Source organism: Aquarana catesbeiana, linkage group LG05, assembly GCF_042186555.1.
Source record: "Aquarana catesbeiana isolate 2022-GZ linkage group LG05, ASM4218655v1, whole genome shotgun sequence".
In the NCBI taxonomy this organism is placed as follows: domain Eukaryota; kingdom Metazoa; phylum Chordata; class Amphibia; order Anura; family Ranidae; genus Aquarana; species Aquarana catesbeiana.
The window spans coordinates 336,577,147-336,649,235 of record NC_133328.1 but is presented as its reverse complement, the minus strand read 5'-3'; positions in this window follow the sequence as shown (position 1 = coordinate 336,649,235).

Below are 72,089 nucleotides of genomic sequence, written 5' to 3'. Positions count from 1 at the left end.
AGTGAGGTAAAATCTTCTGAAGAGGTGCACAGACAGCAAAACAAATGTCACAGGGGTGATATCCCTTCCCTATGTTTTCCAAGAAGCTTAAAAATAGATTTTTTGGCTGGAGCTACACTTTAAAAATGTACCAGTTCAAAATTACAAACAGATTCTACTTAATCACAAACCTACAGTCCCTGTCTTGTTTGCACCGCCTGTATACTGCTGTTCAGAGGGCCTGGGGCCCCACGCCTTTCCTTTTTTTAATTTGGGTGTGGGGTTCCCCTTAATATCCATACAAGACTCAAAGGGCCTGGTAATGGACTGGGGGGTACCCATGCCATTTGTCTCACTGATTTTCATCTATATTACCAGGACCGGACATTACATTAAACCCGTAAGCAGTTTTAAATGACTTTTATTCCTTTAAAAATGTCATTTTGTGCAGGGACTGTTCTAAGCATGGGAATTACGTGCCACTTTACAGGCATACTATATACACCCCCCAGGTATGATATTTAAAGGAATATTTCACTTTTTTTTCACTTTAAGCATCATTAAAATCACTGCTCCCGAAAAAACGGCCGTTTTTAAAACTTTTTTTGCATTGATACGTGTCCCCTGAGGCCGGACCCGGGTCCCCAAACCCTTTTTCGGACAATACCATGCAAATTAGCCTTTAAAATTATCACTTTTGATTTTGAATGTTCTAGTCCCATAGACTTCAATGGGGTTCTAAAGTTCGCGCAAATTTTCAGTCCGTTCGCAGGTCCAGGTGCGAACCGAACCGGGGGGGTGTTCGGCTCATCCCTACTGATTATTAAGGATGCATGCACTGTATTGTCACAATTTGAGGAGGCCACAAGGGTGATGAGACCTGACAATGCATGCATCAGTGACAAAATCCTACTTGTGTTCCTGCTACACTCGAGGCCGAGCAGCGGGAGGAAGAGGAGGACTTTCTTTCCTCTCAAGGCCCGCTTTATGCAGACACCATTCTTGCAATGTCACAGAACACACAAGAGGAGGGGAAGGAGGCAGTGTTTGAGGCATTAAAGCAGAAGAAGACATATGTCAAACCCTAAGAGATGGCTTTCAGTCCCCAGATACCCTGGGAGTGGTGCATGGCTGGGAGCAGGAAGTTCCAGATAGTGTAATCCTCAGTGACCCTGAGGACTCTACTTCTCATGCCTCCTTGACCACCGTTACAAGGGAGTATAGTATGAAATATTTTGAGGACACGTTAAAGAGGAGTTTATGTAACACCTTTCCAGAATCTGGTAGGTTATAGTTTAATGGAAAAGGTCATTTTGAGACTTCTGTTGGTCAAAGGAGGTAATGCATTTATAAAAAAAAAATAGTCCTCAGAGCTGTCAGCTTCCACATTCCATTTTCAGCATCTACATCAAATGGTGGAAGAATATCTAGGAGCAAAAACAGAGATGGTGAGCTTTCCAGTAGACCATCCACTACTGGATTACTGGGTCATGAGAATAGACCACTGGTCAGAACTTGCCCAGTATGCAATTGAGCTTTTGAGCTGCCCTGCATCCAGCGTGCTTTCCGAACGAGCATTCAGTGCTGCTGGAGATTTTGTGACAGATAAAAGAGCGTGACTGTCTCCAGACTCCATTTACCGGCTGACATTGGTCAAAATGAATCAGTCCTGGATTAGCAGCAGCTGTCAAGCCTCTGATCCTGATGTCGCTGATTACATGTTTTTGGGTCTGAAATCTCTGCAATCCTTCCCCAAGCTTTAAGGGAAATATGGACACCAATAAGTGAATAGATAAGTGATCTGCTTACCAGATCAATTTGACTTATTTCCTAGGAAAGATAGTCAAACTGCACTTATGCAGGATAGTGCCTGCTCAAATATGATGGGATGGATACGATAGGGACCTTCCTCCTCAATGGCAAAGGCAGAATATACAGAACAAGCAAGAAAAAGTGGCCAAATGGCTCCTTACATTTAAACGTGCCTAACCCGGTACTGGGGCTGCTGGCTTGTTAGGGGAATACCGTGTGGAGTCACCTCCATACCACCTCCATGGATGGTGTGCATTCCACCATCCACAGAGGTGGGCGGAGGTGACGGAGGTCCCTATCATATCCATCCCATCATATGTGCGCAGGCACTATCCTGCATACGCGCAGTTTGACTATCTTTCCTAGGAATTCAAATTGGTCTGGTAAGCAGATCACTTATCTATTCAATTATTGGTGTCCATATTTCCCTAAAAGCTTGGTGAAGGATTTCAAATCTTTGTTGGAAGACACTGCTATATTTGGAAGATTGAAGCTTCTTCATATATATCCATTTTTATTCTAGGAGACGATTATAAAGCAACACTTTTTCAATTGTTTATTAATCTATTATTATATAGTGCCCCCTACACTCAACTTTTTCACATACCATTAGGAGCACACCACTCTTTGAGGGGAGCAGCAATTTATTTATATTATTTTTTTAGCAATCTTGTAGCAGTTTGGTACGGAGTTTTTCACTTAAACTACAACTTTAGTTGAGATGTGCACTTTTAGGGCATACATTGATAAGAAATGTTATTGCTGATTCAGCCTTCATAAAAAAATTAAAAAAAGGAAAACCATGCTTGTATATAAAAAAAAAAAATTAAATCACAGCTGAAAACACACTGAGATTATAGCACAGTACAGTAACATTTATAAATAAAGTGTTGTGCTATATCAACTCAAAATTACTCAAACAAATAAACTTGAATGTGAAACCAAAATGTCCTTTTGTGAAAAAATGTATGTGAAAAGACAGTCTTCAGGTGAAGATATCAAAAATCCTCCTTCAAACAGGTAAGTGATAGAGAATTGTCACCATCACCTCTTGAGAAGAACTACCACCTTAAAAGTTTGGATGTATGTTTACCAAAAGAAGATGACCTTCCAACTAAAAAAAGGTCAAACTAAGGTTATTTAGTGTATAATCCTCCAGAAGGTTCCACTTCCAGTGGTGATGTATATGATACTCTACATCCAATGTCACCTCTCCTCTCACCTCCATTTAATACTCAGGAGAATATAGGGAAGACGATTTTCATAGTAGCAATCTCTGGTGATCATATTATGTGTGTGTTCCTACTCTGGTGTCCCAGGTTTGCCACTTAACCCTCTCCTGGGCTCACACATCAGCAGTAGCCCATTACACCTCCAAGCACAGGTTGAGCTTGTTACCCTGGACACAGTTCAGGAATCAGGATGCAGATTCAGCCTCCACCCATCTAATGGTGGAACATGCATATTCTTTATATTCTATGTTATTTTGATACCCCTTTGGGTGAAAAGATCTTTGAACCAATATTTGTTGTTTGACCATCATTCCCTATACTGTTTGCCTGATATCCCCAGTATAAAGGTTGGATTTCTCACTTTAGGTGTCCTCTATGTAGGCTGTGGTTCAATTTTTAGGGTAGGACCTATGGTAGGGTGATCACCGACCTGTTTTTTTTTTTTTTTTTTATATAGTCTTACCAAGGTAGACAGGCCATAGGGATAGCTATATTGAGCTGTTCCAAGAAAATCCATTGTTTTGCACACCATTGAAGAATCCTGGCAAGATGTGTTGCCTAATGGTATTTCATAGGGTCTAAGAATCCTATGCCTCCATGATCCTTGGCCGGCGTAAGCATTTTGCATGAAATTCTCACTCAAGAAGTTTTATGCTAGCGAAAACAGAGAAACAGCTTGCTTGTGGATACTCTGAAAACTGATGGTATTTGTATAGGAAGCACCTGAAAGCACCTGCAATCTTCGAGACGCTGTGGGTCACACTCTGGTGTTTCAATCTGGAACTCAAGTACCATTGAATCATAGACAACGACTCATTGCTGACTATTTGAAACAATACAGCCCTAAATCCATTGCTAAGTCGGAAGCTAAAACCCTGGAATGCCCAATTGGAACTAGCCCTTAAACAGTTAAAAAAATAGAAAAAGATCCGGCCCATATGGCCTGACAGCAGCGTACTATAAGACCCTTGCTGACATTCTTGCTTGACCCTGTCTGGCAGCATTTAATTCCCTGACTTTCACCAACTCTACCTCATATAGCCTTTTGGAAAAACACATTGAAGCATCTTTACCCAAACCTGGAAAAGATCTGACGCAGGTGACTATCAACCCATCTCACTCCTCAATGTCAACCTTAAACTCTTCGCTAAAAATTAAAGCAAATCGCTTGCTCCCATTACTTACTTCTCTTTTAGCAAAAGAGAAAGTTGGCTTTATCTCTGGAAGGATTCATTATTTCATTGGATGCAGATAAGGCATTTGATAGAGTGGCCTGGGACTACATGCATGCGGTCCTTGAAGCTATAGGCCTCCAAGAACAGATATGATACATATCCTTTTTATATTCTACTCCTACTGCAAAAGTTCACATAAATGGCCACCTATTGAATGTCTTCCTCATCTCCAACAGAACCAGACAGCAGGGCTGCCCCCATCTCTAATTATTTTTGTCCTGACCTTGGAACCATTTCTCCATTGCCTACGAGCCTATACGGTTATTAACCTCTAGCTGACCAGCCACCGTCATTATACTGCAGCAGGTTGGCTCTCCTGCGCAAACTGCCGTAGGTGTACGTCAATCTATGCAGGGAGGCTAGCAGGTCCCGCGGGTCACGGTGTACAGAGGCAGAACAGGGAACCTCCTATGTAAACAAGGCAATTCCCCATTCCACCTAGTGACATGTCAGAGATCTTCTGTTCCCAGTCATCAGGGACAGCAATCTCTGTCAATCTCTGTCATGGAACTGTACTCTAACAACTACCTTCCTATTCTCCGAGATATACGGTGCGGACTAGCTAACTTGGAACAAAAACACCTTTTCTTGGTTTGGCAAAGCTGCTATTATAAAAATTGAACATTTTGCCACGTTTGCTTTGTGTGATGCATGCAGTCCCAATCATGTTGCCACCGGTGTTCTTTTTCTCATATCAGAAAATTTGCACCACCTTTATCTGGAGTTCCAAAAAACCCAGACTAAGCTATAAAATCTTGACCTTACCTAAATCAAAGGGTAAGATTAGACTTCCTGACATCTTACGTTATTATTGGGCATGTAAATTTACTAAAATAATGGACTGGAATGTCCACGCACAAACTAAAGCGTGGGTCAAGCTTGAAAATATATTTGACCTAATGCCCCTATACATGACCCCCTGGCTGACTTCTCAAAATATTCCCCCTGCTTAAAAAAAAAACAACCGCTTATCAGACCCGTCATTCAGAACTTCCACATGGCTTGTAAAAAGCTAGCAATATCCTCCTTGCCAGGACCTGTAACCCCTCTTAAAACACAACCCTGGTTTCCCACCAGGAATGTCATCCCATTTCCTATCAGTCCTTTGACCATATAAATGCATTAATGCAGAACACTTCTTTGAAAAAGGTTCTCTCTTGAGCTACGATTCTCTGACAACATGGATGGAAGGAAAAACATTTCCTTTCTGGATAGACATTCAGCTGTGCCATTTTATATGCAGCCAGGGCCAGGGCCTAATACTAGTGTGGACTCATCTTAAGTAAACCCATCCATTTAACAGTTTATAAAACAGTTACATTTCCGGAACTTGCTGGGAACGTAAAACTCCCATTGGGTGGGTTCTCAACCAAACTGTCAAACCATCCAATGGCTGGTGTCATAGCTGATCACATGTGCAGCATTACGGCAGTTGTAGATTAGAGGCCAAGATGGCAGCTTCCTTGGCTGAAAAGGATAGGCGGGTTTACTTCCACTTTAATACTCCATTTGAGGCAATTTGTACCAGGAACGCTCCACAACATCACTTGATCTCTTTGATCTACTCCATACTCTTTGCTGACCATCAACCAAATGCCAATACGGGATCTAGGTTGACCTTTAACCTTGTCTTCTGAGGATTGAGAACATATTTATCTACAGTACATATGCATAAGGGGTCAATAAATGTCTTCATGCAGGAAAAGTTTACAAGTTATTATCTTGATGGTATAGAACACAGACACAACTCCACAAATTTTACCCCGCTGCCTCACCCACACACGGGTGCTGTGGAAGTGACCTGGTTACTTTATTACATATCTGGCGGTCCTGTCCCATTTTACAACCTTACTGGAAGGACGTTCATAATATCATGACTCATATTGAGAATATATGGGGGGAAGTTGGGACTTTATATGAGGTACAATTAAGTGCCTCCATCCCGGTATTTGGTACAATTCAAAAGGGGAGTTGGGACTTTAAAATGAAGCATTTGGGTAGTGGAGGAAAAGTAAACCATATTTGAAGTGCAATATAAAATGTTTATTGTACAAGTAACAGACAATAAAAGGAGTATTCATTTCATATACAGTAACACATTCATTGTATATAGGTATAGAAGATGTATAAATAACATAGGCATAATACAGATTATGTACACATAGCAGCACCTTATCTAATATAAATGAAAATAAAAATAAAAGATAATAATAAGGCATAATAATGTTAGCAACAATATGCATGATAACGAGACATGCGCCCACATAGTAGATATGCATTGATTGAGCAGAAAAGATATATTAATATTACGATGGATAAGGGAAGAACAGATGGTATAAATAACTGTGGTTCCATATAAGGTAGCTGGGGCATCAAAAAACACAGGGCTCGACGCGTTTCGTGGGCATCCCCACTCATCAGAAGCTGATGCAAATAAATTTCCTATGGGATGTATATAGAAATATATAATGAACCACATCGTTCATATAAAAAATAAAAATAATAATAAATGAATGAGCATAAGGTATTTATAGCTGTTTGTGCCAAACGCACTCACCCACTCAGGCAGCAAGTGCAAATGCGCGAAGGTGGGCGCACAGTAGGCCACGGATGCAAACTCTCCACGGGAGCCGAGGCGGCATACATAGTAATGCAACATCGGGCAGGATAAAGAAGAAAAAGTATGAGGCAGAGTGTGTTCACAGAAGGGAGTGTGTAATCATGGGAACAACAAACCTGGGAACAAAATAGTAGTATTCTGTTAGATATATATATATATAAGATAAGTGTTTTATACATTGAATATTGAATAATGAGCCCAGTGAGTTCCAAAGTTCGTGATAAAATAAAAATGTAAGAACTATGCCAAAGAATAGGCAACATGGGAGTGAATATGGGGATGTCCCAAAGTGAAAGTGTGATAGTACCCAGTGCATGAAGAATAGCAAGTGTATGATACTAAGAGATTATGAAAAGAAAGGTTCACCAAATAAATAAGTGCATAAACCAAGAAAAAAGAAAAAAGAAACCGTGCGTGAAAAAAGGAGAGAAGGAAGGGGGAAAGAAGGGGAATAACCTACCCGTATGCGGCATAAAGCAGCACTGACAGCCGGACACCAAGGTAGGGCTGGTGTGCAGAGACCCCAGGGAGTGACCGGTCATGTGAGCAGCCAGCTCTAAATGGGGAAATATGTATGCCGCCAATGCCACGTGGGTGACGTAGAGGAGAAGCTGCCGCACCTGAACCGAGTAATCACTCAGCTGTCGGCGCGAGCAGGCTCCTCCCTGGAGACACCGAGTGTGGAGAACACTGAATGTCAGCGCAGTGACGCCAAAGGTGACGTCATGTGCATGGCGTCAGGTACGTGGCGCCGATGCGTGGAGGGGTGTCCGCCCGATCCCCCGATCACATGATAGATGGGGAGGAGGGGAGGACCCACTGGCGCATCGCGGCTCCCACGGAGAAGGAAGCCCATAGCCGCCCAAGCGCCCAATCAATGCACATAAAGCATGGTTGCTTGCCAGGTGGAGAGTGTGTCTGAGGCATCTGTAGGAGAAAAAGCCCAATACGGCCTGAAATCAGTAACCGAAATACTGCCAATCAAAAAGTTGAAAAATTAAATTAGTAAAATAAATAGTATTATATGTCCATAGCTACAAGATGTATGTGTGTATGTAAAAAGGATAGTATCCTATACATGGTAATGCCCTAAAAGTAGGGGCAGTCCTCACACAGGGAAGGCAGGGGAACACTGCCGATCCCATATAACCAAATGCTTCCATCCCGGTAACTATAGAGAATATATGGGGGGAAGTTGGGACTTTATATGAGGTACAATTAAGTGCCTCCATCCCGGTATTTGGTACAATTCAAAAGGGGAGTTGGGACTTTAAAATGAAGCATTTGGGTAGTGGAGGAAAAGTAAACCATATTTGAAGTGCAATATAAAATGTTTATTGTACAAGTAACAGACAATAAAAGGAGTATTCATTTCATATACAGGAACACATTCATTGTATATAGGTATAGAAGATGTATAAATAACATAGGCATAATACAGATTATGTACACATAGCAGCACCTTATCTAATATAAATGAAAATAAAAATAAAAGATAATAATGAGGCATAATAATGTTAGCAACAATATGCATGATAACGACACATGCGCCCACATAGTAGATATGCATTGATTGAGCAGAAAAGATATATTAATATTACTATGGATAAGGGAAGAACAGATGGTATAAATAACTGTGGTTCCATATAAGGTAGCTGGGGCATCAAAAAACACAGGGCTCGACGCGTTTCGTGGGCATCCCCACTCATCAGGAGCCGATGCAAATAAATTTCCTATGGGATGTATATAGAAATATATAATGAACCACATCGTTCATATAAAAAATAAAAATAATAATAAATGAATGAGCATAAGGTATATATAGTTGTTTGTGCCAAACGCACTCACCCACTCAGGCAGCAAGTGCAAATGCGCGAAGGTGGGCGCACAGTAGGCCACGGATGCAAACTCTCCACGGGAGCCGAGGCGGCATACATAGTAATGCAACATCGGGCAGGATAAAGAAGAAAAAGTATGAGGCAGAGTGTGTTCACAGAAGGGAGTGTGTAATCATGGGAACAACAAACCTGGGAACAAAATAGTATATATAAGATAAGTGTTTTATACATAGAATATTGAATATTGAGCCCAGTGAGTTCCAAAGTTCGTGATAAAATAAATATGTAAGAACTATGCCAAAGAATAGGCAACATGGGAGTGAATATGGGGATGTCCCAAAGTGAAAGTGTGATAGTACCCAGTGCATGAAGAATAGCAAGTGTATGATACTAAGAGATTATGAAAAGAAAGGTTTACCAAATAAATAAGTGCATAAACCAAGAAAAAAGAAAAAAGAAACCGTGCGTGAAAAAAGGAGAGAAGGAAGGGGGAAAGAAGAGGAATAACCTACCCGTATGCGGCATAAAGCAGCACTGACAGCCGGACACCAAGGTAGGGCTGGTGTGCAGAGACCCCAGGGAGTGACCGGTCATGTGAGCAGCCAGCTCTAAATGGGGAAATATGTATGCCGCCAACGCCACGTGGGTGACGTAGAGGAGAAGCTGCCGCACCTGAACCGAGTAATCACTCAGCTGTCGGCGCGAGCAGGCTCCTCCCTGGAGACACCGAGTGTGGAGAACACTGAACGTCAGCGCAGTGACGCCAAAGGTGACGTCATGCGCATGGCGTCAGGTACGTGGCGCCGATGCGTGGAGGGGTGTCCGCCTGATCCCCCGATCACATTATACACATTATTATGCCTTATTATTATCTTTTATTTTTATTTTCATTTATATTAGATAAGGTGCTGCTATGTGTACATAATCTGTATTATGCCTATGTTATTTATACATCTTCTATACCTATATACAATGAATGTGTTACTGTATATGAAATGAATACTCCTTTTATTGTCTGTTACTTGTACAATAAACATTTTATATTGCACTTCAAATATGGTTTACTTTTCCTCCACTACCCAAATGCTTCATTTTAAAGTCCCAACTCCCCTTTTGAATTTTACCAAATACCGGGATGGAGGCACTTAATTGTACCTCATATAAAGTCCCAACTTCCCCCCACATATTCTCTATAGTTACCGGGATGGAAACATTTGGTTATATGGGATCGGCAGTGTTCCCCTGCCTTCCCTGTGTGAGGACTGCCCCTACTTTTAGGGCATTACCATGTATAGGATACTATCCTTTTTACATACACACATACATCTTGTAGCTATGGACATATAATACTATTTATTTTACTAATTTAATTTTTCAACTTTTTGATTGGCAGTATTTCGGTTACTGATTTCAGGCCGTATTGGGCTTTTTCTCCTACAGATGCCTCAGACACACTCTCCACCTGGCAAGCAACCATGCTTTATGTGCATTGATTGGGCGCTTGGGCGGCTATGGGCTTCCTTCTCCGTGGGAGCCGCGATGCGCCAGTGGGTCCTCCCCTCCTCCCCATCTATCATGTGATCGGGGGATCGGGCGGACACCCCTCCACGCATCGGCGCCACGTACCTGACGCCATGCGCATGACGTCACCTTTGGCATCACTGCGCTGACGTTCAGTGTTCTCCACACTCGGTGTCTCCAGGGAGGAGCCTGCTCGCGCCGACAGCTGAGTGATTACTCGGTTCAGGTGCGGCAGCAATCCACACTATCAAATGCTTTTTCAGCATCAGTTGATAGGAGGCATGTAGGGATGGAGGATAAATGAGCGAGCTGGATAATGTTCAATGTTTAATATGTTTAATATTATCTTTTACTCTCCTCCCTGTTATAAAATCAGCCTGGTCAAGATGTATTATTTGTTGAAGTTTCAGTATAATTTTAATAGCTAGAATTTTTCTGAAAATGTTTAAATTAATGTTTAGAGAGATGGGGCTGTAGTTTCAGATCTTTCCCTGACTTAGGTATGACTGATATGTGCTTGCAACATATCCTCCAGAATATTATGACCTTCAAGAACTGAATTAAATGAGGCCGCAGATTTATTTGCAAGTATATCAGTAAAAATCTTAGGGCTCTGTATTTGTGATAAAATGTTGGAAGCGGGATCCGCTGAGTTATTAGAACCCGCAGAAATAGTTCCCCTATCCCCAATGTTCTAAATTATCTGCTCCCCCTGGTGGATGTGAGCAGAGTGAGGTGTCCTCATTCATGAATCCATTGTGGTCTGATGGAACATTAGTTGTTGCACTTGCAATTTTGCCCACTCCCTCCTTTGCTGGAGTGTGTGGCTTCATCCTCATGGTAGCATGCAAGCTGGTGCCATCTTGGTTTGCATGATCAGTGGCCATGTAGTTGCCCCATATCATCTCTACCCATGGAGAGCAGGTGTGTTTTATAAATAAACCACCTTGGGTAGCATATGTATTGTGGAAGTTCCCATCATCATAAAACATCACAATAGAATCTCCTAGCACTCTATTTGAACACCCACACAATGTAGAAGGGCATAAAGGCTGATAATACCATGGCAGGGGGCAAAAATGTTTAAATGTTTGACCATATATTAGATTGTGTCCCTAATGTTCCACACTAATACACTAATATCCAGTGGAAAGTGGTGGGCATTGCTTTTTCTTTTTTTTTATTAAAAAGAAGTGCATTGCTTTTTTCTTTTTTTTTTTTTCTTTATTAAAAAAGAGTCTAAATGTTTTAATAACCAACAACTCATTGTTACAAAATAAAGAGAAGATTAAACTTCCTAAAAACAGGGACTGATGTGAATGTACTATATATGTAAAGCGCTGCATAAGTGTCTGTGCTATTTAAGGACCTGTAATAAATTAAAAAGGTATAAGCAAACCTAAAGGGCAAACAGATTAAATGATCACATTTAAATTCTTAGTCTGAATGTTTTTCAAATATTTGCAGTGCATGGGATTCAACTAGAAGTGCATGGAAGCACAAGTTAAACAGAATTTTTCAATATCCGAAGTCAATGACCCAATTTAGCAATGGTTTGCAACTGAACAAAAAGGTCAAATTAATCTAATTGATTTTCCTGTAACCAAAATATGAAATCACAGTGGAACAGCAGACTTGTCTTATCTAGATTTTAGAAAGCCCTTTGACACTATACAGAAGATTGATTAACAGGTTGTGGTTCTTAAGATCGAATTCTAAGTTGTATTGCACAGTTTAAAAAAAAAATGCTGGATAGCTAGATGTACATGATCTAGTAAGTAAGATAAGCAAAATTGCTACAGCATGCTTATGGACAATTACTTTTTCTAAATATTAGACAAAATAAAACATGTATTATAAATGCGAAATATTATTTGTGCTGATATATTTTTGCACTGTAGGTTTATTAAATTTAAAGTATGTGAATAAAATCTTTTTATGCCTCTTTTATTTACATATAATGGATACTATGCACAAAAAGAATTGATTTAGTTATCATGTGACAAATTAGATTTGATAATATTGTGACAGTGGTTGTCTTTTCCACTATTTTAAAGCAGACTTGTCATATACATTTCACATTGAAAAGTCTCTGAATATACACATTAGTAATGAGATGAACTACCATGGGTTAGGTTCAAGCAGGGTTTGGCAAACTTCAAAGCCAAACCTGAACTCTATTGAGACCAAATGGAAACAAATCTGTCAAATTAAAAATGCCAATTTTCTAGGCTATTAGGCGAGAGGGTTTAAAAAAAATAGTGTGTGTGTGTGGGGGGGGGGGGGAGAGCTTAGTGACGTCACTTCTGGTTGCGGCAGTGGCCGGAAGTCTTTACTTGTTTGACACATTTTTTGTTTGCTGTTTGGCTGGTTATGCCATTTTTAACACTACTACACTATGGAGAACCTTCTTTTTTGCTTTTGCCTTTGATACCGTGGACTTGGAGATAATTATTTCTAGGATAAGAGACCGTGGAGACCGGGAAGAGCTGCAGTGTTCCCTTGGATACACTGAGGAGGATTAAGCCACCGCCTTGACGGCTGTCGATGCACCATTAGACCCATTGGCTAGTATTACTGGGGGAGGATTGTATCAAGTTTGTGTGTGATTACCGTACACCTGAAAATTGGATTCCCATACTCGTCCCTTTCCCCCTCATTGTTATTTGTCTACACAGGAAAATAGTGATTTACATCTTGAATAAGAGACTGATTACAACTTTGAATCATTAGATTACATTGGACTGCACTCTATCATTGCACTTTATTATTGGACTATTTATATTGAATGATTATTGTAAGGTATCATGTTATGACACAATTTCATTTTGAACACAATTTTATTGAACAGAGGTTATTTATGTCTCTTTATGAGACCTATTTGAGATATTTTTCACTTCAGTATTTATTATTTTGCTTTGTTGATAGTAATTAGCGCTACTTCACTTTATATACACATAATTAAAGGTGTTGGCAACACTTTAGAAATTTGGCTGCTTTTTACTTCATTAAGCACTGTTCATTTATGCACTTTTAGCACAGGGGCACTTTATTCATTTGTTAACACTGTAGTGGTAGAGCATTAGTACCTTTTTTTCAACATTTTACACATCGACTAATGTTTCACTTTCAAATGTCTAAAATTTAGCCTAATCCAGACATAAAATTTTAGCCTTTGTGGTCTTCACAAAGGTACATGGATAATGGGTGCAAAGGGCACTGTAGCTTAAATGGTGGTCACTAGGTGGTATCATGACCATCACAGGATTGTTATAGTTAAAACTCCTCTAGGGTGAGTCCATTTTGAGTTTGCCCAGAACGTTGGTAAGTTCTGCCTTGGCATACCAGGCAGTGTACTGGAAAGTGGTCATGAGCTGTTGTATTTCAATTGGTGAGAAAGTGTGTTCAATAAACAGTTTCCAGCGGGTAAAGAATTGCTTAGTGGGACCGAAATTTTGCAGCATGGTGTCCAGTTTTTTCAGACATAAGAGTGCTTTCAGATCATTCTTTACTGTGGAGAGCGATGGACTGCTGGGAGATGTCCAGGTCTGGAGTATAACTCTCCTGGCTGTCAAAAGGCAGAAGTGTATCCATAGAGTCAGTGGCCTAGGTTTCCCTGTGGCTATAGAAGCAGAGGCAGTGGACAGTGTGCAGCTGTCCAGGTATATTAGATGGTCCTTTGGTAACCTTGTCTTGGTGATTCCATAGATGTAATGGCAGATTTGATCCCAGAAGTCTTGAATTATTGAGCATGACCAAAAGCGATGGAGTAGAGTTGGTCTGCTAGCATCACACCATGAATTGACAGCTAGCAGAGGATTTGATGGGTCCATTAGAACAGGTATGAACACCCCGTGAATGAGCTCGAATTGTGACTCTCTCAATTGTTCATTTGTAATGACTTTATAGATTGTTTAATATCCCTCAAGGATTTTTTAAGTGTCCTCTACTTTCAGAAGATCTTTGGACCAAGCTTTCAGTAGGGATGAGCCCATCGAGGATGTGGTATGTTGTAGTAGCTGAGAATACAGTATTGAGATGGAGTAGGATTTTTGTTTTACCACCCTGTCCACTACTGGATGCACCAGCTTGGTTTGCATCCAGCCTAGTTGTGTTTTTATGAAGTCCACCATTTATAGTAGTGGAAGAGGTGATGGGGGTAGGTGGTACTGCTGAGAGATCTCCTGAAAAGACTGAACATTGCAAGTGCCTGGATAAAGTAGAGAAGCAGCATGGGTTAGATCCAGGGATGTCCAGAGGATGAACGCTCCATGGTCCAGTCCTGGAGGAAACATGGAATTACCTTGTATCAGTAAATGATTAGAGATGGTGGAGGGTGCACCTATAAGCGTGCATATCTCCCACCAGGCTATCACAGTGTCCCGTATCAAAGAATTGTTTCTCAAATGTGAGTGTAAGACCCTGAGTGAAGAATGGAACACTGCAGATAGACTGAGGGGTGATACCAAGGCCGATTCTAGAGCATAATTGGAGTTTTTGGAGCTATGCAATAGCCAGTCCATTCCCTGCCTAGGAAGGCATGATAGGTTGTATAGTTGGGTGTTAGGTAACCCCACCCTCCCTTGGTTTTCCGGAGATGCGGTTTATGATTAGCAATATGAGGCCTCTTGGATTGCCATAGAAAAGCTGAGAGGACCTTGTTAAGATTTTGTATATCTTTTTGCTTAATTAGTAAAGGTAGCGTTTGTAAGGGGTATAGCAGTCTAGCAAATGAAACCATCTTGTAGAGATGGCATCTTCCAAAAAACTAAATGGGAAGGGTCATCCACGCTTCCAGTTCACGAGTATTTTTTTTAAAGATCAAAAAGTAATTGAGTTGGTAGAGAGATGATGGACCACACCTTGTTCTGATACCTAGATAGGTTATGTATCGTATATCTACTTGTAGTTGGGAGGAGTGGATCCAGAGTTGGGCACATGTTGGAGGTAGTGGAAGGACTTCACTCTTGGTGAAGTTGATGCATAGCCCTGAGCATTGCCGAACGGTAGAAAAGAGATCCTGTATGATAGGTAGGTCAGAGGATACTGCTGAGGAGAAAATCAGAATGCCATCCACAAAAAGGGCTGCATGCATTTTAGTGTCGCTGAACTGAATGCCCATGAGGAGTGGATGATTATTTAGTAACAAAGACAGGTTCTATGGCTAATCTGAAATGCAGTGGGGAAAGGGGACATCCCTGGCACATTCCCTTCATCAGATGGAAAGGAGCTGATATCGTTCCTGAGGTGACCAAACAGGCTGCGGGGGTCGAGTACATTGATTGTATAAGATCTACTACCGGGCCCGAAACCCAAATTTCCTCAATACCAAAAACAACCATTGGAAGCTAATATTGTCGAAGGCTTTTTCCGCATCGAGGGATAGAATGGCTGTGTCATATTCCGGGTGGTGCTTGGCATGTTCCAATGCAAGAATTACCTTGCAGGTATGTAGAACGGCCAATCTACCCGTAACAAACCCCGCCTGAGCTGGGTGTAGGAGTTCAGGGAGGATAGTAGCTAATCGAAAAGTGACAATTTAAGATATGATTTTAGCATTGTCATTTATTAGGGATATGGGAGAGTCAGGTCCTGTCCCTTTTTTGCCAGTAGTTTTATGAAGGCCATTGACCCCATAGGGAGGTAGGGCCCCCCTTCTCAAATGCCGTTGAATACTTGTGATAATGTTTGTGGAATGTAATCTTGGGTCATTTTATAGAATTCCGCCAAGTATCTGTCAGGACCTGGTGCTTTATGATTCGACAAGTGTGATGGTGGAGCGGATTTTGAGAGGGGCATTGAGCATGTCCAAGTGAGTATCCAAAAGAATAGGTAATTTGAGGGAGGTGAGCAGTAATTCTGCTTTGTCTCGGTCTATGGGGTCTTCAAAGAACACTTGTTAATAAAAGTCAGTCAGCAGGGAGGTTATTTCTGGTTGTGAGGTTGTAAGGATACCTTTGTTATCTTACAGTGCCATGATATAGGTAGGTGTGGTGGGTCCATGGCAAAGCTTGGCAGGTAGCTTGACAGATTTGTTGCCAAATTTGTGGAATTGTAGGGAGTGGTAGGATGCTTTAATCTGTTCCCTTTGGTCCACCCAGAGATCAAAGCAGCACTTGGCTGTCAGCCATGCCTGCCTAGATTCCGGAGAATGGTTCAGAAGTAAATTTGCCTGAGCTTTGCTAACAACATTTTGCTTCACTGAGTGTTTTTTAAATTGGTTTGCGTATGAGATGATTTTGCCACGCAAGAGCGCTTTACCTGTTTCCCAAAACAGATTGGGATCAGAGGTACTGTATTCTCTTCATTCGTAATAACAAAGTCACACCATGGGTTGTGAATTGTGAGGCGAAAATCCTCATTATCTCTTAAATAGGATGGAAACCACCATAGAGAAGGGGAATCACGTGGTTTGAAATCAGCCAAGGTAATCACAATGGGACTGTGATCCAAGATGGCTATTTCTAAAATCTCAGAGTCTTGTATTGTTGGAAGTAAGGAGGGTGAGCAGAATAAATAGTCTATGTGTGATAGGGTATCATGTGGCAGGGAGTAAAAACTAAAATCCCTATCAGTGGGATGGGCTAGGCACCACACATTGGCCTGCCTCTCCAGCCAGCACAGTAGGAGAGGCAGGTTGTGTAGGAGTACTGGATTCAGAGCACATCGGGGAGGTGATTTAATTTCGCCAACATGAATTACACTATTGAAATTCCCTCCTAATATATGCAGAATTATGGAAATATAGAACCCAGGAAGAAAGGTCCTGGAAAAAGGCAGTTCCTGGGAAGTTTACTGCACATATGTTGGTAAAGGCTAGGTCTTTTGAAGCTATGGTTAGGTGGATCGTAAGTTTGTGGCCCTCCTGATCCCTGTCTACCGAGCTAATAGTCATTTGTGAAAGAGGATAACCACTCCTGCTTTATGCCCTACTGCTGGTAGCCAAATACTTCCCCCACCCACAGTGTTTTAAGGTGATTTCAGTCAGTTTCAGCTAAATGGGTTTCCTAGAGAAGGGCTACATCTGCCCGTAATCGCTTCAAGTGTTGCAGGATTTTCATCCTCTTGTTCAGTGAACGAAGCCCCTTGACGTTCTAAAAAATAACCCTAATGATAAAGACCAGAGTGGGTTGCCAAAGGGTAGGAGCATGAGCAAGCAGATGGAGAGGTAGTGGAGAGTGGATCCCCCATCCTTTGACTATCAACCCTTCCTTACCTGAAAATGAATAGCAGGCAATGGTGTATGAGACAGGCGTCACCCTAGTACCCTGAGCGACAAAGACTTTGAAGCAAGGTTTTATGCTATGCAGAATAGAACAGGGCTCGAGTTAAGCTCGACCAAAGAGAGAAAGCAAAAATAAAATGAGACACAATAAAAAAACAACCGTTAGTATCTATCGACTTCACTTTTTTCTGTATGAGAAACAAACATATACAGGAATGTCTAGCTTCCATGCCCCCCTCAGATGGGTACGATGCTATTGCATACCAATAATATGCCGGTACACAAAATAGATAAGAGAGAGAGAGGGTGCACCAGAGGAAAAAAAAAAGTAATAACACACCCCATCTATATCTGAACAAGGAAGCTAGCGATTCCTTGCAAGAAAAAAACATTCAAATTACAGGTACATATCATACAATAGGGCTCTTTGACATAGAAGCCTACAGAGAGGGAAAAACATAAGGTTGTTAAATGTAACACCGCCATGTTAGAAACAAATGTATCCCAAGGGAGTCAAAGGATATGAGTCGCACTGTGGTCAGCGAACACCTGACTAGAGAAAGATGCGTACCTCCACGTTTGGTAGAATGCTTCGCCAGGCTGCTGAGATTCTAGGGTGCACTCAAGGTTGTGGAGGTGGCTGCAGTGGGGGTGTCATCCATAAGATTAGTAGAGTCCAGATCTTCAGCAAGGACAGAATCAACATATTGTTGAGCCTCAGTGAGGAACCTAAATGGAATATGTTCGCCTTGAGGAGAGTACATGCGTAGGATGGCAGGATATGCTAGGGAGAACTTCAGATTGTGTTGGTGCAGTAAAGAGCAGATGGGAGCAAAAGATTTGCACTGCTTGGAAACCTCCACTGAATAGTCAACAAATAGCAGTAACTTGTGATTGTCCACAGCGAGACTTTTAGCTTTCTAATAATGCTGCAATATGATTTGTTTGCCTGCGTAGTTTAAATAGTGAACTATAACTGACCATGGTTTGGGGTTCTGATCTTGTGGGGGCCCCACCCGGTGTGCACGTTCCACTACACATGGATAATGAAGCCCCAGAACCTCAGGGATGTGGTGGCTACAGAATCCCATTAACCACTTCAGCCCCGGAAGGTTTTACCCCCTTCCTGACCAGAGCACTATTTACAATTTGGCACTGCGCCGCTTTAACTGCTAATTGCTCGGCCATGCAATGTTGTACCCAAACAAAATTTGCGTCCTTTTATCCCACAAGTAGAGCTTTCTTTTGATGGTATTTGATCACCTCTGCGGTTTTTATTTTTTGCTCTATAAATAGAAAAAGATCGTAAATTTTGAAAAAAATTATATTTTCAACTTTTTGTTATAAAAAAAATCCAATAAACTCAATTTTTCAAACATTTAGGCCAAAATGTATTCAGCCACATGTCTTTGGTAAAAAAAACTCAATAAGGGTATATTTATTGGTTTGCACAAAAGTTATAGCGTCTACAAACTAGGGTACATTTTGTCAAATTTACACAGCTTTTAGTTTATGACTGGCTATCTCATTTCTTGAGGTGCTAAAATGGCAGGGCAGTACAACCCCCCCAAATGACCCCATTTTGAAAAGTAGACACCCCAAGGAAATTGCTGAGGGGCATGTTGAGCCCATTGAATATTTAATTTGTTTGTCCCAAGTGATTGAATAATGACCAAAAAAAGAAAATTACAAAAAGTTGTCACTAAATGATATATTGCTCACACATGCCATGGTTATATGAGGAATTGCACCCCAAAATAAATATTTCTGCTTCTCCTGAGTAAGGGGAAACCACATGTGTGGGACTTTTTGGGAGCCTAGCCACATACGGGGTCCCCGAAAACCAATCACCGCCTTTCTAAGGGCGTAAGTTTTTTATTTCACTCCTCACTACCTATCACAGTTTTGAAGACCATAAAATGCCAAGATGGCAAAAAAACCCACCAAATGACCTCATTTTGGAAAGTAGACACCCCACGCTATTTACTGAGAGGCATGTTGAGTCCATGGAATATTTTATATTTTGCCACAAGTTGGGAGAAAATGAAAACTTTTTCATTTTTGCACAAAGTTGTCAGTAAATGATATATTGCTCAAACATGCCATGGGAATATGTGGAATTGCACCCCAAAATACATTTTGCTGCTTCTCCTGAGAACGGGGATACCACATGTGTGGGACTTTTTGGGAGCCTATCCACGTACGGGACCCCCGAAAACCAATCACCGCCTTCAGGATTTCTAAGGGCGTAAATTTTTGATTTCACTCCTCACTACCTATCACAGTTTTGAAGGCCAAAAAATGCTAATATGGCACAACCCCCCCAAATGACCCCATTTTGGAAAGTAGACACCCCAAGCTATTTGCTGAGAGGCATGTTGAATTCATGGAATATTTTATATTTTTCCACAAGTTGCGGGAAAATGACAAACTTTTTTTTGCACAAAGTTGTCACTAAATGATATATTGCTCACACAGGCCATGGGCATAAGTGGAATTGCACCCCAAAATACATTCTGATGCTTCTCCCGAGTACGGGGATACCACATGTGTGGGACTTTTTGGGAGCCTAGCTGCGTACGGGGCCCTGAAAACCAAGCACCGCCTTCAGGATTTCTAAGGGCGTAAATTTTTGATTTCACTTCTCACTACCTAACACAGTTTTGAAGGCCATAAAATGCCAAGATGGCACAAACCCCCCCAAATGACATAATTTTGGAAAGTAGACACCCCAAGCTATTTGCTGAGAGGCATGTTGAGTCCATGGAATATTTTATATTTTGCCACAAGTTGCGGGAAAATTACAAACTTTTTTTTTTGCACAAAGTTGTCACTAAATGATATATTGCTCAAACATACCAGGGGAATATGTGGAATTGCACCCCAAAATGCATTCTGCTGCTTCTCCTGAGTATGGGGATACCACATGTGTCGGACTTTTTGGGAGCCTAGCCACGTACAGGGGCCCCGAAAACCAAGCACCGCATTCAGGATTTCTAAGGGTGTAAATTTTTGATTTCACTCCTCACTACCTATCACAGTTTTGAAGCCATAAAATGCTAAAATGGCACAAACCCCCCTCAAATGACCCCATTTTGGAAAGTAGACACCCCAAGCTATTTGCTGAGAGCATTTTGAGTTCATGGAATATTTTATATTTTGCCACAAGTTGTGGGAAAATGACAAACTTTTTTTTGCACAAAGTTGTCACTAAACGATATATTGCTCACACAGGCCATGGGCATAAGTGGAATTGCACCCCAAAATGCATTCTGATGCTTCTCCCGAGTACGGGGATACCACATGTGTGGGACTTTTTGGGAGCCTAGCTGTGTACGGGGCCCTGAAAACCAAGCACCGCCTTCAGGATTTCTAAGGGCGTAAATTTTTGATTTCACTTCTCACTACCTAACACAGTTTTGAAGGCCATAAAATGCCAAGATGGCACAAACCCCCCCAAATGACATAATTTTGGAAAGTAGACACCCCAAGCTATTTGCTGAGAGGCATGTTGAGTCCATGGAATATTTTATATTTTGCCACAAGTTGCGGGAAAATTACAAACTTTTTTTTTGCACAAAGTTGTCACTAAATGATATATTGCTCAAACATACCATGGGAATATGTGGAATTGCACCCCAAAATACATTCTGCTGCTTCTCCTGAGTATGGGGATACCACATATGTTGGACTTTTTGGGAGCCTAGCCACGTACGGGGCCCCGAAAACCAAGCACCGCATTCAGGATTTCTAAGGGTGTAAATTTTTGATTTCACTCCTCACTACCTATCACAGTTTTGAAGCCATAAAATGCTAAAATGGCACAAACCCCCCTCAAATGACCCCATTTTGGAAAGTAGACACCCCAAGCTATTTGCTGAGAGGCATTTTGAGTTCATGGAATATTTTATATTTTGCCACAAGTTGTGGGAAAATGACAAACTTTTTTTTGCACAAAGTTGTCACTAAACGATATATTGCTCACACAGGCCATGGGCATAAGTGGAATTGCACCCCAAAATACATTCTGATGCTTCTCCCGAGTATGGGGATACCACATGTGTGAGACTTTTTGGGAGCCTAGCTGCGTACGGGACCCTGAAAACCAAGCACCGCCTTCAGGATTTCTAAGGGCGTAAATTTTTGATTTCACTTCTCACTACCTAACACAGTTTTGAAGGCCATAAAATGCCAAGATGGCACAAACCCCCCCAAATGACATAATTTTGGAAAGTAGACACCCCAAGCTATTTGCTGAGAGGTATGTTGAGTTCATGGAATATTTTATATTTTACCACAAGTTGCGGGAAAATTACAAACTTTTTTTTTTGCACAAAGTTGTCACTAAATGATATATTGCTCACACAGGCATTGGGCATATGTGGAATTGCACCCCAAGATACATTCTGATGCTTCTCCTGAGTACGAGAGTACCACATGTGTGGGACTTTTTGGGAGCCTAGCTGCGTACGGGGCCCCGAAAACCAAGCACCGCCTTCAGGATTTCTAAGGGCGTAAATTTTTTATTTCACTCCTGACTACCTATCACAGTTTTGAAGGCCATAAACTGATAATATGGTACAATCCCCTCAAATGACCCCATTTTGGAAAGTAGACACCCCAAGCTATTTGCTGAGAGGCATGTTGAATTCATGGAATATATAATATTTTGCTACAAGTTACGGGAAAATGACAAACTTTTTTTTTAATAACAAACTTTTTTTTGCACAAAGTTGTCACTAAACGATATATTGCTCACACAGGCCATGGGCATAAGTGGAATTACACCCCAAGATACATTCTGCTGCTTCTCACGAGTACAGGTATACCACATCTGTTAGACTTTTTGGGAGACTAGCTGAGTACAGTGCCCCGAAAACCAAGCACCGCCTTCAGGATTTCTAAGGGCGTAAATTTTTTATTTCACTCCTCACTACCTATCACAGTTTTGAAGGCCATAAAATGCTAATTTGGCACAAACCCCCCAAATGACCCCATTTTGGAAAGTAGACATCCCAAGCTATTTGCTGAGAGGCATGTTGAGTCCATGTAATATTTTATATTTTGCCACAAGTTGCGGGAAATGACAACCTTTTTTTTTTGCACAAAGTTGTCACTAAATGATATATTGCTCAAACGTGCCATGGGCATATGTGGAATTACACACCAAAATAGATTCTGCTGCTTCTCCTGAGTACGGAGATACCACATGTGTGGGACTTTTTTGGAGCCTAGCCGCGTACGGGGCCCCTAAAACCAAGCACCATCTTCAGGAGTTCTAAGGTCGTAAATTTTTGATTTCACTCCTCACTACCTATCACAGTTTTGAACGCCATAAAATGCCCAGATGGCACAAACCCCCCCAAATGACCCCATTTTGGAAAGTAGATAACCCAAGCTATTTGCTGAGAGGCATGTTGAGTTCATGGGATATTTTATATTTTGTCGCAAGTTGCAGGAAAATTACAACCTTTTTTTTTTGCACAAAGTTTTCACTAAAAGATATATTGCTCACACAGGCCATGGGCATATGTGGAATTGCACCCCAAGATAAATTCTGCTGCTTCTCCTGAGTACACAGATACCACATGTGTGGGACTTTTTGGGAGCCTAGCCGCGTACGTGGCCCCGAAAACCAAGCACCGCCTTCACGATTTTTAAGGGCATAAATTTTTGATTTCACTCCTCACTACCTATTACAGTTTCGAAGGCCATAAAATTCCTAGATGGCACAATCCCCCCCAAATGACCCCATTTTGGAAAGTAGACACCCAAAGCTATTTTCTGAGAGACATGTTGAGTCCATGGATTATTTTATACTTTGCCACAAGTTGCAGGAGAATGACAAACTTTTTTTTGTGCACAAGATTGTCACTAAATGATATATTGCTCAAACATGTCATGGGAATATATGGAATTACACCCCAAAATACATTCTGCTGCTTCTCCTGAGTATGGGGATACCACATGTGTGGGACTTGCACCGTCTTCAGGAGTTCTAAGGTCATACATTTTTGATTTCACTCCTCACTACCTATCACAGGTTTGAAAGCCATAAAATGCCCAGATGGCACAACCCCCCCAAATGACCTCATTTTGGAAAGTAGACACCCAAAACTATTTGCTGAGAGGCATGTTGAGTCCAGGGATTATTTTATATTTTGCCACAAAGGGAAGGTGACAAACTTTTTTTTTTTGCACAAAGTTGTCACTAAACGATATATTGCTCACACAGGCCATGGGAATATGTGGAATTACACCCCAAGATACATTCTGCTGCTTCTCATAAGCATGGGGATACCACATGTGTGAGACTTTTTGGGAGCCTAGCTGCGTACGGGACACTGAAAACCAAGCACCGCCTTCAGGATTTCTAAGGGCGTAAATTTTTGATTTCACTTCTCACTACCTAACACAGTTTTGAAGGCCATAAAATGCCAAGATGGCACAACCCCCCCCCAAATTACATAATTTTGGAAAGTAGACACCCCAAGCTATTTGCTGAGAGGTATGTTGAGTTCATGGAATATTTTATATTTTGCCACAAGTTGCGGGAAAATGACAAACTTTTTCTTTTGCACAAAGTTGTCACTAAATGATATATTGCTCACACAGGCATTGGGCATATGTGGAATTGCACCCCAAGATACATTCTGATGCTTCTCCTGAGTACGAGAGTACCACATGTGTGGGACTTTTTGGGAGCCTAGCTGCGTACGGGGCCCCGAAAACCAAGCACCGCCTTCAGGATTTCTAAGGGCGTAAATTTTTTATTTCACTCCTGACTACCTATCACAGTTTTGAAGGCCATAAAATGCCCAGATGGCACAACCCCCCCAAATGACCCCATTTTGGAAAGTAGACACCCAAAACTATTTGCTGAGAAGCATGTTGAGTCCAGGGATTATTTTATATTTTGCCACAAAGGGAAGGTGACAAACTTTTTTTTTTTGCACAAAGTTGTCACTAAACGATATATTGCTCACACAGGCCATGGGAATATGTGGAATTACACCCAAAATACATTCTGCTGCTTCTCATAAGCATGGGGATACCACATGTGTGAGACTTTTTGGGAGCCTAGCTGCGTACAGGGCCCTGAAAACTAATCACCGCCTTCAGGATTTCTAAGGGCGTAAATTTTTGATTTCACTCCTCACTACCTATCACAGTTTCGAAGGCCATAAAATGCCAATAGGGCACAACCCCCCAAATGACCCTTAGAAATCGTGAAGGCGGTGCTTGGTTTTCGGGGCCCTGTACACGGCTAGGCTCCCAAAACGTCCCACACATGTGGTATCCGTGTTCTCGGGAGAAGCAGCAGAATGTATCTTAGGGTGCAATTCCACATATACCCATGGCCTGTGTGAGCAAAATATTGTTTAGTGACAACTTTGTGCAAAAAAAAATTGTCATTTTCCCGCAACTTGTGGCAAATTATAAAATATTCCCTGGACTCAACATGTCTCTCAGCAAATAGCTTGGGGTGTATATTTCCAAAATGGGGTCATTTGGGGGGGTTTGGGCCATCTGGCAATTTTATGGCCTTCAAAACTGTGATAGGTAGTGAGGAGTGAAATCAAAAATTTACGACCTTAGAAATCCTGAAGGCAGTGCTTGGTTTTCGGAGCCCCGTACGTGGCGAGGCTCCCAAAAAGTCCCACACATGTGGTATCTCTGTAATCGGGAGAAGCATCAGAATGGATTTTGGGGTGCAATTCCACATATGTCCATGGCCTGTGTGAGCAATATATCATTTAGTGACAACTTTGTGCAAAAAAAAAGTTTGTCATATTCCCGTAACTTGTGGCAAAATATAAAATATTCCATTAACTCAACATGCCTCTCAGCAAATAGCTTGGGGTGTCTACTTTCCAAAATGGGGTCATTTGGGGGGGTTGGGCCATATTAGCTTTTTATGGCCTTCAAAACTGTGATAGGTAGTGTGGAGTGAAATCAAAAATTTACTCCCTTAGAAATCCTGAAGGCGGTGCTTGGTTTTCGGGGGCCCCGTAGGCAGCTAGGCTCCCAAAAAGTCCCACACATGTGGTATCCTCGTACTCGGGAGAAGCATCAGAATGTATCTTGGGGTGCAATTCCACATATGCCCATTGCCTGTGTGAGCAATATATCATTTTGTGACAACTTTGTGCAAAAAAAAAAGTTTGTCATTTTCCCGCAACTTGTGGCAAAATATGAAATATTCCATGAACTCAACATGCCTCTCAGCAAATAGCTTGGGGTGTCTACTTTTCAAAATGGGGCCATTTGGGGGGGGGGTTGTGCCATATTAGCATTTTATGGCCTTCAAAACTGTGATAGGTAGTGAGGAGTGAAATCAAAAATGTATGCCCTTAGAAATCCTGAAGGCGGTGCTTGGTTTTCGGGGCCCCGTATGCGGCTAGGCTCCCAAAAAGTACCACACATGTGGTATCCGTGTACTCATGAGAAGCAGCAGAATGTATCTTGGGGTGCAATTCCACATATGCCCATGGCCTGTGTGAGCAATATATCCTTAAGTGAAAACTTTGTGCAAAAAAAAAAGTTTGTCATTTTCCTGCAACATGTGGCAAAATATAAAATATTCCATGGACTCAACATGTCTTTGAGCAAATAGCTTGGGGTGTCTACTTTCCAAAATGGGGTCATTTGGGGGGGTTTGTGCCATATTGGCGTTTTATGGCCTTCGAAACTGTGATAGGTAGTGAGGAGTTAAATAAAAAATTTACGCCCTTAGAAATCCTGAAGGCGGTGATTGGTTTTCGGGGTCCCGTACGCAGCTAGGCTCCCGAAAAGTCCCACACATGTGGTGTCCCCGTACTTAGGAGAAGCAGCAGAATGTATTTTGGGGTGTAATTCCACATATGCCCATGACATGTTTGAGCAATATATAATTTAGTGACAACTTTGTGCAAAAAAAACAGTTTGTCACTTTCCCGCAACTTGTGGCAAAAATTAAAATATTCCATGGACTCAACATGCCTCTCAGCAAATAGCTTTGGGTGTCTACTTTCCAAAATGGGGTCATTTGGGGGGTTTGTGCCATCTGGGAATTGTATGGCCTTCAAAACTGTGATAAGTAGTGAGGAGGGAAATCAAAAATTTACGACCTTAAAAATCCTGAAGGCGGTGCTTGGTTTTCGGGGCCCCGTACGTGGCTAGGTTCCCAAAAAGTCCCACACATGTGGTATCCCAATACTCGGGAGGCTCACACAGGCCATGGGCATATGTGGAATTGCACCCCAAGATACATTCTGCTGCTTCTCCCGAGTACACGGATACCACATGTGTGGGACTTTTTGGGAGCCTAGCCGCGTACGGGGCCCCCGAAAACCAAGCACCGTCTTCACGATTTCTAAGGGCATACATTTTTTATTTCACTCCTCACTGCCTATTACAGTTTTGAAGGCCATACAATTCCCAGATGGCACAACCCCCCCCCCCCAAATGACCCCATTTTAGAAAGTAGATGCCCAAAGCTATTTGCTGAGAGACATGTTGAATCCATGGATTATTTTATATTTTGCCACAAGTTGCAGGAGAATGACAAACTTTTTTTTGCACAAAGTTGTCACTAAATGATATATTGCTCAAACATGTCATGGGAATATGTTGAATTACACCCCAAAATACATTCTGCTGCTTCTCCTGAGTACGGGGATACCACATGTGTGGGACTTTTTGGGAGCCTAGCCGCGTACGGGGCCCCGAAAACCAAGCACCGTCTTCAGGAGTTCTATGGTCGTACATTTTTGATTTCACTCCTCACTACCTATCACAGTTTTGAAGGCCATAAAATGCCCAGATGGCATAACCCCCCAAATGACCCTTAGAAACCCTGAAGGTGGTGCTTGGTTTTCGGGGCCCTGTACGCGGCTAGGCTCCCAAAAAGTCTCACACATGTGGTATCCCCGTTCTCAGGAGAAGAAACAGAATGTATTTTGGGGTGTAATTTCACATATGCCCATGGCATGTTTGAGCAATATATCCTTTAGTGACAACTTTGTGCAAAAAAAAAAAAACTTGTAACTTGTGTCACAATATAAAATATTCCATGGACTCGACATGCCTCTCAGCACATAGCTTGGGGTGTCTACTTTCCATAATGAGGTCATTTGGGGGGGTTTTGAACTGTTCTGGCATTTTATGCACAACATTTAGAAGCTTATGTCACACATCACCCACTCTTCTAACCACTTGAAGACAAAGCCCTTTCTGACACTTTTTGTTTACATGAAAAAATATTTTATTTTGCAAGAAAATTACTTTGAACCCCCAAAAATTATATATTTTTTTAAAGCAAAGGCCCTACAGATTAAAATGGTGGTTGTTTCATTTTTTTTTTTCACACAGTATTTGCGCAGTGATTTTTCAAATGTATTTTTTTGGGAAAGAACACACTTTTTTCTTAATTTTAATGCACTAAAACACACTATATTGCCCAAATGTTTGATGAAATAAAAAGAAGATCTTAGGTCGAGTACATGGATACCAAACACCAGATGCTCTAAAATTGCGCACTGTGCTGTGTGCAGTGGTGACAAACTACATACATTTTTAAAAGCCTTTAAAAGCCTTTACAGGTTACCACTTTAGATTTATAGAGGAGGTCTACTGTTAAAATGACTGCCCTCGATCTGACCTTCATGGTGATACCTCGCATGCATGGTGCAATTGCTGTTTACATTTGACGCCAGACCAAGGCTTGTGTTCGCCTTTGCGCAAGAGCAGGGGGGGACAGGGGTGCTTTTTTTTTCTTTTTTTTTTTTTTTTGCTTTTTTATCTTATTTTTAAACTGTTCCTTTCATTTTTTTTTATCATTTTTATTGTTATCTCAGGGAATGTAAATATGCCCTATGATAGTAATATGTAGTGTCAGGTACTCTCTTTTGAAAAAAATGAGGTCTATTAGACCCTATATCTCTCCTCTGCCCTCAAAGCATCTGACCACACCAAGATCGGTGTGATAAAATGCTTTCCCAATTTCCCAATGACACTGTTTACATCCGGTGAAATCTAAGTCATGAAATGTTTGTAGCTTCCGGTTTCTTAGGCCATAGAGATGATTGGAGCCATTCTGGTCTCTGATCAGCTCTATGGTCAGCTGGCTGAATCACCGGCTGCATTCTCGGGTTCCCTGTTGGGACAGGAGAGCCAGAGAAAACCATGGAAGACGGTGGGGGGGACATTCCCTCCCACTGCTTGTAAAAGCATCCTAGAGGCTAATTAACTGCTAGGATTACTTTTACATGAAAGCATGATACCAAGATGATACCTAAACCTACAGGCATCATTCTGGTATAACCACTCAAAATCCTGCAACATACCAGTACGTTGCTGGTCCTGGTTGGGCATATATTGTAATCATTTTTTTCATGCAGCCTTATGCCCACCATTAGAATACCTCCCTTCATCCACCCACTTTTAATTAATGGCATACATGCACCATTTATATATGCTGAAGCATGGGGGCATCCGCCCCAAAAGTTAGAAGCAAATCGCTCCTCCGCCCCTGCTGCCCCCATGCTTCGGCATATATGCTCTTTTTTTTAACTGTGGTGGTGAAATCACCCCCTACAGCGCTGGAGTCACGGCTTTATGTATCGTGGGAGCAAGCGCTGTTGCTGTCAAGATAAATAAATCTGCGCTGCAACTGAATGGTATACCTGCTAAGCAAATGATGGTTAACAATAAAACAAAGTAACATTACAGGATAACAGTAAGACATACCATACTTGCAAAGCAAATACAAAAAAAACATAGTAAAAAATAAAACATTTTTTAATGCAACCTGTGCCTAAAATATATATATATGCCAAAGCATCGGGGCATCCACCCACAAAAGGTAGGAGCAAATCGCTCCTACGCCCCTGCTGCCCCCATGCTTCGGCTTATATGCTCTTTTTTTTAACTGTGGTGGTGAAATCACCTCCAACAGCGCTGGAGTCATGGCTTTATGTATCGTGTGAGCAAACGCTGTTGCTGTCAAGATGGATAAATCCTCTCTGCAGCTGCATGGCGTACCTGAAAACAAAAAAATGGTTAACAATAAAGCACAGTAAACAGTAAAGAATAAAAAAATTACATACCTATAAAGCAAACATGATAAAACATAATAACAATAAAACATTGCAGAATAGAATACAGTAAAAAAGAGCAGAACAATAGAGAGAGAATAGAGAGAGAGAACAATAAAACAACAACTGTTTTTGTTTTTTTATTTTATATTTTTGTGTATTTTTTTTTTTTTTACTTTTTTTTTGTAACTGTAACTTTTGTAACTGTAACCGGTTCTAGGTTCAGGTCTCTCAAAATGCGATGGCATCTTGGGAGACCCTGTGAAAGTGTGCCTAGTCTGTGCAATGCTGTACCCTACGCTAAAACTCAACTAGTGTATGGTAGCGCTCAAAACATTCACCAATGCAAAGACCAGAATTGTCAGGACAGGAGGGACAATAATAGCGGGTTTCACGCCTATATCCGTGCTTTCTACAGACACAATATTTTCTTTGGGGGGCTCGTTGACACAATATTTTCTTTGGGGGGCTCGTTGGGTAGGGGTACTTGGGAGAACATAAGGAAAATGCCTCTCATGCAGCCAGCTTACTGCATTTGGTTGGGGAAGGTGAGGTGGAGCACCGTCTGGAAACAGAAGGGCTCTGACGATCTCTTCCTGGAATTTATGGAAGGATCCTGTCCATCCTGAAGCTCTGTATAGCACATGAGCGTTCAGCAAAGCCATTTGAAATAAGTATACAGACACTTTTTTATCCCAGAGTCTGGCCTTATGGGCAACTAGGTACGGTGCCAACAACTGGTCATTGAGGTCCACCCCTCCCATATTTTGGTTATATTCATGGACACAGAGGGGTTTCTCCACAACACCAGTTGCCGTAGTAATTTGAACAGTCATGTCTGCATGAAGGGAGGTAAGAACGAAAACATTCTTATTATCCCTCCACTTCATAATGAGCAAGTTATTACACTTCAAGCAGGCTCTCTCCCCCAGCCTAAGAGGGGAATCTACAAGCTGCTTGGGAAAGCCCCAGCGATTAGATGCCACATGCTCCAATCTGATGATCAAACAAGTGACTAAAAAGTGGCACGCTCGTGTAATAATTGTCCACGTACAAGTGGTATCTCTTTCCGAATAAGGGTGACACCAAGTCCCACACAATCTTGCCAGCGTTTCCTATGTAGTCAGGGCAGTTTGTCAGCTCTACATGACTATCTCCTCCCTCGTAAACCATAAAACTACCTGTATAGCCTGTGGCCCTGTCACAAAGCTTATACATCTTGACCCTGTATCTGGTACGCTTGCTGAGAAGGTACTGTTTGAATGACAAGCGGCCAGAAATCTTAATCAGGGACTCATCAACGCAAACAACTTGATGGGGAGTAAACAAGTCTGCAAAACCTTGGTTGAAGTGGTTTACGAGGGGCCGAACTTTGTAGAGCCGATTGTATCCAGGGTCTCCATGAGGATGACAGAGTTCATTGTTGTTGAAGTGCACGAACCGCAAAATCTGCTCGTATCGTGCCCTGACCATGGAAGCAGAGAACACGGGCTTATGGTGAATTAGGTCAGTGGACCAATATGACCGCAACTCACTCTTTTTGGTTATGCCCATGAGGAGGGATAGGCCCAGAAAGATCCTAAATTCGGAAACCGTAATTGGTTTCCAATCTCTGGCAAGGGAGGACTGGGGAATAGTGGCGATGTGTTGACCAGCGTACAAATTGCTTTGGTCCACAATAGTTTCCACCTGAATGCCAAGTTGGCCAGTGAATGGGGGAACTACAGGTGCTGCAGAAGTGGTGGGTTCCCAATTAGGATTGGCGAATGCAGCAGGAAGGGCACTATGGGCACGACGGGCCTGTGTTTGTCTTCTTGGTGGCAGCGGGACAATACTTGTGCTTGCCACCTCGCCGTCTTGAACTGCACTTATGGGACTTGCCACGTCACCAAGTGTTACTGCAGTGCTGGATGTACGACCAGGGTGTACTAGGCCGCTGGTGCTTGCCAGTTCACAAGAAGGTATAGCGGCGCTAGTACTTCTCTGCTCCATACGAGAGCCCTGCGGTTCTTGTACCTCAACAGCAGAAGAAGATTGGGGTCTGGTATGCCTGACGTTAGCAGGGACCACAACTCCGTCGTCAGAGCTATCTGTCATGGAGCCTCTGCTGTCTACAGGTTCGTATTCTGAGCCTGAATCTGACAGATGAGTGACTTCCTCTTCACTGACTGTCATGCTCAGAAACGTGTAGGCCTCTTCACTACTGTACCTTCAATTTGCCATTTTGGGCTCTAAATTTAGTGGTACAGTACTGAGCCTCACAGGTAAAAAAGCTCCTGACTGTTAGCGACTGTATCAAAACACTACCAAAAAAACTGTTAGCGATTGCAGGGATCAGGCCTGACTCTGCGAATGCTGCAGTTATGTGTTTAGTGTTTTGTGACAGTAATCGATCGATACTGCACTTGGGTGGGCTGGGCTGGAATGGGCAGAGGGACAAAACGCAGGTGCTAGCAGGTATCTGGGCTGATCGGCTAACACTGCGTTTTTGGGAACCCTAAACTGCTGGGGACACTAGTATAGATCTGATCAAATGAGATATTGATCTGTTCAGATACTATACCACTAAGGGAGGTGTATGCTGCGTGCGCGGGTGTTAGCGGTGCTGGCACTAACCTGATGCTGTCTGGGGCGACGCAGACCCTATCTGATCTTAAAACCTAACTTATATCACCCGCCGGGCGATCAGGGGGTTAAACCTTTATTAGGTAATAAACGGCGGGTGCCCTGACACTATAAAAAAATAACGAACTAAACAGCGTCACCCGTAACAGATATATGGGGATCACTGGTGAAAGGGTTAACTAGGGGGCAATCAGGGGGTTAAAAACTTTACTAGGTAGTATATGGGGGTACCTGACGCTATAAAAACCTGACGGCGAACCTAAATACTTAACTGCCTAACTAGCGTCACCTTTAACACTAATACAGCGATCAGATAAAAGATCGCTTAGTGACACTGGTGATGGGGGGTGATCAAGGGGTTAAAACTTTATTAAGGGAGGTTAGGGGGGTACCCTAGACCTAAAGGGGCCTACCACTAACTGCCCTACCACTTATAACTGTCACAAATGACATCAATGCAATAATCAGTTAAAAAAAAAAACTGCTATTGGTGTCACTGTGACAGGGGTTGCAGGGGGGTGATCGGGGGGTGATTTGAGGGTAAAAATTGTGCCTAGAGTGTTCTATTGTACGTGCAGTGTTTGGTGCACTTACTTGATGTCTTCTCTCCTCGGAAGCCGGAACGAAAAGGCTTCACGAGGAGCGATGACATTGCTTCCTCTGCCGCTGTTTACACTACAGCAGCAGAGGAAGATTGTCATTTGCCAGGAGCGATCGTGAGGGGTTGTCCATGAATCAGTGGCCTCCCCCTCAGCTCTGATCGCTCCTGACGCTAATCCGACTGCTGCAGGCATGGGGGGCTCCGATCGGACCCCCCGCCCGCAGGCAGGCAGGGACATACAGGTAAGCCCTTACGCCTGCTCATGCCATTGTGCCGACATACATCGGCGTGTGGTGTTCGGAAACTGGTTAAAGATGCAGGTTTATATGACTCAGGTAGCCCTACAATGCGTAGATTGTTTCTATGGGACATATTCTCAAGGTCTTCCACCTTGTCAAGTAAGTATTCAGGAAGCTCCATGTGGCTGGAGACCAAAGCATTTACCTGCTGAAGTTGTTCTTCTACTGTAGATATCCTCTGTTCAGCCTCCTGCAGCCTGTGGGTCTGGCTGTGTAAATCTATGCACAGCTGCTCCATTCCTAGCCGGACAGCTTTGTCCACCACTTCTGATTTCAGTATGAGTAGTTGGACTTCTGCCTGAGCGATCCTGGCATGTGTGACATCTGTGCCCTCTGACAGTGTCCCTGGAGGGGGAGAAGGCGGCAATTGTACACCTGATATAGCAACATCTACAGTATGGTGTGTCCACAAAGCATACTTCCGGGGCTTACTACTTCAATTAGCTGCAAGGGACATAAAAGCTTAAACAACAAAATATCACAACTTTACTAACACAGATTCAATCCCTTAAAACCCAACACGAACTAACCCTGAACAATTCCTTAGTCTGCAAATTAACACAGTGCAGACAGGAACTTATGCGTCAAATGCAAAAAAAAGTACCTCCATAGACTAAAAGCCTGTTATTTTTCTCTAGGGAATAAAGTGGAGAAATGGCTAGCAAACCAACTAAAGTCTAAACAAATGAAAATGTCTATACCCCATCTGATTAACCCTAAATCCAGCAAAAAAGAATTTCATCCTAAGGACGTAGCAAACTTCTTTAGCGATTACTATCAAGCACTTTGTAACCTAGCCAAGGACCCTGCTCAAATGGAAGGGGGTGAAGAACTCCACAACCATCACTCCCTTCCATTTAAGATTACTTGCACTCTTTGGGTTTACCTACTATAGATGTGGTCACCCTAGAGCACCTTAAAGTGGATGTAAATCCGATTCATGGAATTTGACCTAGTGTTTCTGCTGTTTAGTTTCTCTGTTATCAGAATGATAACTTCTGACAAGTTCTCCAAGAGGGGAGATAAAAACAGCCTGAAATATATGTCGGGGGAGGTTGCTATAAATAGATTAGCAGAGAGCTTGTCTTGTCACAGCACAGCTTCACAAGTCTCTGCCTATGTGGACGGACTGTGTGTGTGCCTTTTCTCCAATCAGCTATCTTCCAGTGTAAGCCAAGACTACACTCACAGTGCAGAAGGAGGAAGTAAAAATTCTAACACAATGTAAGAATTCTAAAGAATATAGAAAGGGAAAGACAGTAGATATGCATGTAAAACTTATGTAGGGAGATTTGTTCCATCTCTGTGTATCACCTGAGGCTGTTCACTTCACTGAGTATATGTGAGGGTTTATATCCACTTTAATGCCCCTAGGACTGCAACATAAATCAGTAAAGTTATTACATCTCTCCCAAAATATAAGTACCCAGGAGCAAATGGCCTATCATCTCCTCCTATCAGTCCTCTTTCATAAAACCATGGACACAGGGAAGTTTCCTGATGAAATGTTAAGGGCTATTAAGGTGACTCTCCCTAAACCGGGGAAAGAGCCAACCCACCCTCAAGATGTTAACCCCATATCCCTCCTCAACACTGATTTAAAAATCTTTGGCAAAGTAATAGCAGTCATACTCTCAGAGGTAACCACCCCTCCTCATTAATACAGATCAAGTAGGCTTCGTAAAAGGATCAACTGGAACCAGGAGGATGTTGAACTTGACCACACTAATGAAAACCTGACAGCAACCTGCAGCCTAGTTAACTTTAGACACCGAAAAGGCATTTGATCGGGTCCATTGGGGGTTTCTCACAGAGACTCTCCAAGTTTTTGGGTTACACGGTAATATATTCTCGGCTTTTTCAGCACTCTACACACGACCCTCAGCACAAATATATATGTCCAACACTCTGTCAGACCAATCTCCAATGGTACCGGACAGGGGTGTCCCCTATCCCCCTCATTTCCATGTTAATGATGGAGCCTTTTGTAGAGTCTATTAGAAAAAATCCTGGTATCCATGGTATCGAAGCGGCAAAATACTTCCACAAAATTGGATTATTTGCTGATGATGTTCGACTTACCTTCACTGAAGTGCCTGCTTCCTTAAAGGAGGTTTAGAATGATATAGATAGATACAGTCAAGTACTGTATTTTATTATAGAGTAAATATAATAAATTCTTCCATCCTCCTAATAAATATGAGCTGTTCTATGCTGACCCCTCTTAAACGGCAATTCCATTATTCCTGGGACTCCAAATCTACGTATTCTACTGAGGTGTAAAACTTACCTCTCCATTATCTAAACTACAATGCATACATTTCCCCCCTTTGCTAAATAATATTTTAAAACAATAGATTTTTATTGGTGTTTTTTTCCAGAATATACATATTACATGCATATTGTACATTTCTCATTTGTACATATTGTTCAACATTAAGGATCTTACTACATTAGTAGAGTAAAAAGGATAAACTGGTAGAGCTACTAAGAGATATCCTCTTCTAAGTTTATGCAATGGTCAAGCCTGTCACCCCTTGTGAGTTCACATTGTGAGCAGACTTTCTGCTGAAGTTTTCAAAGGTAGCCCCGAGAGGACCTTACTGAGGGTCCACTCAGACATGCTGTCATGTAAGTTCCCTTTAGGCTAGGTCATTAACCAATAATAAACTTTGAATGACTTAATTATAACAAGTTAGACATCATCTATCCCATATAGTGAGGTAAAAGGTGTATTAGTTCTATATTGTGTGCTGCATAAAAGACCATATATGACCATACCTAATATTGGGTTGTACCACTAGATGTTTTGTGATTGTATTTCAGTAGTAGAAAAGTTGGAGTAATTGTCACAAATGTGAGGAGGCATATTTAGAAGATCTCCAAGTTTCCCAATGTTTGTGGAAACTTGGGGCCCTTCTTTCCATATATGCTAGCATTTTTTCCATAGTATATTGAGCATTTACTCTAGCTATGACTTCTTCAAGTTTGGGAGGTGATGTAGAGCGCCACTCCTTGGCTATTGATATACGTGCGGCAAACAAGATGTGGGTCACTACTTTCCTCATCAAAGGGTGAAAATTTTCGATACCTAAGCTTAGAAGAGCAAGAGCAGGGTTGATGGCTAAATCAGAGTTGGTAACGTTTCTAATTAGTGACTGGATTTTTTGCCAGAAAGGTTGTATAGCTGCACAGTTCCAGAATATATGGTGGAGGTTACCAATAGCTTGGCAGTTTCTCCAACATAGAGGTGTGATACTAGGGTTCATTTTATTTAACCTAGACGGAGTAATGTACCATCTATGTAAGAGCTTTTGTGCATTATCCCAGTGATCCACGCATGCTGATGATTTGTGGTTATATTTTATCGCTTCATGCCATTGGGACATAGAGAATTCTTTTTGTAATTCACATTCCCATTTCACCATGCTGGGGATTTTGGAATGTAAGTAGAGGGGGGTGGTGAATTTGTAAAAAAGTGATATCCCCTTACGGTTATTAGAAGTTTTACTTAAAGCGGTTGTAAAGGTGTTTTTTTTTTTTTTTTAAAATAACAAACATGTTATACTTACCTTCACTGTGCAGCTCGTTCTGCACAGAGTGGCCCCGAACCTCGTCTTCTGGGGTCCCTCGGCGGCTGTTTCAGCTCCTCCCCGCAAGCATTCACCACCTTCATGCGAGCTCCCTCGCACGGTGGTGAGTGCTTGCGGGCGCGCTCCCGTGATACAGCCGGCGGCTATAGCCGCTCGCTGTATCACTCGGCCCCGCCCCCCGGCGCGTCGCGTCATCGGATGTGATTGACAGCAGCGCGAGCCAATGGCTGCGCTGCTTTCAATCCATCCACTGCAGCCAATCAGCGGCCAGGGTGAGCGGAGGAACAGATGTCGGGAACGCGAAGCTGACTTTCGAGGCGTCAGGTAAGTAAAACGGGGGGCCTGGGGGCGGCGGTTCTGTCAGAAGTTTTTTCACCTTAATGCATAGAATGCATTAAGGTGAAAAAATTTTTACCTTTACAACCCCTTTAAGAGGAAGTCCCACAAGATCTGTGGTATGGCTATCTGTCATGTTGGGTTTTTGCTCGTGTAGTGGTGTATTTGATATGCTTTATATCTATCTACTGTACTCTGTTGAGACGAAGCAGGTGTGGTGAAGTTGTCTCCTGAAGATTTCCATGCTTGGACTGAGAAGTTTGGGATTAGGTATTCGTGGAATGCTAGTGGTATGTTTAGTTTCCTAATTGGGGTGTCTGTAAAATGATTATGCACTAAGGAGGACCAGGCATCTATTGTTGCTTGTATAGATGAGTAAAGGAGACAGGAGAACCAGTAACGCATTTGGTCCAGTATTGCAGCTTTATAGTATATCTGTGCATTAGGTAATCCTACTCCCCCTAGATGTTTAGGTGTATAGAGGTGGGCCAATGCTATTCTGGGTTTCCCCCCCCCCAAATGAATTTTTTCAGACACTTCTCTAGTTGTGTAAAAAATTTCTGGGGAATTGGTATTGGCAATGATCTAAAATAATATAGGAGTTTAGGTAATATTTGCATTTGGTATGCAGCTATCCTCCCCAACCAGGTAAGGTGTAGTTTATTGATTTGATTTAGTTCCTCTTCAATTTTAGTTACTAATGGAGGGAAGTTTTGTAAATAAATTTTGGAGGAAGCGGAAGTCAGCTGCACACCAAGATAAGTAATGGAAGGAGGGTCCCAGTTGCAGGGAAATATATTTTTCAACCTGGTCTTATATTCTTTTGATACGTTAAGCAAAAGTGTGTAACATTTGGTCGTATTAACTTTGTAAAGGAAGACTTGCCCGAACTTATGTAATATTGTGTTGACGATGGGTAAAGAAGTTGTTGGATTTGATAGCGAGAGGATTATGTCGTCAGCAAACAGTCCTATTTTATGACTATCAGAGCCAACTTTGATGCCTTCTATTTTGTCGCTGGATCTAATAGATTCTCCCAGTGACAATGGGCATCCTTGACGGGTACCATTAGATAGTGTAAAGGGGTCAGAGAGCAAGCTAGAGGAGAAGACCCTTGCAGATGGGTCGGAATACAGGGACATAATTGCGGAATGTATTAGTCCTGAGAGACCAAACTTGAGTAAGGTCCTGGACAGGTATCCCCAATGGACCCTTTCGAAGGCCTTTTCTGCTGCTGGGCTGCTTATTGATTTCCGCTATACGCAGGAGATCTAGCATCCTCCTCGTCCCATCTGGTGCCTGTCTGCCCTTTACAAAACCGACCTGGTCAAGTCCTATGAGGGAGGGGGTTATTTCCATAAGTCTATTTGCTAGAATTTTAGCGTATATCTTTAAATCTTAATTCAGTAGGGAAATAGGCCTGAAGTTTTGTGGGTCCGATACGTCTTTACCAGGTTTAGGTATAGTTATAATTATAGCTTGGAGCATCTCCTTTGGGAAGGAACCAACAGAAGCTGCTATATTAAAAATTTTGACCATTTCGGGGGCGAAGAGAGACGAGAAGGCCATCTAATATTGTGCATGTCAGCTTTCTGGACATTTTGCAATGTGTACAGGTCTATGAGAAAGAAATCAATTCTAGAATAGCTCTTATGTACAGCTGAATAAAATGTGTAGTCTCTCTCGGTGGATCTAAGACAGCGCCAGGGGTCATAAAGCCTTTCTTCGTGGCACAGCGAGTCTAGAGAAGGCCGTCGCTTAGAGGCCACCGAGGACACATCTAACTGTGTTCATAATCAAGTTAAAATCGACACATATTAATAAGTTGCCTTTTTGCACCTTTTTAGCCATACTTACAACCTTGCGAATAAACCTTAGTGTTCTAACATTAGGTGCATACAAGTTTACTATAGGTGACATGGTTCAGTTCTGCGATTACGATCAGAAAGCGACCTTGGGGTTCAATATGTTCCTGTAAGAGAGAAAAGATTAGTGTGTCCTTAAACGCAATCATTACTCCATTCTTCTTTGTCGTATTCTTGGCCATAAATACGTGCGGAAACTTGGGATGTGTACATTTCGGGGAGTTACCACTGGTGAAATGAGTTTCCTGTACACATAGAATGTCACATTTCGCTTCCAAGGCTGATTTCCAGAGGGCTCTTTTGTAGGGGCTGTTCAAACCTCTCACATTATATGACATGAATTTAAGATTCATTCTTGTAGAAGGTTGCGCAGCAGTGCCATCTAGTGGTAGTTCCAGGCAGTGGGGTTGAGATGTTAGGTATGGTCAGTATGCATGGGATGCGAGGAAATAGTGACCTTATATCTTTATAAGGGAACATTTTAACTGATCAAACTTGAACTGTAGATAAATGGCGAGATGTAGGTCACATGAATTGCGGATAGAAGGTTACGGGAATCATCTTGTAACTAAAGTAGGGGAATTCAACAGGGTAAACCCGTTAATAGCCGAACATCGGGTGTGTGATCATACAGTACAACTTCCTAGGAAGCTGCAAGTCACCTTGACTAGCAGGTTGACAGCTTGTGAGAGGAGAGCACTCACTAAGAAAAATAGCATCAAGTGGTATGTACGTAGGCAGGTTGCTACTTGTATTTCTTGGATGGACGTTGATTGCTGCGTCTGTTATATTGCGGGTTAGGGTCCTCTGTTACTGCATCTGCGGGAAGTAAGCGCCATTTACGGAGGAGGTCCAGGCCCTTTTCTAGCGATGTTATCGCATGCGATTCATTGTTTATGTCTACCAGAAGTTTAGCAGGGAAGCCCCATTTGTAGAGGATCTTATGGTTGCGCAGAATTTTGGTGATAGGTACCAAGTTGTGCCTGGCTGACAGGGTGGCTTGCAACAGGTCTGCATGAAGTGCAATACCAACATATGGGTCAGGGAGGGAAGGATGTTGTCTTGCGTATCGCATAAGTTGATCCTTAATGTGGTAGAAATGAATTCTTGCTATCACATCCCTAGGTATTTGTTCAGGCAGGAAGGATGGTTTTGGCAGTCTGTGAGCCCTGTCAATAGTGACGTCTGCTGGGCTTAGAGATGGGAGGACAGTCATCATGAGCTTTTGCAGGTAGGTAGTGATCTCTGCGGGTTTGACGGTCTCAGGGACCCCCCTAAATTTGATATTGTTCCTTTTTTTTTTTTTTTTTTTTTTTTTTTTTTAAAAGGTTTTTATTTGCCAGATGTACATACATAGAATAACACATTGCATGTAAGGTATATTGTCGGTTGCAACCGTCAAAATATAATTAACATTCAAGGGTAGTTTCGGATAAACATCCTATGATAAACGATATATCAGTACAGGTAGCAATTTTTTAACTCTAAAATACCAGTTATTTTCTGTAATGGTAATGCAAATTATCAGCAATCCAATATCTGGTATAAAACATAAAATAAAGTAAAAAAATATAAAAGTATATATATATATATATATATATATATAAAGTTAAAGAACTAAACCAAAGAGGTATATACCTCCTAAACCAATTGTGCTGTGCGCTGTCATCTCTCCAGTCCCCTGGAACATGTTCTCACTATATCATCCTACCCAGTCTATCATTTGGCTATATTTTATAATAAAATAATTTTAGATGTCACATGGTGTAGTTTCTTTTGTGTTTATCCATCTGCCCCATACTCTATTAAATTTTTTCTTACTTCCTCTTGCTTTATATGTCATTTTATACAGTGTAATATTTGCATTGATTAATCTTTTCCAAGCTCCTAAGGTAAGATGATCCCTCTTTATCCAATTCAAGACAATCAGCTTCCTGACATAGTAAAACAATAATCTCAAAAACATTCTAGTATTGTTGCTCATTACATCATCCTCTATCACCCCCAAGATACCCAGCAGTGGGCTACATATATTCGGAAGATCAAAGGTTTCCGCAACAAACTGGGTTACCTGTGACCATAAAGGTCGTACCCTACTACAGTCCCAAACCATGTGCATAAAAGTACCTTCTGCCACCAGGCATTTATGACAAATAGGGTCTGCTCTCCTGCCCATCTTATATAGTCTGTATGGGGTGTAATACATTTGATGTAGGTATCTTAGTTGGATCAGTTTATCCCTCGCAGAGATGACCGTGGACATATAGGAGGTTAAAACCTCATTCCAATGAGCCTCAGTCAACTCTGGGATAATGTCTGTCCATCTCTCTCTCATTTTCTTCTCCCTCGGCTGTGTTTTTTCCATAAGTACCGCATAATAAGTGGAAATACGTTTCGTATGGTCAGGTTCTGCCAGCATTGATTCAAGTTTTGTGTTTTCTAACAGAACCATCCCCGTTCCAAATTGTGCATGTGCAGCATGCCGCAGCCTGGAATAATGGAACGCCCATGTGTCAGGGACACCCATTTCCCTCTTCAATTGTGCAAATGTTTTAAATTCACCCCTCTCAAATAGTTGATGCACATACGTAAGACCAAATTTGGCCCACCTATATCCATCCTCCAAGCGAGAAAGGTCCTTTAGACGAGGATTGAACCATAGTGGTGTATTTGGTGATAGGCGTGGAGGTCCATCTTGTATATGTTTTATAGAAATCTCAAGTACCCGCTTAGCTGATTGAAGTACAGTTACCCCGTCTTGAGTAGGCACCATGCCTCTAAAAAAGAAATTCAAAAGTGCTTCGTATGAGGTCGCGACAGCTGCCTCCACTGCAGTGGCAGCGTTATTCAGCTGCGGAAACATGCGCCAGTGGGCCTGAACTAGTTGAGACGCCAAGTAGTACAAGCGAAGGTCGGGTATCGCCAGACCACCCCTTCTTACTGGTAGCTGTAGAACAGCCAGCGACACACGAGCTACCTTGTCTCCCCACAAAAAGGAGGTCAACAGGGAGTCAATGTATCGGAACGTCTTTTTAGGGATATATAGTGGGGCGTTTGAGAGTATATATAAAAATTTCGGGAGAAAAATCATTTTAAATAAGTTAGCTCTCCCCAACAATGTGAGTGGAAGATCTTTCCACTTCTGTACTCTATCCTTGAAGGCGTTGATTACAGGCCATAGGTTCATTTTTGTGAATGATTGCACTGGCAATTGGATCTGTATTCCTAAGTACTTAAACTGGTTTGTTATTGCTAGAGGGCATTGGGTGGGAATTACTAAGTTCGGCTGAGGATCTAGAGGAAACAGTGATGATTTGGACCAGTTAATTCGGAAACCAGAGAAATTACCGAATTCCTGAATTACATTGAATGCATTAGATAATGAGAGTTCCGGATCTCCTAAATATAGGAGCATATCATCCGCATATAATGATACTCGTTCCTCCAGATCCCCAACCAAGAGCCCCCTGATGTCATCCCGACTCCTAAGTTTAACCGCAAGGGGTTCTATAGCTAGGGCGAAGAGGAGCGGAGACAGGGGGCATCCCCGTCTCGTCCCCCTACCTATCTTAAATGTATTTGAGATGAGCCCATTCACTCTAACACATGCCCGGGGATCGTTATACAGTAACTTAACCCAGTTCACAAATCTAGGTCCAAAGCCCAATTTACTAAGCAGGGAAAACAGATAATTCCATTCGACCGAGTCGAATGCTTTTTTTGTGTCGAGCGACGCCACCACTCTTTTACCTATATTTGTGTGTGAAATTTGTAAATTTACATAGAGCCTTCTAAGATTCATGTGGGTACAACGGCCCGGGATAAACCCAGTTTGATCTGAGTTGATCAATTTAAGGATTACTGACTGCAATCTACCAGCCAAGATTTTGGCCAATATTTTGCCAGTATTGATCAAGGAGATCGGTCTATATGATTCACATTCGCTTGGGACTTTACCAGGTTTTGGTATCACAACAATAAGGGCCTCACGCATGGATTCTGGTAGTACACTTTCTTTTTCTGCATTTACAAACACTTTCTGGAGTCGCGGGATTAAGCTTTCTTTGTGTAGCTGATACCATTCCGCCGGGAAGCCGTCAAGTCCAGGTGACTTACCCGGCCTAAAGGAGGAAATAGCACCAGCTATCTCTTCTGAGGTAATGGAATGTTCCAATGCTACACTATCTTCTGGTGCCAAAGGTCCCCCAAATAGGAGGAAAGCTCCTGATCAGTACATCCTGATTGGGACTGGTATAGGGTGTCATAAAAGTCTACAAACGTGTTCAGAATATCTCGTGAATCCCTCACCAAGTCTCCCCCTGGTTGTTTAAGGTGCAGTACCGACGTGGGGGCATACAGAGGACGTGCCAAAAAGGCCAACAGGCGGCCACTTTTGTCGCCAAATTCAAATATGGATCTAGCTTGTTGTAGTTGTTTCTTCATAGTCTGGTCAGTCAGAAGTAATTTAAATTGCCTTGTCAAGTCTTGCCAAAACTGATAAGTCTGAGGTGAGGGGTTTTGTATATATTCCTGTTCAGCCGCTGCAGCATCACATTCAACCTGTTTAATATCTGAGTTTAAAGCATTTGCAAAGGCTCTCGTCTCTTTATTGAACACCCCCCTCATGGTGGCTTTAAAAGCCTCCCATTGATTATGTATCGAGGTCTCAGCACCGTTCTCCCTCCAGTAATGATTAATAGCCGTCTTGCAGCCAAGTGTCACATATTCCTCCTGTAACCATTGTGTTTTTAGGCTCCATTGTCTTCCAATGGGCACATTCAAATTTAATGTGACTTCCATTGGAGAGTGATCCGACAGAGCTCTAGGAAGATACCTGACCCCGGATATAATTTGGAGACCATCCATGGAGGACAGGAGCATATCTATTCTAGTCAGTGTCTTATGAGTTTCCGAGTGGCATGAATACGTTCTGACTCCTGGGTTATTGCGACGCCATACATCAATAAGTGCATAACTATCGAGCCAGGATGAAAGGGTGTGGCGCACGCCAGAGGCACATCCATGCCTGTCAAGATCCCATCCGACACTACATTAAAATCGCCCATTAACAATAGCGGGCCCTGTGCTATCTTCACAGTTTCATTTAGAATGCTTTCTAGTACTTGGAAGGAGAACGGTGGTGGAACATACACACACACCAAAGTTAAACATATACCAAACATTTGACACACTAATATGGCATATCTACCATTAGGGTCTGATTTGACCTGTATAATTTGTGCCGCTGTTTTCTTAGTAACCAGGATGGCCACTCCCCGAGAATACGTTGAATATTCGGCATGTATGACCCTCATAATGTTAGCTTTCTTTAACGCCATGACTTTGGACCCCTGTAGGTGTGTCTCTTGTAACAGGACAATATGGGGTTTATATCTTCGGATAAAGTCAAAGACAAGAGACCTCTTTATCTTTGAGTTCATACCACGGACATTCCATGATAATATATTTATCTTACCCGCCATTGAAAGAGGAGTGATACCAGGACTCGCTTCCTAGGAGAGCATCGGCTAACCAGCTTTTGGCCAGCCACTTCGATCTGTGAGGACTAAAACAGAGAGAGACAACAGCACACAGCATGAACCAACAGAGCATAACTTCCCTTCCCTTCCCACCCTGCACACAGCCCCAACATGCCGTGCGCCCATATCCCATAACTATAACAATAATGGATGACCTCAGAGGGTCATAGGTCGTGGTCAACTTCTGAAGTTATAGTTCTTCAGCGGGGGGACCCACTGCTTACCAGTTTGTAGTGAATCTTGCGGTGGTAAGGGGAAAAACAAAAAGAGTGAACCACCGCCCCCTGCCCTCCCTGTATGTATTAGGGAAACAATTTCTGTAGCCAATACCGGCGACAAAAAAAACAGAAAAGAAGAAAAAGAGAAAACAAAAAAAAACACCTCCTCTTCTTCTGTATAAAAGGATCTTAAAAGTACAAGTTCCCGGCAATACACAGTTCAGTAATATACTCAGGGGAGTAGATAATAAAGTTCCCCCCCAAAAAAAAAAATAATAATAATAATAAAAATGTAAAATAATAAAAGGAAGGAGAAAAAAACCTCTTGTATCCAAGAGAAATTTAGTAGAATGAACTTTGAACTAACATGTAGAACCGAGCAGGACAAGCACGGTGTAGTTGAGGTGTCAGAGCTCAAGGACACTATTTTGAGTCTCATGACTGATAAGCAAAAGAAGATTGGAGAGGTATGCTGCAGTGGCATCCATCAAAAGGATGTGTGTCTTTCTTTCAGTGTCTATCTTCAGGGCTATTGCGCCCCCTAGTGTCCAGCCAGCGAGAGGCTTCAATGGGAGAGCTAAAGAAGGAAACTTTTCCCCTATCCACCACTCTCAGTTTTGCAGGATACAACATGCTATAGGCCAGCTGGAGATCTCTGAGTCTTTTCTTGACATGCACAAAACTGGCTCTCTGTTTCTGTGTAGCAGCAGAAAAGTCAGGGTAGATTGAAATTCGGTTACCATTAAATTGCAAGTCTCCTATAGTGCGGGCAGCGCAAAGGATATTTTCACGGTCTCTAAAATGTAGCTATCATTGGACGCGGGTGAGACCCAGGAGAGGGAGGTTTAGATGGCACCCTATGAGCCCTCTCTATGGCGAATAAGCGTGAAAAGGTATCGTTCGCCATATTTTCCTTAAGCCACATTTCAAGGAAGTCTTCAGCTTGTTTGCCCTCTGCCTTCTCAGGGAAACCAACCAGGCGAATATTGTTCCTCCTTTGGCGCTCTTCCATATCACTGAGCTTATCTGTGTGAGCATTCACTTCACAGTGGATGTGTTGAACTTTATTCTCCAAAGGGCGGACTACATCTTCCAGGTCACTAATTCTGTGTTCAGCTTCAGTGGCCCTTTCTCTAATATTCTGTACATCATTCTTTAAAAACGACATCTCAGCCCTTATGCCATCAATGTGTTCAGTCAGTGTGGCCTGGCAGGTACATATAGCTTCCATAATCTGTTTCAGAGATGGCTCCCCCTCCTCTGGCATTATATCTCCCATTTCTTCCTGTGGTAACCCATCCAGGGAGAGTCCTTTCCTCATTCCCTTAGTTCTAGGAGGCAGTGGGCTTACCTTGCCAGAGTGAGAAGGGGATTTATCTGGTCCGCTCTGCTGTGTATTGCTGTGGTGTCTTTCCTCTGCCTCATGGCCACGGCCATCTTGAGATCCCCAGGCATACTGAGAGAGACGGTCTGCTGAGGATTCCATGGGTGCTCGCCCATATTTAACCATACTGCCGTGTTCAGCCAGGTCCAGAGAGGGTATTGAAGGCTTTGGTGTGGAGAATCTGTGTCTCTGACACCCAGGATGTCTGAAGGATTAGTTGTCCTGCAGGGAGCTCTGTCTCAGTGCTGCTCACATATCAGCTGCTGGCTCCGCCCCCCGATATTGTTCCTTCGGGCCCTATATTCCATATCTGCCATTTTGAGACGCATGGTTCTGATTTCTTCTTCTACCTCAAAGTGAGCATCTACCAGCTCATTGTGTGCTAGAGTAAACTCCTCCATTTTATTCGCTACATATTAGACATGTGCACACTGAAATATTTTGTTTCGGAATTTCGTTTTCGTCTGAAAAATAAATGTATTTAGTTACTCCCGAAATTCGTTTTTATTTATATCGTTTTTTGTTAAAAATTGCATTCGTCCAAAAATCTAAATTAAGGTCGAATCTGTCATTGAAGGCTTATGGTGTCTGTCGAATGTTCAAAGAAGATTCGACGGAGCAGCTAAACTGTACGATGCCATATAGTTTACCTGCTCCATCAAATCTTCTCAGAACTTTCAACAGACACCATAAGCCAAAGTACGTGTGTACTTAGTTCTAGCTATTTTACTGCTCCTCCTCTTTGGTTACAATCAGCCAATAACATTCATCATCATCATTATTTTTATTTATCTTTTTTCCCCTACGTCGAATCTTTTCTCCCCTACGTCGAATCTTTTCTCTCTATGTCGAATCTTTTCTCTCTATGTAGAATAATCTTGGACTAATAGAGTTAAGGTTAGCCACATTCGACCACAGGTTTGATGGACACAGATTGTTATTGTCATCATCATGTCGAATCTCCTATCTATATCGAACTGTTGTAGCAACGAAAACGAAAATAAAGCATTTGTTTATGTCGGATCTTTCGTTTTTCAGATTCTGCACTTTCATTATCGTTTGTTAAAACGATAATGAAAATACCTGAAATTCGGACGAAAATGCATTTGGACGAAAATGAATGCACATGTCTACTACATATTACACTCTGTTGCTGACAGCTGATTTTTTCTTTTTTGTGTTCCTCATAAAAGCTGCCATATCAGATTGAAGGGCTCCCCTCAGGGTTTGCAGCATCTCCTTCATTGTAGTATCAATAATAGGCTGCCCTGAGGTAGGGAATGCATCTAGCTGCTCTGCATGTGTGGAGGATTCTTCGATTTCTTCTCCTGCTGCTCCTGCCTCATCTCCAGTCTCCCCTCCTTCCCCAAGCCTCCTCTTTTGTTTTACAGGGCTACAGAATGGGGAGGATGGCAAGGGATTGTCATTGTTATGCGACTCACCCGAGGATGGCAATGGATTGCTGGGTGCCTGTGTTGTGGAGCCTGACGAACGGCTTCCGGCGCCGGTGCCATCTTGGAAATCTCGGCCTCCTGCAGAACGGAAGAAATCCGTTAGTTTTCAGGGTCCCTCTCTCTCCTTCCTCTTGTACATCATGCCCGCTGTGTGCCCCTTGCTATCCTCTTTCAGATGATGTGATTTTTGGCTAGGTTAGGTGCGCTGCGAGCCGCTAAAATCACCCGGTGTGACAGAGCTCTCCTCTCACACGTCCATGAGCTCTGGCTGCTGGCTCCGCCCCCTCTGCTAAATAATATTAAATAGGACTGTCTTAAACATTAGAGATTTGAAATCTCATGGTCTGGGCATGTAGCGGTATTTAAAATGCCGTCTTTACCTAAAATATTGTACCATTTTTGCACTCTCCCTTTCCCTCTTCCCCAAACATTCTTCTGTGAGCTATATAAAACCTTAAACCAATTCATCTGGCAGGGTAGGAAACCTAGGATTTCACAAACCATACATAATAAACATAAGACACAAGGTGGGGTGGGGTTTCCAGACATTAAATTATACCACAAAGTGGTCCTACTGGATTAACTTGCCACATGGTTTCATGCCACTCCTAACAAAAGATGGGTGTCCCTAGAAAAAAATCCTCCTTAACAACAGAGACCTTCTCTTCAGTGACTAACCAAAGAATCGTGCTTCCAGAGGCATTGACAATAAGGGCTACAGTGGAGGCTTGGTCCTCAACTTTTCAAGTTGTCCCTCCAGAGGGATGCTTACAATCACTTGATATTATATTATTGTATGAAAACTTAATCCAAGCATTCTCACCTGACAAATGGGTAAACAAGGCTGTACCACATTCCCAGATATTCCTCACATGCTAGGCGTGGCCTTTACTTACCAAGTACTCCAGATTAAGAGCTTCCATTGCAGATCACCGGCAACTAAAGTGGAGGTCAGCTCAGATATATGGGCATATTACTCTAATACATCTGGTGTTAGAAAAGGTATCACATGGTTCTACAAGTATTTGACCTGTAGTAAGCCCTTACTGAAACCTTCACAAATTCAAAACTGGGAAAAAGATCTGCAAGAGGAGTTCTCAATCCGCACATGGCAAAGAGCACTAAAAATGGTTATGCAAACTTCCCACTGTGTTTCACACTGGGAAAACACAATAAAGATTATGTATAGGTAGTACTACATCCCAGGTAAACTCCACCAACTGTTTCCGGATGCTTCCATAAAGTGCTGGAGAATGTGTGGTGAAAAAGGGAATTATACCACTTACTTTGGGTCTGTAAGAGCCTAAAAGGTTTTTGGAAACATTGATTTCACAGGTGACAGGAATCTTGACAGACCGATCCCTATCTTTAGCTCTTTTGGGGCTGAATGTGGATAGATTCCCTATACAATACTCTACTATTCTACTAATTGCCACACAACTAAACATAACTAGCAAGTGGGAACAGAGAATGGCTTCAAACTTGTCGAAAGTAATTCAGAGAGTCCATGTACAATGCACTTATGAGAAATATCTAGCGGGGCTTAACCACTCCTTAACAGCGTTCTTTCTAAAGTAGCCTGGCTACTCATATACAAACTAGATTCCATATGGTTAAGAATTAAAGGATACGTCATCTAGCGTCATCTAGCCTAACTAATGAAAAAAAAAGTAAGACCTCTAAAGAAGGTTTCATAAAAAGCAGGTATGTTATCAATGATAAACACAATGGGGGTTATTTACTAAAGGAAAATCCACTTTGCACTGCAAGTGCACTTGAAAGTGCACTGAAAGTGCAATTGGAAGTAAAGTCGCTGTAGATCCGAGGGGGACATGCAAGGAGAATAAAAGACAGCATTTTAGCTTGCACATGATTGGATGAAAAAATAATCATAGCTTCCACTCATTTCAGATTTACTCCTTAGATTTAGAGCGACTGCACTTCCAAGTGCACTTTCAGTGCACTTTCAAGTGCACTTGCAGTGCAAAGTGGATTTGCCTTTTGTAAATAACCCCCAATGGGTAAACCGCACACATTAGTGGGAACTGCTTTCCCTGGGGTAAAAGGTTATTAAGGCTATTTCATTAGCTTATGTATTTAACAGGAAGACTAACATAACAGAGGCTGAATGTTATGTTATTTTTTCTTTTTTTTCTGTTGATTTTGATCATTTCCATTACTTCTGTTTCATTTACTGTACCTCTAAGTAATGTACTATGTATAACGGTAATCGAAACAAATGATTGCTAGTTTCTCTGTACTATTAAATCTTTCAATAAAAATTATTTAACTTGAAAAGTCCCCCCATATATGATATGTCTTTTAATGGATGTATAAAGCTGCTATAAAAAACAAAATCCTATAAAATCCTAACATAAAAATATATATAGAAATAAACAATAAATATCAGTGGATGACATCACAAAAATACCCCCACCCACTTGGCTGCTGCTAACACAGATACCGTGTTCACTTCACATAAATGATATAACTAACAAAACAGTGCTGCGCTGCCTAAATAACAAACTAAAATTGCTGAATGTTAATGCTCACAAGAATAAGTGATCAACTTGCAAAAAATAGCAAGATACAAAAGGTGCACAATCAATTATTCAGATAAAGGGGATTATAAACCCCCCCTAAAAGTGTTCCCTATGTTGGAAAAATACACAATAGAAAACATTCAAATAATAACACAAATAAAGTAACATGGGGGGGCGTGGCCTGCAACGGAGCTGAATAGTAGCTTGAATACAGAGCTCCGGTATCCTTGAGGACTCAGCGGCTAGAAACGGCACAAAACATTCCTGATTTATCTTCCCCTAGCTGGCAATCTGGTCCGGGCATCCCGGGAGAGCAGGATGGGCAAAAGAAAAGGCATAACTAGGCCACAATGGCTGATGGACTACTTCACACAGCCGCAGCATGGAGGTAGGCAAAATGGCACCGACAACACACCTAATGTGACTCACAAGCACAAGCCTGCTACACATACAGTAGCGTCATCCCCTAAAAATAATGAGCCTTATGGCAGCCAGCAATCCCTCTCCATCCTCCTCACCCTCAGGGAGCCCTGCTAAAGCTAAACTTAGTCTGGATGGCGCTGGATGCAGCCCCACAATGAGCCCTGTCACAGATTCAGGAGATGATACCAGAGAACTCCCTGATTCTATTACCACCTTTCCCACTATACAGAGGCGGCTCTAGGCTTTGTGAGGCCTTAGGCAAAACCTAGACATGAGGCCCCACTCACGCCCATAATGGGACTGCAGAAATTATACAATAGATGGTCAAACTGCGGACATGATACAAGAGATGGTCAGAGACTGTAGAAAGGATACAATAGATGGTCAGAGACTGTGGACATGATACAAGAGATGGTCAGAGACTGAAGACATGATACAAGAGATGGTCAGAGACTGTAGAAAGGATACAATAGATGGTCAGAGACTGTGGACATGATACAAGAGATGGTCAGAGACTGAAGACATGATACAAGAGATGGTCAGAGACTGAAGACATGATACAAGAGATAGTCAGAGACTGCAGAAAGGATACAATAGATGGTCAAGGACTGCGGACATGATACAAGAGATGGTCAGAGACTGAAGACATGATACAAGAGATGATCAGAGACTGCAGAAAGGATACAATAGATGGTCAGTGACTGCGGACATGATACAAGAGATGGTCAGAGACTGCGGACATGATACAAGAGATGGTCAGAGACTGAAAACATGATATAATAGATGGTCAGAGACTGCAGACATGATACAAGAGATGGTCAGAGACTGCGGACATAATACAAGAGATGGTCAAACTGGGGACATTATACAAGAGATGGTCAGAGACTGAAGACATGATACAAGAGATGGTCAGAGACTGCAGAAATGATACAATAGATGGTCAGAGACTGCAGGCATGATACAAGAGATGGTCAGAGACTGCAGAAATGATACAAGAGATGGTCAAACTGCGGACATGATACAAGAGATGGTCAGAGACTGCAGAAATGATACAAGAGATGGTCAAACTGCGGACATGATACAAGAGATGGTCAGAGACTGAAGACATGATACAAGAGATGGTCAGAGACTGCAGAAATGATACAATAGATGGTCAGAGACTGCGGACATGATACAAGAGATGGTCAGAGACTGAAGACATGATACAATAGATGGTCAGAGACTGCGGACATGATACAAGAGATGGTCAGAGACTGCAGGCATGATACAAGAGATGGTCAGAGACTGCAGAAATTATACAATAGATGCTCACCCTCGACACCCTCAAGAAAGGACTTTTAGTGATCTGTGGAGACTTTAACGTAATTCCTGATCCATCCATAGATACCACAACGAAGGAGAAACACCCAACTACATCTCTTCAGGAATCTCTACATAAAGAAGGCCTATACGATGTGTGGCGGTGCTTACACGCGGGAGAAAGGGACTTTACGTTCTTCTCCACCCCACATCGTATATACACAAGAATAGACCTTTTTTTGGTGGACCAACATACCCTACTTAAACCGATCTCTACGACCATTAACAATATTACATGGTTGGACCACACTTCTATTACGTTATCCATAGCAGACGCATCCACAGTCAATGCAATTCCTCTATGGAGGGCTAACTCCTTTATTTTACAGCAACCAGAAACCAAGCAAATTATTGAGGAACATTTGTTGGAGTTTTTTACCATAAATGAACCCTCTGTGCAAAACCATTTTACTCTGTGGAATGCCCACAAGGCATACATCAGGGGGATATTTATAAAATTGGGGGCCAGGGCAAAGAGGCAGCGGCAAAAGAAACTTCGGCATATCACAGATGAAATTTTCAGTTTAGAGAATCCAAAAGATCCAGAATCCAAAAGATTAAACCTTCTGAGGTATGATCTCAGACTCCTCTTACTAGAAGATTTTGAAAAAAATACTAAACGACTTAAAATGACCCATTATGTACATGGAAATAGGGCTGGGAAGATACTAGCACAGCAACTTAAGGGAGATAGACGTAAAACCAAAATCCCCTATATCTTACACCCCACAAGCAAAACCAAAATGCAACACCCACAAAATATAGCGGACGCTTTCAGCAATTACTATGGCACCCTCTATAATATTAAAGATGATGCAGACACAATCCAACCCACTACAGCAATGATAACCGATTTTTTAAAACAGATATCACTACCAAAATTGTCCCAACAACAAAAAGAGTATTTAAACGCATCATTTACTATAGACAAAATCCACAAAACTATTGAATCACTCCCTACTAACAAATCCCCAGGCCCAGATGGCTTTATAGGGGAATATTATCAAACATATAAACTTCTTTTATCGCCTCATTTGGGCAAAATTTTCAATGTCGCCGCGGCCTCTTCCTCCTTTCCTCCAGAAATGCTGAATGCTCTAATAGTGACTTTACCCAAGCCAGGGAAAGAACCAGATACCCCAGCAAATTTTCGACCCATATCACTATTAAATACCGATTTAAAGATATATGCTAAAATCATAGCTAACCACTTAATAGATATTTTGCCCCATCTAATTCACTCGGACCAGACAGGGTTTACTAGGGGGCGTCAGACCTCTGATGCTACTAGGAGGTTGACAAACATAATTCACATTGCTACAACCCAGCGAAGGCCTTCTCTGCTTCTGGCGTTGGATGCGGAGAAGACCTTTGATAGAGTTCATTGGGGATACTTAAACATGGTCCTGATGAAGTTTGGATTCTCTGGATCCATTTTATCGGCAATAATGGCCCTATACTCGGAACCTTCAGCCCGTGTGTACACCTCGGGGGTACTCTCCAAACCATTCAATATAACCAACGGTACCCGTCAAGGTTGCCCTCTCTCCCCCTTAATTTTTAACTTAATTCTAGAACCTTTGGCAACGTATATCAGATCACACCAATGCATCAAAGATTTCCCAACCCATAAATCCGAGCATGCCATTAGCCTATTTGCAGATGACATCATTTTGATGCTCACAGACCCGGAAATTTCCCTGGCTTCGGTTCATGATGCCCTACAAATGTTCCCTAAAATTTCCTACTACAAGGTAAACGAAAGCAAATCCTACATATTAAGTATGGGTATAGGTACACAACTCAAAAACAAACTCAGTTCACAGTTTCCATATACATGGAGCAGAGATGGGGTAAATTATTTAGGAATCACATTAACCGCATCCTCAGAAAACCTTTTTAAAATGTTCCCTTTCCCAGCTCCTTGCCGTCGAAACTTCAAAATCTAGCCAAATCAGGACTTCTGTGGTCAGGATGTCTAGCTGCTTTTAAGATGATGATACTACCTCAATTAATATATTTGTTCAGATCACTTCCCATCCCAGTTCCCAACTCATATTTTTCCACAATTCAATCTTTACTTAATGGGTTTTTATGGAAAGGGGAAAAAGCGAGATGGGCCTTTAAAAAGTCAGTGACATCCAGGAAAGTGAGAGGAATAGGAAACATTCTGATTAAAGATTACTTTCTTGCCTCAATTCTGGCGCAATTAAGAACATGGTTCTCCAAAACACTTAATCCTAGATGGCAGGAATTGGAGGAGAGTCAAATTCCTAACAAAAATCTTTATGAATTTTTAATGGTAAGTTCATTTAATCCCACATGCTTCAATTTTCTAGCTCCTCCGATGAAAGCATCATTACAAGCATGGAAAACGTTGGTAGAAAAACAAAAATTTAACCTCCACACCTCTTCACTACAGATTCCTATCACTAGCTTACCTGGAATCATACCGGACCTTCACATAAATCATTGGGTAGAAAAAGTCATCATGAATTTGGAGGCTCTTATGATAGGTCCCACAATAAAAACGTTTAGAGCACTACAAATTGAATTTGATTTGGAGTAGATTGAACACTATAGATACCTCCAGATTCGTCATTTTCTCAGAACTAACCCTCCTCTATCCATACAACTTCCCTGGAGAATAATATTATATCTTACCAAACAATCCACTAATATTAAAGGCATTTCTCTATTTTATAATACCTTAAACGCTAAACTGACATTTACTAAACATTCCCATATTGAGGCTTGGGAGAGGGAACTAAAAGAATACCACAATCTAGAGCAATGGCAACGCGCACTTCACACATCATATGCCTCTACTAAATGCATTAATTTATGGGAATTAACACAAACAATTCTAATGTGATGGTATCTAACACCTTATAGGATCTATAAATTTGACCCTAACGCCTCCCCAATGTGTTGGAGGAATTGTAGTAATATAGGTACCCTGTATCATATGTTATGGGAATGTCCAAAAATACGTACAATTTGGGATAAGGTATTCGACATGCTTGCACAAATAATAAAACAACCACTCTGCGCAACTCTGGGATTAGCTATTCTCTCTAGATATAGATTCACTTCCTGAAGAAACCAGGATGATAGTGTCCCACGCTTTACTGAGCACCAGACTAGTAATTACAAGACATTGGAAAGATCGGGAACCCCCCACAATGACAGAAATAATTCTAATAACTAACACCCACATCACATATGAAATAATGTTCGCCGCCTCCCAGGGTAAACTACACGTATCACAAACCCAATGGAAACCGAGGACTGACTGGTATAACTTAAGAAAATTCTGAGTACTATTAGTGATTTATGAAAAATCAAATTTGATGAGCTAAGTCTATATATACGCTGCTTGACTCCAATTGTTATTTAGTTTTATTTAACTTTATTTAATTCTCTTTTCTTTTTTCATTATTGTTCAATATACAGTATAACTCGTTTTAAAAGCAGAATTTCTTGCTCGCAGCTATAATTACAACCTAAACGTGATGGTTAAGTTTATAAGCATAATAAAACCAGTACTGAATGATATTCTTTACTCGGGATTGGTGAGTCTCCCCCTTCCAGGGCACAGCGTGATCCCAGAAGGGGTGTCGAGGGGCTGGAACTCACCATATCTTAATATCATAATATTATATAAGGACTTGGTGACAACACTTAATATGCAATCACACCTTCAAGCACAAAAACTCAAATGCTGCTAGGCATTAGAAGTATATGGAAGTTACTTTTGTAATGTTTGTATTATTATCTCTGTATAATGCTGTATTCTCTGTATATTTTTTGAACTTTATCTGTTAAAATTAATAAAAATCTACTGAAATTAAAGTAACATGAAAATTCAATGTGATATAAAGTCCATAGCAGTCCTCAATATCTTGCAAATGAAAATACACCAATCAGTGCAAATAATTCTAAAGTGCTGGTGCTCTCCTCCACCTCAGTGTCCTTGCGGCTCACTTCTAATTCTGACCCCTGTTTCACCAGTAGGTCAGAAAAAGCAGATTCCCTCTCAGGGATACAAAAGGATCAGCCGGGCGTGAAGCTCCTATTTTATCCATGCAGCCAAAAGCTGATTGCCTGACTACCAACCAGTGGGATAATCTCTCAAATGAATCCGATGAACATAGGAGTAAAAAAAACAAATATAGTGCTCTCTGTATACTAAAGGTTTTTTTCCATCAATAAAACATTAAAACATTACTCACAAAAAAGCACATAAGCAGTGTGGGCTCAGGATGCATAAAACAGCAAGATGCTTGTGCGATGACGTCACCACTGTGACTCCTCCCCCTATACGCGTTACGTCAAATGGGCGTGACTTCTTCAGTAAGGGAAGGAGACTAGATATCTCACCACTGTTTAAACATACTAGTATTCCCAGGTCAGGTGCATTGTCTCCTCCCTCTCCACTCCGTCTCATTAGGCATTGCTAGATTGCATGATATGCCCTACTTAACTGACACCAGATGTGGGAAGTAACTTTTCGGCACCAACACACACGGGGACACCCAACAAGGGAAGATCTATTCCTCCCCAATTGGGCTAAAAAATGTTTAAATAAAAATACACTGATAAAAATAATGCTGGTGACTCCATCGTACAAGCATCTTGAATACAATAAAAGTGACACTAATTAATTGTCCACGGATATAGATGAATAAAATAAAATAAATTCATATTTATAATATAAAATTCATATTAATTAATCCCTCAACTCATAAATTACTAATAAAATGGTTTAAATCAAAGTCCACATTCAAATCCCTCGGCCAAAGTACCTTACTCTCATAAATTCAGAAGGATTCCCTTTTGCTGAGTTGTCTGATGTAATGACCCCCCCTCCAGTGTTTGTGTCTACCTTTTGCCTGTGCTAGTAGAGCAAAATTCTTTCCTCTTTTTAATATTATTCTTTGCATGGCAGCAAGCCTTACATCTGCCACATGCAAAAAAACCTGTAAAAATCCCCAAAAATGTACCCTTCTGCTTTTTGGGGGAATCAATAACTCCTGGCGCTATTAAATATTTCAGGGTAGGTGCCTTTCTGTAAACAAACCCAGGAAGAGCCAGTAGCTTAGGTCCCAACAACCTATCTCTCCTTAAGATGCCCCAATGTTTTTTGACTATTTTTTCCACCTGTCTAAATTGTACATTATAATCCAGAATGAAATTAAATTAATGACTAAAAGACTCATGCTGTTTATTCTCTGATAGTAGTGTATCCCTATCCATGTTTAATACCTTAATTTTATCTTCCTCGACTCTGTTCATATCATACACTTTCTCTTTAAATCTACTGGTCAGTACTTCAGATTGACTCAAATAATCTTCCTCTTTAGTACAGTTCCTCCATAACCTCATATACTGGCCTTTCGGTATATTCACTAGCCAAGGCTTATGACGACAACTATCTACTGATAGATACGAGTTTCTGTCTGTGGGCTTAAAATGATTTCTTGTCAGCAGTCTACCACCCTCCTTGAAGATCTCCAAGTCAAGGAGGGTGATACACTCATTGCTGACAGTCCAAGTCAATTTAATATTTTTGTCATTCCCATCCATTAATTCTTTAAATGTGTTGAACTATGCTACATCCCCCTTCTAGATAATAATAAGATCATCTATGAATCTTTTATACATAATGAGTTCTTTCGGCCTGGGGTTGAGTATGTCTACATCCTCCCAATGGGCCATAAAGAGGTTTGCAAAACTCTGTGAAAGAGAAAGGGTATGATATGAACAGAGTCAAGGAAGATAAAATATGAGTCTTTTAGTCCTGAATTGAATTTAATTCTGGATTATAATGTACAATTTAGACAGGTGGAAAGATCGGGAACCCCCCACAATGACAGAAATAATTCTAACAACTAACACCCACATCACATATGAAATAATGTTCGCCTCCTCCCAGGGTAAACTACACGTATCACAAACCCAATGGAAACCGTGGACTGACTGGTATAACTTAAGAAAATTCTGAGTACTATTAATGATTTATGAAAAATCACATTTGATGAGCTAAGTCTATATATACGCTGCTTGACTCCAATTATTATTTAGTTTTATTTAACTTTATTTAATTCTCTTTTATTTTTTCATTATTGTTCAATATACAGTATAACTCGTTTTAAATGCAGAATTTCTTGCTCGCAGCCATAATTACAACCTAACCGTGATGGTTAAGTTTATAAGCATAATAAAACCAGTACTGAATGATATTCTTTACTCAGGATTGGTGAGTCTCCCCCTTGCAGGGCACAGCGTGATCCCAGAAGGGGTGTCGGGGGGCAGGAACTCACCATATCTTAATATCATAATATTATATAAGGACTTGGTGACAACACTTAATATGCAATCACACCTTCAAGCACAAAAACTCAAATGCTGCTAGGCATTAGAAGTATATGGAAGTTACTTTTGTAATGTTTGTATTATTATCTCTGTATAATGCTGTATTCTCTGTATATTTTTTGAACTTTATCTGTTAAAATTAATAAAAATCTACTGAAATTAAAGTAACATGAAAATTCAATGTGATATAAAGTCCATAGCAGTCCTCAATATCTTGCAAATGAAAATACACCAATCAGTGCAAATAATTCTAAAGTGCTGGTGCTCTCCTCCACCTCAGTGTCCTTGCGGCTCACCTCTAATTCTGACCCCTGTTTCACCAGTAAGTCAGAAAAAGCAGATTTCCTCTCAGGGATACAAAAGGATCAGCCGGGCATAAAGCTCCTATTTTATCCGTGCAGCCAAAAGCTGATTGCCTTGCTACCAACCAGTGGGATAATCCCTCAAATGAATCCGATGAACATAGGAGTTAAAAAACCAAATATAGTGCTCTCTGTATACCAAAGGTTTTATTCCATCAATAAAACATTAAAACGTTACTCACAAAAAAGCACTTAAGCAGTGCGGGCTCAGGATGCATAGAACAGCAAGATGCTCGTGCGATGACGTCACCACTGTGACTCCTCCCCCTATACGCATTACGTCAAATGGGCGTGACTTCTTCAGTAAGGGAAGGAGACTAGACATCTCACCACTGTTTAAACATACTAGTATTCCCAGGTCAGGTGCACTTTTGGGGGGTTATAATCCCCTTTATCTGAATAATTGATTGTACACCTTGTATCTTGCTATTTTTTGCAAGTTGATCACTTCTTCTTGTGAGCATTAACATTCAGCAATTTCAGTTTGTTATTTAGGCAGCGCAGCACTGTTTTGTTATTTAAAGCTGCTATAATATAGAGAAATACAGGACATGTCCTGTCGGCCGGGCAGCATGGCTGCTTGATCCCTAGTTGCTCGGCTTCTTCGGTTGAGCAGGATGCTACTTCCAACATGACCACAGACAGGGGTAAGAGAACTGCAATATCCCCAGTCTCCTCTCCTTCTAAGCTCACATCAGCTAAAAAACAGCATGGGGCCTCCCTAGCTGCACAAGACCCTGATCCAGATGATAATTACACAGATTCACTGGCTGCTTTTCCTGCAGCAGAGGTCCCTGCCTCTGAAGCTACAATCAAAGCCATGCTTCTCTCATTACAAGCAGGGCTATACAGGGAACACCACTAATCTATTAACCACTTATCCACTAGAATGGATTCATTAGAGGAAAGGTCAGAATATTGTCATGGCCGGGATATATAACAATCTTCATAATTCATGAAACACTCAGACAAGGAGTTGTCATTCCAGTAGAGCGTTCCCCCCCAACAGAAAAAGTTGATTAAATTATCCTCTCCATTGGAGGGTTGAGGTCGATATACAAACATTATGTTGAAGCAGAGTAACCTGAACAATGGTGTCACTTAACACGAAACCAACTGACAATGGTCAAACTAGTGTTTTGAGATCCAGATAGAAGAGACTTTTATTAAAGGAAAGCCAGGGTAAATAATCCCATTGTTTCAAAGGGTGAGATCATCTCCTAAGAAAGAACCCAGTGTTGACTCAGCTTTTCCCCAGACAATGGAAGAAGATGCCCAGTTAATTATACATCAGAAGGACACCAGTCACAAGTTGAAACAGAACTAAGAGTATATGTATCTATATAGATATATGATATGTTAAATTACAATGTTGCAACACATTTTGTAAAAATCAATGTGTACTGTAGTCATCCAAGTATTTGACAAGGATTTAGCACCAGTCTGTTATGGTTAAAAGGTGATGTTTGATTCCATAAATCTCTTCCAATCTCAATATTTTTGGTTAGGTAGAGATTTCTTATAGCCAGAAAAGTACATGAGATGGGGAGAGCAAATGACAGGGCAAAAGGCCAGCAATCGCCACATTATATTAATATGAAATATGTTAAAACACATTTCATAATAGCACTAGACATCATATTCTGATTACACCTTTACCATGATCACAGATGGGTGGGTGAGAATAAGGGCAGTTACCTCCCATGTTTGGAACCAACCAATCACTAGATGGTAAACATGAAGTGAGGGAGGTAATCATCAAAGAATTTGCACCATTCAAAAGAAGACACACACATGATTCAGGGAGGAGAGGAGAGGACCACAGACCCACCTGTCAACATACAGCCTCTGGATGAACACAAATTTGGTGATAAGCGACCACTCCCCATTTTGCTGGACATTACTGCTAGGACAGATCAAATATACATCCTTTCCTTTAAACAGTGGTGAGATACTGACCGTTTGTGGGTGAAATCAAAATCAATCTGTATTAGAATAAATTTGGCTACTGTGGTCCCAGGGAAATTAATTATCACCCCATTCAATGTGGTAGCTCTGTTAAATTAATCTTTCCTTCAAATTGATAATATCTGTTGACTCCCCTAGACATACTTTGTATTTCTTCCGGCTGGAGAAATTCAGAGGATTGTCTTCCCGAGTGACAAGAGATATTGGGGTTGACTTACTAAAGGCAAAGCCATTTTGCATTGCAAGTGCACTTGGAAGTGCAATCACTTTAGATCTGAGGGGAAGATCTGAAATCAGGGGAAGCTCTGCTGATTTTATCAGACAATCATGTACAAGCAAAAATTCAATTTTTTATTTTACTTGCATGTCTCCCTCAAATCTACAATGACTGCACTTCCAAGTGCACTTGCAGTGCACTTGTAGTGCAAAGTGGATTTGCCTTTCGTAAATAACCCCTATTGTGTTTTTGAACTTACCGCAATTACCGCAATTTGTATTTAACATAGTCACTTGGGCTACTCTGGGGTTAGTTGCCAAATATTAAGGAAAATTGTTTTACTGCCTCGTTAATGTCTTTAGTAGGGTGTATGAAATATTATTCACCAGAAATCCCAGTTCTGTATGAAATTGTATAATTATACTTGTGAATTAATAAAAATGATTTATTTGTTAATTTTATTGGGAGATATTTATACATTGGTAAGAATTCCCCATAGATTAACAAACTCAGGAAATTATTGTGGTATGTTACTGATTGTCTGAACAAAGTTCACATTTTTACCATAAGGTTGGAGGCACTGAGCAAAACACTAAGATCTTAATAATTCAAATTCCCCATATGCATTACTAAGATTCCATACCACACTCACAACAATATATAGAACACCAACTATCTGATATGGTCAAATCACATAATGAATTGGGTGATGTGCAAGAGGAGCAAGCAGAGATGATCCAAAAATCGCAATTAAATGTGACAGATCTTGAAGGTAGATCCTGCCACAGAAATATTAAATTAAGGGGGATCCCTGAGTCTGTCAAATCCCACGAGCTTGTCCCTTATTTGAGACAACTCTTTGTTAAATTACTGCCTGACCTCTCACAAAGAGATCTCCTTCTTGGTCATGCCCATAGAATCCCTAAGCCAGCGCACCTTCCGGACACTGTTCCTAGAGATGTGCTGGCTTGTGTCCACTTCTACCACATCAAATATCAACTCCTTAGGGCAGCTAGGAATGCCCGCATGCTCCCTCCTCCATACACAGGAGTTACCCTGTTTCAGGACATTTCAACCGCTACTGCTCAAGAAAAGAAGTTCTCCCAATCACTAAAGTTCTGCAGGGTAACAACCTAACATATAGATGGGGATTCCCGACCAAACTGTTGGTCACATATCAAGGTCAGCAAGTAGTCATCCCCTCACCAAAAGAAGGGTTCAAACAACTACACAACTGGGGTCTCGTGCCCACACCCTCATTGAATACCTTGCGACAGAACCCGGGTCATAGATCCCATGCACTAAGATAGGATCCTGAATGTAGCAACCAGAGGTCTTCTCCTCCATAGCTCTACATTTCTATTATCACCCTGAAGGCCTTTTCACTATGACTTGCTCAACCTCTACAATGTCACCCTGGAAGCCTGGCCAACTCTCATACTCAGTTTTCACCCCCCAAATACAGAGTGTGCTGCGCACACATATCTTTGTAACATTTTAGTGTTAAGGTCTTGTGTTAGCTCCATTGTTTATGATTGTATTTTGCCTATACTTTAGGTGTCTTTTTGTTTATCTTATTGAAATAATTTAAGTGTTTCTGTGACTGTACTCAATAGCACATTTATATAATCTTCTCAGTGTTCTCCCTCTGGGCTTAGTTGGCACCGTCACTGCCTCACCATAATGCATCTCCACATTACCACCATTAATGCCAAAGGGATAAATAGCCCCTTTAAGCAATCTAGACTTTGGAAAGAGGCAATCTCCCAAATGGCAGATATTTTTTGCATCCAAGAGACACACTTTGCTTATAATAAAGCCCCTTCCTGTCAACACAAGTTATTCCTGCATCAATTTTTAGCCAATGCATCCAAGAAAGCCAGCAGCTGTTCGTAACTCTGTGGCCTTTCACCTAGATCATCTAGATTCTGACCCTCTTGGCAGATACTTGATTTTGTCTGCCTCTTTCAATTAGCAGCCCTTGGAAATTGCAAATATTTACACCCCTAATTCAGGTCACAAAAATTTCTTCAGGTCTTTGTTAACCAAACTGCAAACATTCCCCAAAGAACAAATGGTTCTCTGCATGGACTTTAATGACATTGCAGATTTGTCCCTGGACACCTCCAGCACCCACAGAAATGGGTCTACCGCTCTGTCCTCTCTTATGCAGTCAGAAGATCTTTCTGCCCCTGGCGGTGCCTGCATGGCTCAGAGAGGGACTTCATCTTTTACTCAACTGCTCAAAAATCTTATTCCAGGATTGACCTCTTCCTGGTACATAAGTCTCTCTTTCAAATTATTTCACAAGCGACAACATAGCTCATTACCTGGTTGGACCATGCGTCTGTCCCTATTACATTAATTCATGGTCCCAGGTCCACTCAAAATTCATTATGGCATTTGAATGCTGCCATACTAACGCACTCCAAGTACCAGTAAGATGTTAGGGGAGAAATAGAATCTTACTTTGCTTAAAATGTGGGGTAAACCTCTGACACCTCTATTATATAGAATGCACACAAGGCCTATCTCAGAGGCCTCTTTATCAAGCTGAGTGCTCGGGAGAAGAGGAAAAGGGCTGAACGTATCAATACCTTTCTAGACCAAATATGACAATTAGAAAAATCTAATAAGCAAAACTCTAATGCAGCAGATACAGCCTCATTACGTAAGGAAAGAGAACTGCGTGCCTTTCTATTCTCTTGATCACCACATTAAGAAGCTCCGCCTTACATGGTACACACAAAACAACAAAGCTGGAGCGTTATTAGCGCAACAGGTTAAACATAAATTTGCGCTTTCTAGGATCCCCGTTATGCACACAGCACAATGACAAAGGGTGAGTAATCCTAAAGATATAGCTAACTATTTTAGTGAGTTTTACTCAAAATTATATAATCTTAACAAACTGGATAATGAACCCTCGCCCGACTTGACCCAAATACAACAATTTTTAAAGCTCTTTTCGGCTCCCTACCCTCACTCCATTCCAACTTTCAGACTGAAAAAAACCTTTCTTGGAACAAGAATTCCTAGATGTGATCAATGCACTCCCACTCTACAATGCTCTAGCGCCCAACTGCTTTTGTAACCAGTACTACAAAACCTTTTCCCCACTCCTTGGTCCCCACCTCTGCAAAGCATTTACCCACTTCACAGACATGAGGGTAATCCCCAAAGAATCTCTCAAAGTGGTGATTGTCACCATTCCCAAACTGGGCAAATCTCATGCAGATTCAGCCAACTGTAGACCAATTTCATTGCTTAACACTGATGTTAAGATCTATATAAAAATACTTGACATCCATCTTTCCCACTATATTTCACATCTGATTCACCCTGACCAAGTCAAATTTGTCCCACACCACCAAGCTCCAGAAGACATCAGGAGATTTATCAAACTTATTAAGTGGGCTTAGCATTGTCAAACGCCTTCTCTGCTCTTTTCTCTGGATGCAGAGAAGGCATTTGATAGAGTGCATTGGCTTTATCTTAAGGAAGTTTTTTGGAAATCTGGTTTGCAGGGAACCATTGTTAATTTCATTTTAGGGTTATATTCCTCTCCCTCAGCTAACTTCCTAACTTCCTCACCCTTCGATATCACCAATGGCACCAGACAAGGGTGCCTGCTCTCACCCCTATTCTTCACCCTAGTGACAGAGTCACTAACAGAAGCAATCAGGTCACATCCCCTTATAAATGTGAAGAATCGCTCATAAGATAGGACTCTATGCGGACGATGTGATTAACCTACTCAACCTGTTTGGCCAACTGTCTCTATTTAATGTCAACTTCTCAAAATCCTGCATGATAGGTATATGTTTAGACCTCTAATTGAGACAACATATATCAGGATTTTCTCCCTTCCCCTGGGCACCAGGATCATCGCTAACATATCTGGGCATTCAGCTAGTTGCCCTTTCAACAAGCATAGCAAAACTCAATTTCAAGAAAGCTAAAAGATATATGCCTACATCTATGTATGATACGTAGATATAGGCATCATGTTCCTGCTGAAAATGTTCCTTCTGTCCCATTTTCCATATTTATTTGCTGCCATCCTTATTATGTTCATGCAAGACCAACTTGTTACTGTTGAATGGATTCTCAACACAATTATATGGTCGGGCAGACTCCCCAGGGTGCCGAGCTCTATCCTATATGCTTCCATATCGACAGCTGGACTTGGTGTTCCAGAAGTTAAACAATACTACAGATCTATTCTCTTGTACCAAACCAGAAGATGGTGGTCTTCATCATCTCATCACCTCTGGTTGCAAATAGAAGAAGCCACAATTGGCTGCTCCACTACACAGCTTTTAGCAGCATTATGGCTTAAATTAACACCATCCCTGCAGAGGGAGGAGCCTGAAGATGGTGCCAGTGGAAAGCTGTTGCTGAGCTCGTGAAGCTCTCACCCACATGCAGCTGCTAAGCTAGCCCGTGCTCCTCTCGTCTCCCCCTCATCCCCCCTCTGAAGGATGTCCCACCCTACATCTGCCTTCTGTTCTCTGGACTGGTTGAAGTGACGCTAGCCATGGGTGGCTGCGTATGAAACAGTGTCAGGTACTCACCAAGGCCGAGTTGCTGAGAGAGGCTCCCCTTGCAGCTGGGCGCACGATACCCTCTGGGAGTGGCACAGCGGGTATTGGGCACAAAGAAGCACGGGTCGCCAGCAGGTAGTAGAGTAGCTGGGAGGTTCTTCGGGTAAAGAAGAGATCTGTGCAGGGTGGCTGACACCTCACTGGAGCCAACTGGGCAGGAATCTGGAGATGAAGGCTGAAGCCGGATGCAGAGGGTCAAACACAAGGCAGAAGTCAAGGAACAGGCCAGGGGTCAAACACGGGTAGTCAAGCAGGCAGATAATCCAACACTGCGGTAAAGCAGAGACAAAGTCCAAGAGCAGGCCGAGGGTCAAACACAGGTAGTCAAGCATTCAGATGATCCACACTAGGGTGAGGCAGAGGCAAGTCCAGGAGCAGGCCAAGGGTCAAACATGGGTAGATCAGGCAGGCAGATGATCCACACAAGGATGAGGCAGAGGCAAGTCCAGGAGCAGGCCGAGGGTCAAACACGGGTAGATCAGGCAGGTAGAGAAGTCCAGAAGGTAGCCGAGGGTCAAGCACAAGAGAGGTTCAAGCAAGGTCAAGGTAGATCCAGGTCACAATGGGTAGGCACAGGTACACAGGTTCAGGAACAGATCCCAGGAGCTGAAAAGACAAACCAGCAACAAACACAGGACATAGCTGTCTTTATATAGGCCCGCCGGGGGAGCGTCCCATTGTGCGCGCATGTGTTCGTACTGATGTGCTGCGTCGTGCACCCACGTGAGCTGATCCGTTCGGGACACGTGCTCGTACCCGCTGATTGTGTAACGGTACGCGCTGATGTGCAATTCTACAACGCAGGCGCATAGGGAAATGCCTATACTGACAGGCTCTGATTCTGACATTCCCCTGACAGTGCCCCCCCAAGGGGCAACCTCTGGGTGCCCAACCTAGCCCGAATCCCAGGATGTCTTCTGTGAAACTCTCACACTAAATGAGGGGCATGGATATTGCTAGCAGGCTCCCAAGAATTGTCCTCCGGGGGATACCCTTTCCACTTAACTAAGTACTGTTCCCGTCCCCCCTCCATTTGTAATTTATTATTGCCTCCACTTCGAATTCTTCTTCTCCTTCTATCTGGATTGGTGGGGGAGGTAGTTCTTCTCTTCCTGGAAAAGAGTTGGGAGTGACCGGCTTTAGTAAAGAGGCATGGAATACCGGATGTATCCTATAAGAGTAAGGCAAGGTCAGTTCGAAGGCCACGGGGTTTACAACCCTCTTAATCTCAAAAGGACTAATTAATTTTGGGCCTAGTTTGCGTGATGGGCAAGGTAATTTGAGGTTGATGGCCGATAGCCATACTTTATCTCCAAACTTGAAACTTGGGTTACTTCTTCTTCCCCTGCTATAGTACTCTTCATAGCTCTCTTGGGCTTATTGTTTCCTGAATCTGCAAAAAGTTTGTTTGGATAAAATGTATACGGTCTTGTACTGCAGGAGTTGAGACTTCGGGAATGGAATCCGGGAGAAAGGAAGGGTGAAAACCATAGTTTGCCCAGAAAGGTGTTTGGTTGATGGCGGAATGTATAGAATTGTTGCAGGCGAACTCTGCGCACGGTAAGAGAGAAGACCAGTTGTCTTGGGAACAGGAGCAGAAACACCGAAGGTATTGCTCTATTACTTTGTGGATGATATGCGGAAGAGAGGGATGTCTTGATTTCTAAGGACTTACACATATCCTTCCAGAATCTTGACGTGAACTGAATCCCCCTATCAGATACACTGTTGTAGGGAACGCCATGGAGTCTTACTACTTCTTTTATAAAGACCTCTGCAGTTGTGGAAGCAGAAGGGGTGCCTACTAAGGGCAGGAAGTGGGCCATCTTCGAAAGGCGGTCGACAACCACTAAGATAGTAGTAAACTTCTCAGAAGGGGGCAGATCAACAATAAAGTCCATGGAGACCTCCATCCAGGGATGTTCAGGTACAGATAAAAATTTTAAAAGTCCCCACGACTTAGCATTGGATCCCTTATTACGTTGGCAAGTAATGCAAGATTGTATATATCTTTTGCAGTCTTGTCTCCAACCTGGCTACCAGAAAGAGCGATTAATTAGTTCGGAGGTCTTCTGTATACCAAAGTGTCCTGTCTATCATGGACTTGATGACTTCTCTTTGCTCACTGAACTCCCATCAAGTCAAATATCCAGAGTAAGCGGATATAATGAACCGGACCCAGGGGTCAGGCAGTATAAAGAGGACAGGTTTATGAGCAGGGAGTACAAGGAGCAAATATTACATCATTAAACTTTTTCATGTATAATATGTGAGGGCTAAATACACCTATAAAAGACATAACATATTAAGAGAAATTAATCGACTCACTGAAGAGGTAGTCTTCCTGCAGGAGACACATATCTCCCACAAAACAAACTTAAAATGAAACTCAAAAGAATTCCCACAATGGTTTTATGGAGACTCCACAACAAAAAGGGCAGAGGGAGTAGGCATTGGATTTCCCAGAGGAGTGAGGTTTACCCTGGAGGAAAGATTAGTGGACCCTGAAGGGCACTATCTGTTCCTGAGGGGAAGATTATGTGACATGGATTGCACACTGGCAAATATCTACTGTCCCAATAAATTACCTAAAAGCAGTTACAGAGAAAAGATAGATTAGATAGATTAGATAGATTAGATAGATTAGATAGATTAGATAGATTAGATATAGCACGTCCTGGGCACAGAGGACTGGGAATGCACAACTGAAGATGTTAAAAAAGAATGTTAAAGATGTTAAAAAGAAGTTATATGAGAATCAACTGATGGATATATGGAGAATACAGCATGCTAAAATACAAGATTATACATTCCACTCCCCTGTGCACGTGACATACTCAAGAATTGATTATTTTATGATTAAACATAGGTTACTGGAGTCAGTGATTAGTACAAGTATAGAAGTTACAACCTTTTCAGACCATGCCCCAGTGACTATGAAAATGAACAATACCGGAGAAATATCAGAAGCCACGTTATGGGAGGCCCATAAGGAATTCTGATAGCTATGGGAGTGGAAAAAAAAAGGAGAGAATAAGAAAAAGGGAAGTACTAATGAAAGAAATCTATGAGTTAGAACAGCTTCACAAAAAAAAAGAGGTGAGCAAGAAGTATATCATGCGGTCACTCTAAACAGGGATGAATTAAAAGAATTAATAGAACAGGGAACCAAATGAATTTCATCACGCTACTAAAGTAAAAATGGAAATTAATAAAACTGCAACTAGATTACATTTTACACTGTGTTATCTGTAAAAATAGCTTTTTTCTAAATGGAACATCTGTTTCTGTTATTATTATTGGCTTGGCCATGACATGTATGTACCTTTTCTGAAACTCCAATAAAGAAGTATTGAGACAAAAAAAACTGCAACTAGATACCTTTCCTGGATAGGAAGAATAAATATCTTTAAAATGGCAATTTTGCCAAAGATCAAGTACAAGATGCGATTGCTACTAATCCCCTTCCCACAGGTATATTTTAAGACATTAAAAATAATATTATTAAGGTTTATATGGCAGAAAAAGAAGCCTAGAATAAGTCTTTTGGTACTGAATAAAGATAAAACGCAAGAGGGACTGGGGGTGCCAGATCTCAAAAATTATTATAACTCAATATTATTATCACGGGTGTTAGAATGGGCAAAAAATAATAAAGAAAAAAGATGAGTTAAATTGGAAAACACGATGGGTAACTTAGCATTGGGGAAAATAATATGGATACCACCACAATTTAGAGAACTGAGTAAGAATGCATACAACATAAAATAGAATGCACTGGCAATATGGGATTTGATGCACATAAAGGAAAAATGAGAATATAAAGTGGCTCACCCTGATACTGTTAAGAGAAATTAATTAACTAACTAACTTTCCACCAGGGAAAGGGAGATTGTTTGGGGAATGGATAAAAAAAGAAAATGCACAATTAAAAGATATAATGGAGAAAGGTAAAATACACACACTACAGGATTTAAAACATAAAAAAAGATTTAATGGTAATAGATGAATGCGGGTACTCCCAGCTGAAGCATTTTGTCACAACATTGCTTCAACCAATAGGATTCGAGCACCTACAGCCATTTGAGTGGCTATGCTCAGCAGCAACCACAAAGAATGGGTTTACAAGGATATATAAATACTTGTAGGTTTAAAGGGGCTGGAAATACCGCAATTCATAGTAAAGTAGGAAGAAGAACTGGGAGAGCGAGAGAAAGAGCAAGACTTAGGGAAAATACTGAAGATGGCACACACCACAGCAATAGATAGTAACGCCACAGAAATGAATAATAAATATCTAGCAATATCTGTTATATAACACCTGATAAGGCACATAAATGCCAAAAGGAGGTTTTGTGGTTATGCTGGCGTGGGTGTAATGCTGTGGGAACCATTGTCCACATATGGTGGACTTGTCCAAAAATCAAAAAATACTGGAGAGATGTTTTGCAGTTAATAAAGGAGATTACCAATATAGAGATACCAGAGGAACCTTGGAGGTGTCTGTTTCATGGGGTTAGTATGTCAACCAAACAATATATGAAAACATTGGTCCCCCAGTTAATGAACGCGCCCAAAAGTTTAATACCACGACATTGGCAGGAAACAGAAAGCCCCATGATTGGGAGTTGGTGTAAAAAAATAAAAAATATATATTATATGGAATATCTAAGGTTCAGCGGAGAGCTGGGAGTAGAAGGATTTGAAAATAAGTAGAAAGTTTGGACAGAGTTTAAACAGACAAGGAGATATGTAGACGTGATGGGAGCAGAAGAAGGGGAGAGGCAGCGATAAATGGGAGATGTCAAGCAATAAAAGGCAGGAAGAGAAAGGATATAGAGAGGGGGGAGGGGTGGAAGGGGGGAGGGTAGGGGGGTAAAACTCTTGTAACCTGTGATTGTGATTGAGAAAAATGTTTTCATCTTTTGATAAATATTTGATATAAAGAAAATCAATAAAGAAATTGAAAAAAAATCAATAAAAATTAACGCCACTTCACTCGTATGGTCAATGCAGAAACTAAAGTTTGGAAATCCATCCTACAAACATGCCAGGGGATACCCAAATCTCTCCTTGCCTCACTACCTTTATCAATACTGAACTGTCTGTGCCAGGACCTAGCGATTTGTGAGCCACAGCTGAACTTCAGACAATTGAAGATCTATTTGCAGGGGACAAGCTCTACCCTTTCCAAAAGGTACAAACCAAAGCACATATCACAAGGTTTACTATAAATACCTGCTTATCAGACATGCCATGCAGAGTACACATTGGTATTCCTCCTGCATCACGCAGGATATCATTAAAATTTATGAGAAATCCTCTTGTGCTTGCAATGGGATTGCAGACTTTTACAGATTCCTGACTTCTAACCTACCACCCAAGAAGCTCCCAAGCATGAAATGACGGAGAGCTAACCTTTGCTTCAAATCTGAAGTCTCAACTTGGCATCAAGCGATTAAGAACCCACTGAGATACTCCAAATGCACAAAATCAAAATCACATTGGTAATCTGCCCTGAAAATTATACACCTCTGGTACTACACCCCAGAAAATTTTCCCATCTCTACCCAATACAATGTAACCGGTGCTGGAGGAACGATGACTCACATATGGTGGAACTGTTTGGCAATCACATCTTTCTAGAAAGACATACAGACCTTGATCTCTCTACTCACTGGGTCGAAAATGCCCTGTTACCCCTTAAATGGACTTGTTGAGTCAAGAACTGGAAGCATGGTAAGTGCATCACTCTATCCTAATGTATATTTTAAGAGCTGTTCACTTAGCCATTGCTCGTAACTGAAAAAACATCCAAGCTCTTACTCTCCAACATACCATAACCATACTTAACCAGCATCTTCACTTAGAATTTATGCACGTTAAGGCATATCTTACCATACACAAATTACTCTAACAATGATCCCCATGGATGGCTGACCCTAGGTGTAAGTTTGGAGTTTCATACCGACGATGGCTGTAACGGTGCAATGCCCTTACCTCACAATCCCAGTAGGGTCCAATAATAGTCATTCAGATCAACTGAAGGGCCCTATCAACTGCTAAGGTTCTTAACCTCTATTTCTAGGAGGACACCCACTTAAAGTGTTTGTTACCCTAAAATAAAATGGATTCTGTTCCATACAGCACAGTGTTTGTGCTGTGTAATTTTGCCCCCTGTATCACCTGAAATATCTGGCTGATCTTGCCTGGTTCTTCCCTCCCCCCAGTACACTGACCATGGTTTATCAAGGCTGCTGAGCCCTGACACCATGGTCAGTTTACATGCCTCCATCGTCTGCTGCTATCTGCAGCTCTCCTGTGTCTCCCTCTGTCCTCCTTCCCCACTCCCCTCCCTGCCTGTCAGCTGGTGCCAGCGCCTCACTGCTCCCCTCCCCGCTGATTTTATATAATCTCCTCTGTTAAATAAGAACATGTCTCCTAGTGCCTGTGCTTTATAAAAAAACTGATTTCTATCTGATTTCACAGCACCTCCAGGCGCTCACGTGACTCCTTGGCTCTTTTTTCCTCTTCCCCCTCCTCTCTGGCTGATGTCAGTGGGAGTGCTCGGCCCTGCCTGCTGGAGCTGTCAGACGGGGAGAGGAGAGAGTTGAGGAGTCACGTGGGCGCTGGGAGGTGCCGTGAAAACAGGTAGAAATCAGTTTTTTTTATAAAGCACAGGCACTAGGAGACATGTTCTTATCTAACAGAGGGAATGATATAAACTTGACATAGTGGCTTAACAACCACTTAAAGCATCTCTCGCCTATGAGAGGTC